The 72,089-nt window shown below is 37.7% G+C and overlaps 1 protein-coding gene across 3 annotated transcripts; it reads left to right on the top strand.

Annotated features, from left to right (window-relative positions):
• The first annotated feature begins 15,938 nt into the window (after window positions 1-15,938).
• LOC145978968 (uncharacterized) lies at window positions 15,939-67,376 on the top strand. 3 transcript variants are annotated; one of them, XM_083112006.1, is made up of 6 exons: window positions 15,939-16,050; window positions 22,460-22,888; window positions 25,406-25,849; window positions 40,750-41,091; window positions 60,240-61,048; window positions 66,543-66,715. In XM_083112006.1, exons 2-6 carry the CDS (start codon window positions 22,713-22,715, stop codon window positions 66,572-66,574), a joined length of 1,803 nt encoding a protein of 600 aa, XP_082968132.1. In that variant the 5' UTR covers window positions 15,939-16,050; window positions 22,460-22,712; the 3' UTR covers window positions 66,575-66,715. The 3 variants fall into 3 exon arrangements, with proteins under 3 accessions (XP_082968132.1, XP_082968133.1, XP_082968131.1); XM_083112007.1 differs by lacking the exon at window positions 60,240-61,048 and having other exon boundaries at window positions 66,543-67,376; XM_083112005.1 differs by lacking the exons at window positions 60,240-61,048; window positions 66,543-66,715 and adding an exon at window positions 49,564-52,629.
• The last annotated feature ends 4,713 nt before the right edge of the window (window positions 67,377-72,089 follow it).

Here is a 72,089-nt window from a genome sequence, read left to right as displayed (position 1 = left end):
ACGCTCGGCTACCGAGGCCGGCATAAAACTGTTATGTTGGCCTCTTAATGTAAATACATAGCCTACTTTTAAATAAAAATGTTAATTGTTATCTAAAAAACAAATGAGCAGACACACGTTTTTCATGTTACATTTCATTTGCATGAGGAATATGATAGCTGCTTAAATCTGCTATACGAAGACGTAATTTTTATTTTTAAAAAAGGGAGGGAGTGAGTCATTCATTCATTTATTTCAGTGATCAGAGCCACCCCAATAATTTTGACAAGTCGGCGCCCCTGGGCACGGTGTTATATGCACGGGAAAATTTACATTACCTTTACCTATGGAACTCACCAGAATACATGTTGCTAAATTCCACTGAGTCTATTTTTGCGTTCAAAAGTAAATTTTAAAAAATTGCAACGCATTAATCACTTCTAGGCTATTCAGAAAGCACTTCATTAACATTATTTACTGATGTAGATGTATATTCAGTACCACTTGAGAGTTCACAAGGGGATACGAAATCAATACCGGGAAGAACGTTCGCAATAACGACGACCCAATGCGACGAGGCAAGGAATTTTCACAATTCTGGCAAGAGTCACCGCGTGACTTTTTTTTGGGGGGGGGGGGAGCGGGAATGCAAAATTGAATTTTGCGGTGGCGGTAGCTTACATGGTTTAGACATATCGAAAGTTCTCAAACAACACTGTAAAGATTCGTTATTTCTATAGGGTTCCACGTGACCACATCACAGGAAGGCAAGTTCTTCGAGCCGATGTGACGATGACGTCACAGAATTTTCAGACCGCGAGGGTTGACAAAATCCCATTCATTCTCTTTTCAAAAGGGGATGAGGCCTTGCTCGAAAAAGGTTTTATATCCCTGCAAAAGGGGACCTTCAGGCAGTGGGCAGAGAACACAACGTAACTTGACTGCGGGACAGAAGGGATGCCTTCTTGCGAGGCATAGAGGACCAGTCGTCCTTGAGCGAGGGAAGGTTGGGGGAGAGACGAATCCATTGACCATAGTTTGATGTCGTGCGTCAATGATTTCTTTAAAAACAACCCGCAAACTCCGTGCTGTGACTTTCCTGCGTGATGTAGGCTTTGTCTTGGTTGGGTCCAGAGGCGCAAACACGAATTTTTGTCTGGGGGGGAGGCAAGTACCAGGATAATCGTACCAATAATAATAATAATAATGTTAATAAAATAATGTTAATAATAATGTTACTAATAATGTTATTGTAACATTATTATTATTATTGTTATTATTGATTTACTTCATTTTACTTCTCTTCTTGTGCCGATCACCACTACTAGTTAGCAGTCTTAAAGATATTCCCGAATCAAACGATAGTATTATATATATTGTAATATTGGGCAATGTTTGTTAGAAGTTTTAATTTAAATTTTAGATTAACTGAATACTTAAGAAGAAATGATGCCTCTCGCTCGAGCGCGTTCGTCTCCCGAGTTTTCCCCGTTTACTTCTGAAAGAAGTAATCAATTCCACTTCTCCGTAACTATTGGACTTACGACCTTCAAATTTTTATGGGACACTTTTCAAAGGTTTATTTCATAATCTATTCATTCAAATTTTCATTCTCACAAATGGTTTGATATTTGGTTTTATTTACATTAAATTTGGCAATGTTCATTCTAAATGCCATAAACAGGCGAAGTCAAAATCGACCCTTTACACGGAACGGGGTCTTTCCCGGCGGTTGGAGTTTTTCCCCCTCATTTCGGCAGGACCGCGAAGGAAGGGAGGGGTGCTGCTAATGGCCCGCCTGCTTTTGACCACGGAATGCTTGAACCTCCTTTCAGTGTGTTTTACGAAGCAACGGGAGTTTGTGTTATTTGTAACAAGTGCCAAACCTTCGTTGGAAGAGTAAACATTCAAGAAATGGAAGATCGAAGAGAGAAAAGGCGCAGAATACCATATTCAAAGGTTCCAAAGAAGAAATCTCGGCAGGATGCTCTTCTTCGGATTTAATGGAAAAACCACAATTCATCTCTTTTCATTTAGATCGTTCGGCGCCCAAGGCCGACTCTCGCCACCCCCAGCTACGGTTCGGAACTTGATAATACTAAGAAAATCAGGTACTGCTAGCGAAGCGAGGAAGAAAATTTTACGAAAAGTATTTTCATTTACATAAAATTTCACAATATTTTTTATTAGCTTTATTTTTACTTCAACTTTTGTTCACTTTTTGGCTAATTTGCGAAGACGGGGATGAGTGATTATATGATGAAATTGATGAATGGACACTCACAAACATCCATGCCCAGGCCGGGAACCCGAGACCCCTGGCGTTGGAGCGCAATGTGCTAACCACTCCGCCACGGGAGCCGGCTGAGTTCACAATGAAAATTGTTTGCATGTCCGGGTAAAAACAAATATTTAATTTCGATTTTGTGGTTTGATTGAATTGGTTTATTTTATTTGCTTTTCTGCCACTTTTAGCTAATCGTGAAGATGAGGATGGTTGATGTTCTGATGAACCGACACTCACAAACAACAACCATGCAAAGCCCTGGCTTCGAACCTTGCATCCCTAGCATTGTTGCGCACAGTGATAACCACAGCGTCATGTAGGTCAGCGATTTGGTGTATTAAAAATAAACAGAGAATCCTTGTGTATTAAATCATTCTTAAGCGAAATGATAGCAAGGGACACCAGATCACCAAAAATAAAAAAAAAATAAAGAATAAGGCTTCGGTAGTCTACTCGGCAGGGCGTCTGACTGCCACGTGGGAGACACAGTTTCGATTCTGGAGGTGGGCCTTGTCCCCTCATAAAGCGGCTCTGAGGCTCACCTAGCCTCTAATCAGTGTGTATCTTCGGGCAAACCTTGGGATAAAGGCGGCCGTATCGTGGTGCTGATCACATGACCGAGACCGAGAATGTGTGGGGCCCTACCTCAGATCCCCTAAATGTGTGTTATGGCACGGTGCTATATGCACGGGGAACTTTGCTTTACCTTACCTGTGAAAGTAATGACGTCCTATACAGAAATTTATCCACGCACCCCTAACGACTACAAAATTTCTCAACTCTCACCTAAAATTTTTCACTGAAGTCAAATTTATGATTATTTCGGTTCTAAATTTACCCTTACACTTCTGTAAAATTCTAGGTTGACCCCTGGTCATATAAAATCAGTATCGTTCGGCTTGCAATTGCAAAACAGTGATAGACTTTTTGCTAGCTTCCTAGTAATACAAACTTTCTAGTAGAACCATATCAAATTCTTACTTATTATACTTGGAAAATATTTCTACTTAGTAACAACTTTTCTCCCGAAAATTTTGGCCAGGGTATCAGTCGGTAACCCGGCTGACTACCATGCTAAAGGTCCCGGGTTCGATCCCCGGCCGGTTCAAATCCGGGAACTTTTCTAACGATGGAAGCGGCCCCGGCGCCCACCCAGCGTCGAATAACATGGGTACCTGGGGGAAACCCTGGGGGGTAAAGGCGGTCAGGGGCGTGATGCTGATCACATCACCCCAATCACGACCGGATCAAGAAAGTGTGGGGCGTTACCCCCACACCCCCTATACGCCTTCATGGCGTGGTGCTATGCACAGGGGAGCACTTTACCTTTCTTTTTTTATGAGGCCGGAGGCCACTCACCATCGTGAGCAAATTGGGGAGCTACGAACGATTAGCGTAATCAGGTCGTGGAAACCTATAACAACAACTGAGGGTTCGTCGTGCTAATCACACGTCATCCCGTAACTGGTAGCATGACAGAGGCGGAACCACGAATTTTTTAAATTTTTGTCTGGGGGGGGGCAAGTACCATAATAAACGTACCAATAATAATAATGTTATTATTATTGATTTTCTTTATTTTACTTTGCTTCTTGTGCCACTTTTGACTTATTTGCGAAGATGGGGATGAATGATATGATGAAATTGATGAATTGACACTCAAGCCGGGATTCGAACCCGGGACCAACATTATTATTATTATTGGTAGTAGTAGTAGTATCAAAGACGTTATTACCCTCGTAAATTATGCAAAAAGGGGTAGAAGTTGGTGCTAAAGTATTTGTTTTCGAACAAACGATCTAAATTATTTTTCAACACGTTCAATTTCACATTAATAATGGAAAACAAGTACTCAAACTATTTTTGAAAGATAGTAATGCTTGATAAATGCATTCCAAATATAATTCCCTTTTACATTAACATGCATAACTCATGCACGATATATGTTTCGCACATATGCAACATGGAGCGACGTGGACACTAAATTGCGTACGTATTCAAAGTTTCTTTAATGCATATTATATATAATGTAATATATTATTTAAATACATTACACAATAAATTCATCCATCTCACAATAAACCAACAGCAAAAATTACATAAATTGTGCACGCTCCTTTTCCTCAACAATTGCTCATACATTTAAAACAAAATCAATTAATAAAAATGTTACTCTCTCTCTGGTCATTTACAATGCATTACAGAAAACAACCTGCGAGTAAGAATATTTTTAGATCCATTTTTTTTTAATTCAATAGGGCGCAAATAATTTCACGGGACGCCAACGCATTCTCTCTTTTACAACTTTTTAGCCTCCCCGATGGCGTAGTGGTAACGTCGTCACCTTTTGATGGAGTCCCGGGCTCGATACCCGGCGGAGGCACATGACAGTGCTTCGGATCCCACTTTAAACTGTATGTCCAGTCCCTATTAGCCTTTCTGTGCATAAAGTGGACTTAAAACCACAATTCATCTCTTTTCATTTAGATCGTTCGGCGCCCAAGGCCGACTTTCGCCATCCCCAGCTATGTTTCGGGACTTGATAATACTAAGAAAAGCAGGTACTGCAAGCGAAGCGAGGAAGAAAATTTTACGAAAAGCATTTTTATTTACATAAAATTTGAAGTTGTGGGCGGTAATTGCCCCTTGCAGATGCACTTGGCCGTCAATGTTTCATCCCCCCCAGAACTCATTTCCGTCCAAGGTTGGGGTGGGGGGCAATGCCCCCCTGTAGTTGCGCCACTGTTGCATGATCTCCCTCTGCTGAGGCATGTGGGAGTGATGCCGGCAGTATCTTGACCTGCTTGGACCTTTGCGCCATGGGTTATAATTATAATTATTGTTTACACGGAGAGAGAAATTGTATTGTATAAGCTTCATCATCCTCATCGTCGCGATTAAACTAAGAGTTATAAAAGCAACGAAAATAATAAATACAGTCAGTTTATGTGAATTATAGGACTGTGTTTTCCACAAAGACCTCGTATGCTTTCTTTCAATTTACTTTATCTTGAAAGTTTTTCCCATCAAAGTTGATCTAACGGTGAGGTGAATATAAGTGTAATAAACTTAAATATATTGCTCTTTATATCATTAGATTAAGAAAGACGAGATGGAGGAATAAAAATATGAAACTGGGAGGAAGAGCCTCCATTATGGTACCATCTTTGAATTTATCCGGAGTGATTAAGTATAAACTGATACACGTACCTATATTTTCTACTTTTAATGGACAGCCTCAGTGGCCAAATGATTTGAGTTATCGACTCAAAATCTCACCGCCGAAGATTCCAGGTTCGAACTTCGCCCTGGGTAATGTACACGTTTTCTTGAAAATTCTATTAATGTTTGAATTAGTAAGATTTTCGGACAGATTTCATTAGTGTATATCCCACGACATATATTGATCGCTGATCATATAAATTAGAAACCATCTGTTGAAAATATAAATTACAAATTTGCGCTGTCTGGATGTCGTTCAATTTGTCTTTCAAACATGGATTCGTATAAATTGTACGCAATTGAGGCTTTCCAAATCTCATTTCACAGTGGATGTTTTTTTTTTTTATGTGGAAGCAATTCTGTGAAGACGGGACTAAATATAATCTAAAAACTAATTTCTGACATAAGCACAGAAATAAGCATAATATTTCTAATGACGCCTTCTTTGACGAGATCCCAAGATAAGAAATGGAGGACCTCTTCAACCTGGACATTAACGATAGGTTAATTATCCTCTCTTAAACATGTAATTCAATTTCTGTAACAGTGCATTAATTATTATATTAGGCCCGAACCCGAAGTGACATTGGAACATGCTCTTCACAGGAATATTAGAAAATGGAATCCAAGAAGTTAAATGAAGATAGAAGTGTTTTAGTGTTCGAAGGTAAAAATCTGCAATTTTGTGACTGTCTTCGTTTGGATATCACTTTAATTCATTCCTGAATTAACAAAATTACGGACAGAAAACGGCAGCAAAAGTTTCACTAGAATAACTTACAAGAAAAGAAGCTCAGTTGTAATAAAATAAGCCAACTATTTTTTTCAGCGAGTTTGCAGATTCAAAATAAAATACCAGGCTGTCCCAGAAGACCTGCACCATACTAGAACGAAAACGAAACACAGAATATCAGAAACAAAGACAGACTTTATTCAGCAAAATACAGGCCTCCATGTTCAATTACCTTCACCCACCTCCGCGACAACAGTTCAATCTGATGGCGATACCAGGTGGCAGGTTTAGAATTGAAAACCTCACGACAGGCAGAATTTACCTCATCATATGAACTGAAGTGCCGACCACACAGGAAATGAGAGAGAGCGAAACAAACCGTAATCCGATGGTGCAACTTCCAGACTATAGGCGGGATGAGGTAACAACTCAAATCCGTCAAGCTCAGCTAGTGTGTTGGTCACTCTTCGAGACCGGTGACTGGGAGCATTGTCATTTTGCAGCAGTAACCTCTTCCTCCTCGTTAATGCCGGGTATTTCCTGTCCAGAATGGCATACACTCGGCGTAATCGTTCAGAATACATTTCACCTGTTACAGCATGATCTTCTGGAACAAACTCATAATGGACAATCCCGTCAATATTCCACCACACACTCAGAATGAGCTTTTTTCCAAATCTGTCCTGTTTCACATGGGCGATGACCTCCTGTCTTCTTTTCACCCACTGTTTACGTGTATCGGGGTTTTCAGAAACACCCACTTCTCGTCTCCTGTCACAATTCTCCTCCAAAAACGAAGATCATGTGGGTTTTGTAGCAATGTGTGGCAAATTGCAACTCTGCGCTGGGCCTGTACCTCTGTCATCTCGTGTGGACTTTGTCGAGACTGTTTATTGGTGTAATCCATGTCATGCAAGCGAATTTTTACTGTCGATTTGGATGCCCCAACCATTCTGGCTAACACGTGTGCTGGATTGTGGTGTAGCATGCACAGCATCCTGCAGAGACTCGTTAATGTCCATCGGAGGTCACCCCGTGCGGGCCTTGTCCGCGAGGCGTAGATCACCCGAAGCGAATTTTTTAAACCAACGGGAAGCTGTCCATCGATTCACCACTTCTTCGTTCTCCACACGACAAATTTCCTCCGCTGCCGCTTTTGCTGTTAGACATTTTTTCCATAAAAAAGCTAGCACTGCACGAAGTGCAATTTGGTCCTCACTCATCGTGCCCACTTTAATTTCAAAGGAACACTCGCTACACATGCTGCGCGTGCCTTCACTTTATCCCACGAACCTGTCCTCTATGCCTGCCAACAGCCTTTCACCGGTGGCGCCACCTACCCTCGCAAACTTCATCTCTTGGGGCTCAGTGTGCTGATGGTGCAGGACTTCTGGGACAGCCTGGTATTAGTGTTGAACTAGTGTTTATTGACTAAATTATATATTTTACGCATGTACATATTTGTTGTGTGTATATTATAGGACAGGGTTTCGCCGATAAGCTGTCATTCTTCTGCTGGCTTCCTGCTTAATTGACTTCTATAGTGAGTACAGTTTTAATTAAAATTATTGATTTGATTTGCTTTCTTTTACTTCGCTTTTTGTGCCATTTTTGTCTAATTTGCGAAGATGGTGATGAGGAATGATATGATGAAATTGATAAATGGACACTCACAAACATCCAGGCCGGAATTCGAGCCCAGGACCCCTGTCGTCGTACCGCGATGTGCTAAGCATTCCGCCACGGGGGCCGGCAGTATTAATTACACAATTAAAATCAATCAATTTAATAATACAATAATCAATTTTATACGGAATAATATTATATATTTTTTATCAGAAAGGGGTTTGTCAATAATAATGAACAGAAATTAATTTAATGATGATGGCTTGAGGAACTTATATGCTATAATATTGCATTGGTCCAGTGATTGGTAACTCATTTAAATTTATATTTGTCAGTCTTTATGATTATACCACACATTCCAATTGTTATTATAAACTATAAAAAAAAATGAAAAGTATTTACGAATAAATTTGTTGGGATTGGTCATCGTCCTATAAAATAAAAAAAATACTAGGCCGAGGTCTCGAAAAGGTTGAGAACCACTGGGATAGAGTAACCAACCTACCATCTGCTCTGTGTTCCTATGGACACAAGCAAGTGGAGAATAGAAGCTGCTGCGAATTTTGTCACGCTGCCCCTGCCCATGGCTATAAAAGGCTGAGGCTATTTATTCTGGATGAGGCAGTTCACTCCTCCCCTCCCCTCTCTCTCAATCCCTCCCATCGGGCGAAACACTAGAAACCTGCCCGCTCGATCCCGTCGATTCTCGAAACCTGTTTTATTTACCCTCGCTGAAAATGAGGAAGAAAACGGAATCTGAAAGTGAGAAGCCGACCATTTAGTGAGGCAATTGTATGCTGTTACCAAACTTAATAAAATTATAATCAAGTATGAAATCATTATTGCTACAGAGAATTTGAGTGAATAGATTATGAAATAAACCTTTAAAAAGTGTCCCATAAAAATATGAAGGTCGTAAGTCCAATAGTTACGGAGGAGTGGAATTGATTACTTCTTTTACAAATAAACGGGGAAAACTCGTCTTTCTAGGAAAGGGAGGGGGAGACGGTCGCGCTCGGACGAGGGGCATGATTTCCTCTTAAAATACTATTTTTACATCTATAAAGTTACTGGACAAATGACAGTTATACAAAATTTTATTGCTTGAGACCTCAATTCGAGATGTTGGAATGAGCTCTAATTTATATGACTGAAAATGTAAGAACATAACCATCAACAAAATTTTCAATATGCAGTTATTCTCACAAAATACTTTAAAAATGAGTATTTCACAAAATAATCGTTTATTTTTAAAAAAATAGATTTATTGATTTAGTGTGAAAGTTTATACTATTTGGAGCACTTCTGAGGAAACCAGACATTCATAGGCGTCACCGTTCCCGAGAAATATCAAACCAAAATAAATCTAATACGGTGGACTATTTTGAACATGGGAGGCATCGGCACGCACATAGCGATTGGCTCCTCGACTGAAAATTCCTTAAATGGCATAACAATTAAACTACCAAGGCTCTTGCTTTTATCAAAAAGTGTAACAATTCGTCAATCATTAGGGACTTAGCCGCTGGACAGTGATCAAGATGGTGGGTACGAGTCCTCTATTTGGAGACACATCTTATGGCGATTCTTTGATTAAATACATTAAAACTTATATCAGTTTAACGCTTATAAATTAGGCTATAATTTTTATTGCAAATAATTTTCTGTCGCATAATTTATTTGATAGTTACAATCGAGAAAATTCTAAAAGTACAGGAAGACTTGTCTCTATTTTACAGGGGAAGACAAGACTTGTCTTTATTTTAAAAGATGATTTCTTACATAACGTGAAAACCACTTACATTCGTATCATTGCCTATCCTTCCAATTTTCATTTATTTCGAATTGAAATAAATGAATATCCCGCATCTATCACCACGTGGGATCGTACTACGGGTAATGTAGCTCATTCATCATTCATCACCCCAACTATTGGCATACTCGCTGTTCATGGCAAACCTGATGGTAAGGTGCAAGTGGTACTGACTAAACACATACGTGTGGCTAGGGTTAGCAAATCGCTGTAAGGGAAATGTAGGACATGCTGTCCCAAAATGTAGGTAGGACACAAAACATTCTCAATAAATAATAGATATTTCTATAGAACACTTTAGAAAGTAGTTGAAAAGTGACACTTTTCAGTTTTTTAAATGCAAAATTTCAAAACTTGCAACCATACTAATCAATGCACCTCTCACTACATGATTTAAGCGGTACTTCTCAGAGGAGACAATCTTTATCAAAATTTCAGGTTTAGCCAAACTATATTTATGTTAGAGTGGACAGTCAAACTCTTTGAAATTATAGGGACCAGTACCAAACAAACATTTTACAGACTTCATGAAAAAATAATTTTCTCGTGAGTCTGTTGTGCTGATGGTAATGAAAGTGCTCTCTCAACATTTGAATTATGACCTGTAATGGCAAACAAATATTCAGCAGTTACCGTAATTGAAAATGGTTCGAGAAGTTTCATCTTGAGTAGTGTCCAGGGTGTCTACCAAAATAACACATCCAGAATTCTTGACTTTTTCTGGACTTTTCTATACCTTTTTTCCGTTTTTCTTAATGTCTATTTATTCGACCCCTACTTAGGCAAAGTTGAAAATTAGTAATTAAGAAAATAAATATTTATTTAATGAAAAACCCTACTAAAGAGCCTGAACTGTGTTTGGCAGATAAACGAGGCTTTGGCGTCTACTCACAGCCAGTATAAACTCATGTGGGGCTTGTGTCGGTTGTCCCTATATGTTTGTGACTGTTCCTTCATCCATCTTATCTTACCACCATTCATCCTCATCTTCGCGATTAGCCAAAGGGACAGAAAAAAGTGAAGTAAAATAAACTAAATCAACCAATCAGTCATTATGATAGCAAAAATTCTTGACCACAAGAATAATTTATTGCCTTTTTATTGACTGCTTGACCTACTTGTTAATATATTTACTTTTTCTTGACTACCATGACTTTCTTGACTGGCAGACACCATAAATAATTTTGTTATCTATACCCCTGCTTTACAATCAAATTGTATTGAATATTGAATCAGAATGGGCAAGACCTTGTTCCATCAGTATAAACCCTAAGGCAAGAAATTCTGCTCAGGTATTGAACAGTGACGTTATCAGAAAGTGGTCCCAAAACTTTGTTCATTAAGTGCTTCCGTTTTCCTGTTTGTTTAATAGCAGGACAAACTTTTTTTTTGGGGGGGGGGCAATGACTCATGGCCGCATTCACCAACGCCGATTATTTCGAAGTTCAGATGAACGAGATCAATTTTAATCCACAATAAATGAACTTGGTTTAAGGATTTGCATTGCACTGAACCTCGCCCGCAATAAAGATATATTATTATTATTATTTCTATTATTACTGTACTGTGGTAACTATTTGAATTTTTCATTTCTTAATTCATATATATTTATATTGTCGTGTCGTGTAAATAGCCAGTAACATGTATTTTCGTAAATTTATACAATCATATCTCCAACGCCATGTAGCAATGTCGTAAACATTGCTGTGTTCTAATTTATCTTGCACGTATTATATGACATTTATATATGTTTTGTGTTCTGGGATAGAAAGTACAGTATTTATAAACATTACAACTTTGCACCACGGAGCCACAAATTATTATTATTATTTTGGCAGTTTTTAGTTTACATAGTTCTCGAATTATCAGCATTGTACATCCAACATCTCTAGCGTTTGCACGTCCTCGATATCACTTTCCGCTCTTTTTATATTAAAAAACAACTGCCTGCAGTCGAAGCGTCAGTATCGTGAACCAGGATCACACACCAAAACGGTCGCGAATGGCCGATCAGAAGATAAAAAGTGTTGAACCGTCTTCGTGCAATGGAATTTTCCAGTGATCCTTTCCCGATCCGAGTTTAAAATTTGATCTTCGTTCGTGCACACGGACATCAATGCCTGAAGCAAAATAAATTTCACTATTGAGTTTGGAAGCGTAGTCCATAGACTTGTAACTTGCATGATTTCTTTCTGTTACCTATTTTCCTAATTAATATTTTGTGACGCTCAAAATGTAGGACTTTTATGATATTTTTCAAATTCCTCCCGGACGCCGGACATAAGGCTAAAATGTAGGACATGACCGGGAAAAACCGGACGTCTGGTAACCCTACGTGTGGCAAGACACACCACTTGAGTTTTAAACCCCCAAAGACTGGATGAACATAGCTTATTGGAAAGGGTATACTTGTCTCTGCACTACAGCTGAAGATATGCGATGAGAGGTTACGCTCGAGACTATACAAAGAGTCTGACTTGCGATTCGTCTCGACACGGTCTCACCAAGTCGTCCTCTTATCTCTCTTCGTAATCCTCGTACTCGCTCCTCGATTGACTGACTTAGAACTGACCACTGACCTCTCTCCTTCCAGACATTTATTCCAATCGAATTTACTCAGTAATGCCGACTCAGTTATCTGTAGACTCTTCCTTGATTGCGATCGTTTACACCTGTTTGCAACGATCAAGGAAGCTCGGCAATGTCTGACAAGACATTCATTCCTTAGATGGTTCTAGCAATTTCCTGATTGGAAATCTCATCTCATAATACGCAACCGTTTTTGCCCTTTACAACGAGCTCAAGAACGCTTCTGTATCTTCGTTCGTTCCCGAGATATACTTAATTGAAAAGAGCATGTTGCTCAAAAATGACATTTTGAACAACCCTCATATAATTCGTAATAATCATATTTCAGCAAAATCCTTTCACAGGTTTTGGAGCAAAGCAAAGCTGTGTCCGAAATATCATCAACATCGTGACTATGAGGGTCAACTCCTGCCTGATTTGACATGAAATGAATGACCCGACCCATATATATATATATATATATATATATATATATATATATATATATATATATATATATATAATGTCATTAAATGTCTCAAATTATTTTATAAAATATACAATATATTATATCGACTGTCTTTCATTCAAAATGTATAATTGCAAATAGATGAACAATGATGTGCATAAGGGAGGAGGGATAAAAAATAAGATATATTAAGATGACAATAGTTTCATGTATAAAATTCACATATAAATGCCATTACGTGTTTTATTAAGATATCTATGTACTTCGTGGTTGCTAACGAAAGATGATGAGAAATGGAGAAGAAGTAACAAGTCGGTCTAATTTCTGTGTTCTGGGGATTGCTGGGTTTAGTGTCCTTAGAGGTGAGGCTCTTTGTTGTCCGTTCTTTTTGTATGTTCTCGATATTTTTCCAGTCATGTATATTCGAATCTCAAATTAATTGTTTATATTTGTTGTTAAAACAAAAACTCTTTCCCCCTTGGAAGAATTTTGTGGAGGGAGGGGGGGGGGGATTTCAAGACAAGATCGTTGGTGGGAGGAATTCCCCCCGTCCCCCCGGGATTCCGCACCCTAGTTTGGAACATTTATGTTACATATTATGCTGTTCATTAAATCACATTTTTGTAATCTGTAATTTTAAGGCAGTATATTGTTTGAAATAAAATATTCCAAACCATTTCAAAGGTAGAATTACAAGTATTGTCAACTAACCCCGAACATATCGTCAACTCACTCCACATACAGGTTGAATTGACAATTGTCAAAAATAAAATAAAATAAAAAAAAATAACAAAATAAAAAAGCAATAATTTTACAAGTTTTTTGGAGCATGGTGAATTAAAAATTTGTAGTGGTTGAGGAAAATACAAATATTGCTCGTAGGATTTCATCAATAGTATATCTTATTTAAACATAAAAACATGGTCAAGTACGATTTGATGTTGCTCTTACAGTAGGGTGACCATAATATTTTGACCCAAAGGTCACTTTACTCCCTCCTGAAAAATTGGTTAGGACTAATTAGCTATAAAATTATTGTCATTAACGTATTATTATTATTATTTATAGTAACCGCTGTAGCTCAGTCGGTGGTCGGCCTCCGTGGAGGAGTGGTTAGCATAGTGGTCCCGGGTTCGAATCCCGGCTAGGACTTGGATGTTTGTGTTGTCCGTAAATTTAGAAAACCGAGAATATAGAGAAAAACTGATATGTACGAATGTTGAGAAAAACTGATATGTACGAATGTTGAGAAAATGTGTGTGAATGACGGGGGATACCACCGAATAGGGGTATTTCTTTATTTTATATATAAAAAAGTCGGTATGGCGTCTGACTACCATGCGAGGGGCCCGGGTTCGATCCCCGGCTGAGAGAACCGGGACTTTTTCCACCTGTTTATGCGGCTCCGGCGCTCGCCCAGTGTTGTATAAAGTGGATACCTGGAGGAAACTCTGGGAGGTAAATGCGGCCAGGGGCGTGGTGCTGATCACATCACTCCAAGCTTCGGCCGAGATACGCCTTCATGGCGTGGTGCAAAGCACAGGGGAGCACTTTACCTTTTTTATTATTTATTATAGTATGGATCACATAAATGATACATCATGAACAATGTCTATGTAAAATATGATCTCTCGTTGTCAAGAGCTATTAATTTTTATAATCTCGGTATGACTACTATGCCAGAAGTATTTTGCAGAAGGACCAATCTTCTTGAGAACAACTTTATTCTTTACTAACCGTTAATAAAGCTCCCCGAAAAAGTTGCATCACATATTAATATCTAACACAAAACGCGGGATTTGACATTTGAATTTCCGCCAAGACACAGAAAGTCATTCTTTTTAAGAATCTCTCAAATTTAGACTTGGTTTTCAAGCTAATTCCTAGACTTTTAAAAAACGGGACAAATAGTGTTTCTTGTATAATATCGACGGGACAACTGGGACACGCCTATGAAACGGGACTCTCCCGGTCAAAACGAGACGAATGGTCACCCTATCTTAAAGAAACGATTTTATTTCGAGCAAAGTGAAACAAAAATTATTTGAATTTCACGTTATTCAGTTCATTTTCATTTCTTGTGCGGCGAGGTCGAGTAAAGATTGTTGCAGTCAAGAAATGATTGTTGCGCCGGTGCATGGAATTCGCCGCCCCCAGTTTGTACTTCAGTTATGAGTTATTATTTTTTTCTTTTTGCTCAGGCCAATCGGGACTAGACCTACAGTTTAAAGTGGGATCCGAACCACTTGTAGCTCCACCGGGTATCGAACCCGGAACCCCTTGATTACAAGGCGACGACGCTACCACTGCGCCATTTTTTTTATTTTTAAAGGAAATACCCCCTACACGGAGGTATCCCCCACCATTCACTCTTTTTCTCACTTTTACACTTTTCAATTCTTACATTTTCTTTGTTTCTTATCAACTGGACGAACACAAATACCCATGCCTTATCCGGGACTAGAACCCAGAACCCCTGGCGTTGTAGCGCGCTCTGCTAACCACTTCGCCACGGAGGTCGACACGCCATCGGGGAGGCCCACACACTGTACTCGTTATTTCAAAAGTGGTAATGGAAATTGCCACAAGCGAAGTTGAAATATTTTTTAAAAAAAGTTTTTTTGAGAACTGAATTTGAAAATTCAGGCGCGAGTTGAAAATGCCTACATTTTACATTCCCAATTTCGCCTTCAAATAAACACTCAAAGAACCTGTTAATTGCATAGGAAAGGCAACCTTACTTTCGAGTAAAAGATTCCGAAGAACTTTGCGGTGGCGTAAACGCATCACCCATCCCATCTCTTCACCCCACCCCTAACAGCGGTGCTTGGAAGGGAACCAGCGAAAAAGAAAGCCCTTGCCATTGGTAACAGCCTTGCTGGGATACAAGAGATCTGACCAATAAGGACGTTTGAAAACCACGTGACTGTCACCGAAAGAGCTCTCCCCCCAATTTGTGCTGGAAACAGCAAAAGAAGACGGCCGCGCCATCTACTGGCCACCGATGGAAATGCAATTTCAAAGCGCAGCGAGGTTTAAATGTAGCTTCCACTTCTATTACCTAACTATTCTATGCTACTACGCAAGCTGACATAGCGGATACATCGATAACTACGAAAGAAGTAATACACCTTGCTGATCAAGAACGTATTAAATCGATATTGAACAAACCAACTAGCGAGCGACAACTATGTTGTTGATCTGAGGTAGCAGTGACTATCGCCCAACATCCGCTAGTTAGCTTTGCTCAAACGTTGAGTGCTGATGGAAGCACCTGCAAAAAAAAGAAAAAGAAAAAAAAGTGTCTCACAAGAAACAAGATCAAGAAGGAAGTTAGGGGCTGGAGATTCTAGGTACAAATTTCATGCTCATGAACATCAGCGAATTTGTGACCTTGAAAATTTATTGTCTTTTGAATTTTTCCCTTTTTGGTACTACTATACTATACCAGAGACACCTATCAATGATTTATTTCGCAATTTTTTACATCGCTAACGTACTTTTCTGCATTGCGGAACATTTCTTTAGGTGAAATAATGAATTTCTAACGAAAATAGTGTCTATTTCTCACATTAATGAGTATTTACTATTGTTCCTTATTTCCCACAAACCATCCACGAGTAGCCCCAAAAACCATTGACGTTAGCCCAAAAATTCACGATAGCCCCACGAACCATCACGGGGGACGAGGTATGCCTACTAGGTTAGGTTAGGCCTGTTAGGTTTGGTTCCATTAGCACTCCTTTCGTTCAATTTAGCATATACGGACAATACGAGAGCGTATTGTGCTCTCTGTACTAATTTACTATCCTTGGGACACATTTATTTATTTTTACAGAAGAAACTACTTACCGTAATAAGTTCCTGTAGCATTGTCGAACATCGGGAAAGTGTTTTGTGTGATGTGGGAATGTTTCATAGCTGAAATTCATGTTGTTAGTTAAAAATTAATTCTCCGATGGAGAATAGCTAGCCCCACGAACCATTGGCACGTGGATAGGTTAGTTCTGTTAGGTTAGGAAACATAGTTAAAATTTGGTGTCGTGTTAGTATCAGGATCTAGAAATTGGAAATAATTGCGAACCATTGGCGCTAGCCCCACGAACCATTGGTGCGTGATTAGGTTAGTTCTGTTAGGTTAGGAAACATAGTTCAAATTTCATCAAAACAACGTTGATACACCTTCAGGAATGTTCCGCGAAGTAGATACGTAAGTATGAATGTCAAAAATTGATAAAACGAAAAAATTGGAGGTGTCCGAAGGATAGTAAATTTTTACCGCGTCAATGGTTTGTGGGGCTACGTAGGTATTTTTTGGTGGAGTGGGGTGGAAACACTGCATGCCAACAATGTAGTGAAACTGTGACCGTCATTTTGCATGTTACTGAAGGGAAAAAGAAACAAACAAACTTACTTCATACGTCGAAAATCTAGATTATTTCCATGAAAAAAAAACGAAATGGCACCTTCAAGAATACTTATGAATGCAGAATACGTAAGTACCAATGTGAAAAAGAAGAAAAAAAAGGAATTTCAGGCGTTTCGGGGATACTTAACATTTAATAAATTCTGATCTCCGGGAAACGTCTCAAATTTGTTTATTTTGTTATTTTTCACGTTCGTACTTACCTATTCTACATTACTAAGGATTCTTTAAGGTGGGATTTCAGCTTTCTCACGAAAATAGTTTCAATTTTCCACATATCGAGTAATTATTGTTCGTTCCTTTTTCGCTTGCGTTACACACAATATGGCGGGCAAATCTTGACTAGTGTTGTCTATGATCAGTGGGTATGCAGTGTTTCTAACCTTCTTCACCGAAAAATACCTACTTTCGTGATACCGATTTTGTATTTTTTCTGGGTTTGAAAACCCTACGAACCATGCACGGATAGCCCCACACCCCACAAACCATTCATAAATAACCCCACGAACCATGCACGACAAAGTTATTTTAGGTAAGGCAAACATAGTTAAGATTGTCATCATCTTGCAAAACAACGGCGTGGTTGGAAACACTGACCGGGGATTACGTCATGAAATGCACGGAACATCTGGTTCATGTAGTCGAAGGTAATGGAGGCAAGAGCTTTTGTGCATCGGAGAGACATTAATGTACCTAGTCTTATCATAAATACTGTCACAAAGTTTTAAGTAAATTGACACAAAATGCTGAGATATATTTTAATATCCTAATAACATTACTGAAATGGATGCATGACAAATCAAAATCACAAATCAATATTCATAGTGGCCACCCTTAGCACGCACACATTCCGTAAGTCTTTGTGGCCACACATCAATTGAATTACGCAACAGATCGACTGGAAAATGAGAACTGCCTTCAGAAGAGACCACTTTAAAGTTTCAATATTGGGATGTCTCTTCTTACAAGCCATCTCCTGCAGCTTGGACCACAATTTGTAGTCCAAAGGGTATAGGTCCGGACTTGCAGAAAGCCAATCTGAAGTGGAAATGAAGTCTGGAACATTTGCTATGAGGGCACGCTTCATTTCTGTGAAAAAGGGGTAAAAACATCAGCCAGAGTGTACCATCAGACAGTGCTTGAGAGACTAGTCAAGAATCTCAACAACACTCTTCCATGGTCAGAACTGGAGCTTCTAGCAGGATTCAGCCCCAGCATATGAGGCCCGAACAACACAGCAGTGGCTGGAGGCAAATGTACCAGACTTAATTTCCACTTCGGATTGGCTTTCTGCAAGTCCGGACCTATACCCTTTGGCCTACAAATTGTGGTCCAAGCTTCAGAAGATGGCTTGCAAGAAGAGACATCCCAATATTGAAAGTTTAAAGCGGTCTCTTCTGAAGGCAGTTGCTCATTTTCCAGTTGATGTGTTGCATAATTCAATTGATGCGTGGCCACAAAGACTTACGGAATGTGTGTGTGCTAAGCGTGGCCATTTTGAATAATGATTTGTGATTTTGATTTGCCATGCATCCATTTCAGTAATGTTATTAGGATATTACAATATCTCTCAGCATTTTGTGTCAATTTACTTAAAACATTGTGACAGTATTTATGGTAAGACTAGGTAGAAAAATACATGATTTACCGGCCTAATAAATTGAACGAAGGGAGAAAACCCTTCCATGACCTTTCAAAAGTCTACAGAAACTCATTTCAGTAAGTACTTTATCCTGTAAAATTAAAGAAATAAGTTTCCCGGAGATCAGAATTTTACCAAAGTCCTTAAACGGATTCTACATTAATTCCCACTAGTCTACGATACTTACAGTCGCTTGTCAATGGAAAATACATTGGTAACACTGTTAAGCCTTGTTCCCATGTTAATAAAGCATTAAAATGCTGACTAAGGCAAACTTTTATAGTATAAAAACTATAAATCAGAACGTATGGTAACGTTTCCGCCCTTTAATAAGGTCTTCTTCAGACGAGTATTCACAATAAATGTCAATAAATATAAATTTTTTTGAAAAAAATATTGTGCATATTTGTCCGAAGAAGACCCTGTTAGAAGGTCGAAACGTTATGTTTTTATATATATTTTTTATTCTATGAAAGTTTACCTTGGTCAGCATTTTAATGTTTTAGAAAAATACATTGTCCATGGAAAGCGTGCATGTAAGGTAATTTTTAAGTTGTTTTTTTTTTAAAAAAATAAATAACACTTTCCGAAATCCGAACAGTGCTCATTATGTTCAGGAAGGTTCAAATTTCGTGTGACAATGATTGCCAGAGTTCTATGATAATTAGTCTTCCTTGCTAGGAGAATTTGAAAAAAATCATAAAACAATGGGAACCGTTACTATTAAATTATATAAATATGCATTTAAACTGCATTTGTGAGTGCAGAATAAGATTTATAAAACCCACAATTTGAGTATTTAACACAAATTGATACAGAACTTAGAAAATTCAACTTGTGCAAACCAAATAACATGCTACAGTCGTGCATCCGATTCAATTATTGTTTCACGAGACATTGCAGGAATGGGGGGGGGGGTTACAGGGGTACATTGTATGTATGTACACGCACGCACGCACGCACGCACGCACGTTCAGCCTGCCTCGAACCTCCATTCTTACGATACAGTTTCAACAACCCCTCTTCTCCCTCCCTCACCTCCCACTTGCGCCCACATAGAAAACATTCCTTTTGACCTGGGGCACCGATAAACAAACTTCCTTCGAATACATTTTCCAGGGGTGAGGGAAACGCATTGCTTTAGAACAACAAAGCCTGCCTTCCTTCGCCGGCAAACTTTTTCCCTTGAGAAAAGATGCAAAAAAGAAGCTGCCTTTTTCCTGCCATTTTCATGAAAAAAAACATGCAACAATCATTTCTGTTAAATACATAGGTGAACAACAATATGATAAAAGAAAATCGAAATTATAGCCAAAAATAGCGAAGTTATAATGTAAAAACTATGACCTTGACAAAGCGTCTCGATCGATACGATTGGGCACCTAAGGGTTACCTAAGAGCATCTCGATCGAGACGATCGTGCACCAAAAGGTTAATACATATTACCCGTTACAATTACAGTAGAGCGTCGATTATCCGAAGTAATTGGGGGACATGGGTGTTCGGAAAACTGGGTTGTTCGGATAATCGAACTGTACATGTTTGCACCGTGAGAAGCTCTTCTTGGGGGCGCGCAATCCTTCAAACTGCACGGAGCGGCACGCCTCAACTCTAAGCTGGCGCAGCTGTTGCTGTGAACAGCTTTGATACTGCCGCTACTTCTACAGCCAGTGCCAAACCGACAGAAGTGTGCTGATTGTTGAAACACAGCGACTGGCGGCTTGGCCGGTCAGCAGCACCTTATGAAGGCCCCATTAGAAGCAATGTTCCGCCAGCGGTGGCTCAGTGCGGCGACTACTGTGGGAAACTTGGTTTGGGAGTGAGGGGGATGATGGACGGTAGGGTGAGAGAGTAACAGGTGCGAGCGAGTACACAGTTCGGTTAAGCGGTCGTTCGGTTGACCGACGTTCGGATAATCGACGCTCTACTGTACCTTGGAAGTCTTCAAGTTGTGTCCAATGCTATATTGTTCACATCAAATTTCCATTATAAAAATCCCACCCACCCAAAGTTGGGTGCATACAAGGTGCATCCACAAACCCTCCTGTGAGCACCCCTGCCCCAAGATACTTCCTGTTCTTCATCTAATGTAGTAAATATGGTGCATTTAAAGTATTTTTTTTACATATACTTTAAAATAATATGTAGATGTTGAATTTTTTATTATTTGAAGGGATAAAATTCCTCTCCAAAATCTGAATGGCGCAGTCTGCACCATAATCCCCCCCCCCCCTTTTGAGCACCGCTGTTCCTTGAAATAAAAGAACCCGAGTAATTGTAAAAATCACAGAAATTTATATGTTTACTTGTGAATGTCGCGATTAACCAACATTGGAAGAAAATCGGTGATAAGAAACAAAAGAATAAATACATCGGACTATTAAGGCTTTCCAGAAATCCAACTGGGAACCTTTGGTGGAGAGAGCTTGATGATCTGTCCGCTTAACGTGGTTGGTCCCTTGTCGAATAACTTTGTTTCTCTCTCTCTCTCTCTCTCATGTATGTGTTTGCTTCCCCCCCCCCCCCCAGATGTTTCAAGTGAGTTATAAGCTTCATATGGAGAAGGAAGAGTAGAGATGTTGAATGTTTTGATGACATTTTGCTATTATACATTTTACTAAACTGAAGTGGATCATGTTTTTGCAGTAATGTACACCTGTGTTCACATAAATGTGTGAATCAGTTGATCTGAAAATTTTTTCTGTCTATAATTTTTCACCTTTTGTACTGCCAGGACAAAATTTGGATTTTAAAGTGTATTATATTTGAAATTGGATATTTTAAAATTTTATTATTTTTATTACTTTATTATTGCTAATGTTAACTTTTATAAGAATGAATGCCATTGTTTTGGACTTATTTAATAACATGCTGAAAATCTTTCGGTAACACTTTACTATACCTGAGACGGATTCCTTCAAATTTACAGGAGAAAGTACTTACGGAATTCATTTTCTGGAGTGTTGTTGATGTTCCGGAATGTAGTTTTGGTCCATTTTAATGCGAATCCATGTGGTTTTATACAAAAATCTCTCTCCAACGTGCTATTTCTGCTCCCGCCATTTGCAAGGAGTGCTAATGGAACCTAACCTAACAGGCCTAACCTAACCTAGTAGGCATACCTCGTCCCCGTAAGTAAGTAAAAAAGTCAATTTAAAATTCCTAAAGTGTTTTTAATGTTTAAAAAATTATTTCCGACGCGCTATTGCTGCTGCCGCAAGCTATCGCCATGTTGTGTGTGGAATAAACAAGAACAGTAAGTACTCGTAAATGTAAGAAATATACATTATTTTCGTTACAAATTCCATTATTTCACCTAAATAAGTGTTCCGGAATGCAGAATAGTACGTTAGCAATGTAAAAAAGTGCGAAAGAAATCATTCCCAGGTGTCTCAGGTATAGTAAAGTAGTACCAATCTTTCAACTTATGTCCTCTTCTGGAATAGAACTTTACATTGTATTCTACCGTTTTATTTTTATTATTACCTGTTTTTTGTGCCAAAAGAAATATAAATTTTGGATTTTAGCCTGTTTTTTAATGGTTCATACATATTTTTCAATCTACATTTAACCAAGATAAATGCCTGAATGTTCAGGCTCAACTAGTAAGTAACAAAGTTATTGGAAAATTTATTTGAAACATTAAGAATTTAAATTGCATAAAAAAACCACTACATTTTTTCTGTATTTTCAGTATGAGAACACCCTTTTGCATCCAAACTGTAGAAACTCATTTCAGAAGACCAACATTGAGGAAGGTATTTGCACAATGACAGTAGCTTGCAGTAGGTGCGATCTCCATACAAAGTACTGCTCTAACGCCAAGAAAAATATTACATTGTGATTGCAGATAGGAAACTGTGGTTCATGTTCCTGCAGATAAGGTACTAAGAACTCGATCGATGAGGACTTAACAGGAAAAGAAATAGCCACACCACACAACAGAGATGGAGGATGACACGGTAACTGAGTTTATGAGGGAAGTTGAGACTGAGGAGGTTTTCATTAGTGAATGTGACACATATAATGGCAAAGTTGAAGTAGAGCATATTGACATCAAAGAAGAACATTCAGCAGATATCAATGAGAACAGAACAGATGATGAAGTTGTTCCAAATATCAGGTTGGTAGTGTTTTTTTAAAATTGTTAAGTGAAACATCCTTTTCCAATGTGGCTAAAAATGAATGATAAACTTTCAGTTGATCCCTAGAAAGTGAAATTGCATATTGTATCAACTGTTTGGGATGTTACTATGAGTCACTAATGAGTCAAATTAGTACAAGGTATATTTGAAGATGTCTCTAGTAGCAGCATAGTGAAATCAAAATAGAGGAAAAGCAGTTAATATTCATGGTAGAAGGTGTTTTTGCATTTGTGAGTGATCAAAGTTCAGAATTTTTCCGGCCTTCTCCCAGCATAAAGCAGCATTGGGGCTCACCAAGTCCCAAATCAATGGGTTCATGGAGGTAAAGACAGCTGGAGCATGGTGCTGATGACATCACCTCCAAAATGACCAAAATCTAGAATGTGTGGGGCTCTACCTCCACATCCCCTAAAATGTGCCTTAGTGGTACTATACAGGGTCTTCAAAAAAGGTGTCCGTGATTTCAAAATGACATAACTAAGCTTATAGCAAACTTAAATTATAAAATGACATAGCTAAGCTTATAGCAAACGTAATATACCAACAGATGCAGAAAACATTTAAGATTTTTACATTACCTAGAAAGTTTAATTCGATGTGAGCTCCCCCAATTGTTCAGCAAACATTTAGGCGATAGTCAATCTCCGACCATCTACGCTGAATCATGTGAAGAGTCACAGTTGTTATCGCGACGTTGATTCTTTCCCTTAATTTCATGTCTTAGCTGGATTTTATAAGCATGAAGTCTCAGAAGTTTATGAAGCACATCACGAATAGTTGTTTTAGGGATTACAAGTTCTAAACTTCCTCGAGTGATGGACTTTTTAGGGCTGCGCAAACATGACTGTCTCAAATGCTCCACTTTCTCTTCCGATGTCGGCGGTCGGGCTTGAGATTTCTTAATGTTCACGCTTCCAGTTTCCTTAAACTGATTATACCAATGAACAATGGTGTTGTCTGTCGGTGGATCTGTGTGGTAAGTACACCGAAACTGACGCTGCACTGTAACAATCTATTTGAATTCAGCATACCACAACACACACTGCACTTTCTGCTGTACATTCGCCATTATTGCAGTGAGATGACTGACTAGTGAAACAGGCGGGGTGCGGCGCGATAGCATCTGAGCCTTCTCCTAATAACTTCAAGGTCAACACAATGATAAATAACAAAACTCGAACACTTGTTGTACAATTGCTTCTTGATTTTAAAGAGATCGCTTGCTTTTTGCTCATACAATTTACAATTGAAATCACGGATACCTTTTTCGATGACCCTGTATATAGACTGGGAACTTTACCTTACTCATGTTACTTAGCATAACTTTTCTGCCTCTCTTTGCTAATCCCAAAGATAAGAATGAGCGATGATTAGATGAAATTGATGCATTACATATACCCCAACCCCCCAAGAAAGGTTTAAAAAGAACAGGCTGCTGAGTCAAACTATATACACAGTTTTGTATACCATTGTGTTAAAAGAATTTAGGTCTGGCAGAGAACCCATGTTACAAAATTAATTACATTAAGATTTGGTACACACGGGAGATGTACAATGTAGAGATTTCAGCGAAAAATGGAGGCTCAACCAGGACTTGAACCTGGGTACATCTTATGTGTGTATGCAAAATCTTAATGTAATTTACATCTATACACCGTGAGGAACCAGGCAACGTCAACAGTGCTTCAAAGGCAAGATATCCCTTTGTAGCACTGACAGAGACAATTGCATGCAGGTAAAACAGCGAGAGTCTAAAATCAGGTCCAAGGGTCCCGGGTTCAAATCCTGCTCGGGCTTGGTTGTTTCATCACTCAACCCCATCTTCGCAAATTAGCCCAGAGGCACAAAACACGAAGTAAAATAAACTAAATCAATCAATCCATGAAATCTAAAATCAGGTGAAGCCAGGGTTGGCTCAGTTGGTAGAGCAATGGCACGGTATGCCAGAGACCTGGGTTCGAGTCCTGGTCGAGCCTGCATTTCTTGCTGAAATTTCTACATACAAAATTAATGTTAAGCAATGTTGCTAATTGTTAAGCATTTAATGTTACGCATGCTCTTACCTTTTGGTATAAAAAAGAAACAGCACAAAATAACACACAACGTCCGACATTTTAATTTGTTTTTCAACCGTTCTTTTAAAGTTTTAACTGAGACTGTGTGTGAGAGATTCTTTTAGCTTATTAGCTTATTCTTGCACTTCGACATTCATTTCTTCCTTGACACAAAACGTCAGACTTTTGTTGTTATATTGTTCTGTTTTTTTGTTTTTTTTTGGACATCTACAGGTAAATATAAACTTCCTTGTAAATTGTAATTTTGTCTAAGTAAGCAAGAAGGAAACATCCCAACTTTTTTATGGATGCACATTGTAACTAAAGTTAGTTTATAATTGAGTAAAACCAAAATGATATTTTGAAAGTACCTGAAAGTAGTTTTTCTTTTAATTTGATTTTTTTAAAAATACTTAGCATTATCATCCGTTATATTTGCAGTCTGAATCCAACCTGTATAAATTCAAGTACACAACCTAATCATCTGGCATTGTTCAAGTGTGGACGCACCTTGCAAGGTAGCACAGTCATTGAAGTGAGTGGAACCTCTACACCAGAACACTGCTCCAATAGCAAAGAGACCAACCCCGATGCATTTGCCAAGAGGCAATCGGTCACCATCCCTGGATCAAGTGAAGAAACTGAGAACTTGAAAGATCCAATTGGTGTAGATTTTGACAGTGACAGAATATTGAAAAGAGTGAAAGTGGAATGCAACAGCTGTGAGATGCCAGTTGCATTTGAGGAAGAAGTTTTTCCTGAGACTACACATGGGTGTGATATATTTAGTGATCGTGTTAAAGAAGAGATCATTGACATCAAGGAAGAATGTTCAGCAGACATCAACAGTGACAATCCAGAAAAAGAAATAATTTTACGAAACAGGTTAGTATTATTTTTATATATACATAAAGAATTATTATTATTACTTTTTATTTTACCTTTTAAGATACATGAAGTTCCAGTCTGCTCCTGGTCGGACCAGGAGAATCTAAAATCAGAATTCACTCACCTCAGAACCAGTCTACAGCAGAAAGGATACCACATCAGAGATATCAACAAGGTGATCAACAATGCAGTTTCATCTCAGCAGAGACCAAGCACGGACAACAGTGTGACCCTTAGAATGGCTTATTCTCCACAACCCAGAAAAGCTGAATTGAGGACAAGGCCCTTACAAGGACCGATTCTGCACCGCACAGCCTCTCTACCAGTAGCAACACAGGACAGGAATGCCCCACTGTAACAGTTTTAACATTCGTCGAACACACCTCCGGGATGTTGAGCAGAATTCTAGCCAGGCACAGGGTGAAGACCATTCACAGGCCCCCACTGAAAACCAAGGGCCTTCTCCGTTCAGTCAAAGATGACCTGGAACTCTGCTTCCCAGGAGTATACCGTATACTCTGTGAGTGTGGGACACCATATATAGTCCAAATGGGATGCACCATTGAGCATCGATGGAATGAACATCAGGCCAATATCCGATTATTCCAACCTGAAAAGTCAGGACTTGCGGAACACAGCATCACTGAGGGACACAGGATTTTCTTTGCTGACACCAAATTAATAGCCAAATGTGCCGGTTACTGGGATCGACGGGTAAAGGAAGCCATAGTCATTCCATGGGAAAGCACCAATCTCAACAGGGACGTGGGACTCCAGCTCAGTAACGGCTGGAACCCGCTCCTAAAACAAGATGCCAGAAGATGAGAGCAATGTATGCACTCAAAACGTTGGAAGCTAACTCCAATTTAACCTGGCTGGTAACCCAAGAATACCTGTTCATATATAAGGTGATTTTTGAGCAGTGACATTCCAAAATGTAATCTGCACATGGATTACAATGACTTATAATTTTTAATGTAGTAAATCGTTCTGTTAAATTTCTGCCAGTTGGAGATAGTCAGTCGCCAGTCTTAACCAGCACTGGGTTCTCCATGTGAAAGTAGGCAACAGTTAACTAATCCGAACTTTGTATTTCAGAATAGTGAGTTGGCAGTGCAGAAGCATGGGAATAGGAAATCTATATGTGTACCACAGTGCCTGCGGAATGGGAAGGGGGTGAACCGTGTGACCTCCCAGAGTGGCAAATTTGAAGAGGAAAGAAATAAGCCTATTGAAAACTTGAAGGTTATAATATTCTATTATATTATATAACTTGGAAGTTAATATTTCCAAACCCACAGTTTTGAAGAAACATATCAGTAGTCATTTTAAAATCACTGAGTGTCACAAAGTGGGAGGTCTATGATGTGCTCCTTCAAATAATTGGCTACAATAAAACTGTCCAAATGGTCACACATGAGGCTCAGTGTATTGCAAACCAGTTGTGTGGCTTTACATTCCTTTGCTCACTAGTTATATAGTTTGACTTCTTATTCCACATAATGTAATGAGCAAATGCCTTCTAAACATTAATCTACGATGTTTTAGAGGCTGTTAAATGATTTCTTGCAAACATATCGGCGTTTTGAAAAAGCACGAGTGATTAAAATTTCAAAGTTTCTTAGATGCCACTTGGCAGCCTGGAAGGGGCTCCCTCCCTTCACCCGTGGAGGCGTCGGGAGGCCGTGACCTGTGAATCCCGGTTGATGAGATAGAATTGGCATCGAATTTAGATATAGATGATCCAAAGATAGACAACACTGTAAAGGGCTGAAATTGAATGAAGAAGCAGTTTCAGCATGATGAAACTGTTGAAGATACACAAAAACGGTACAAAGTTGATTTTTATTAGCAGATCCTAGACGATTATTTTAGCTCTTAAACATCATAGTGAATTTTTCAATTTATTTTATGATATTATTAAGCATAAAGACATGCCATCTGATCTTTTTTATGAAAAGTGTAGGAAACTTGCTGGATTGTTAACACAAGAAGGCTAGTGAATTTAAATAATAAAAAATTTGTGTCACCCCAATCGAATCTGGTTGTGATTCCTTTTGTAAAGTCACACCACAGCATCTCCGCATACAATCATAACCATTACCAAAACAATATAAATGAAATTGGAAGTACAAAAATTTGTCGTAACTCAAAAACTAATTGTCCTAACGAGATGAAATTGGTTTTGTTTTCTTTCTTATAGAAATGTCTTTTAGCAGAGGTAAAATGTATATTCTGTCAAAAAAGTACTGAGAATTGTTAAATAAAAAACACAATTTTAATTTATTCATCAATATTAATTTTGTCGCCTTCAAAGTAGGCCCCATTTGATGCAACACACACATGCCAGCTTTTTTTCCAGTCTTGGAAACACTTTTTATAGGCGCTTTCCGGTATGCTCTTCAGCTCCTTCCGCAAATTTTGCTGTATGGCTTCAATCAAGTCAAAACGGGTACCCCAGAGCGGCAATTTTAGTTTTGGGATCATAAAAAGTCACACAGAGCCAGATCTGGTGAATATGGTAGTTGATCGATGGTATTTATTGTGCTTTTGGCCTTAAATTCGGTCACAACTGTCGCCCTATGCGATGGCGCATTATCGTCGTGTAAAATCCACGAATTGTTCTTCCACAAATCTGGCTGTTTCTGACGGATTTTCTCATGCAAATGCTTCAATATTGCCAAATAGTATTCCTTATTGAACGCCCGTCCCTCTGGAACGAATTCATGATGCACCAAACCACGAATATCAAAGAAAACAATGAGCATCACCTTGACTTTTGAGCGACTTTGACGTGGTTTTTTTCTGTTTCGGCTCGTCTTTTGTCCTCTGTTCTGATGACTGTTGACTTGTTTGCATGTGAAACTCGTAGACCCATGTCTCGTCACCAGTTATGATGCGTTCCATGAATGCGGGATCAGAATTGGCGTGATCCAGCATGTCTAAAGAGACCTGCTGACGGTACTGTTTTTCAAGAAAATTCAGCTCTTTAGGAACAAGCCGTGTGGCGACGCTTCTCATGCCCAAAATATCCACCAAAATCAAACTAATAAACTTGTGAGAGATGTTAAGGTCTGTAGCTATATCTCTTAAGCTGGAATGGCGATTATCGAGCACAATTTCCTTTACTTTTTCGATGTTTTCATCGGTTGAAGAGGTCGAAGGTCGTCCAGAACAAGACATGTCTTCGACGATCTCTCGGCCCTCCTTGAACGCTTTGTACCACTCCTAAGGCCATGTTTTTGATAAAACTGATTCATCATAAGTCCTTTCTAACATTTTTAGCGAGTCAGCACACAAAATTCCGTTTGCAACACAAAATTTAAGGCAAAATCTTTGTTGAATAATTTTGTTCATTGTAAAAATCGTGATACACTACTGAAGTGGACTGATTCAACCAGCTGGTGTAAACAAACTGGTTGACAGATCACGCTCATGCTTGGCATAGTAATTGAGTACAATGCTACCAACTTACGGAAAAAAAGATTTTTAAAAAATCATTAGCGCGGGCCTTTTAAATTACAAATTCCCGGTGCTTTTTTGACAGAAGGTATACATTGTGACTCCCAATTATTAGTGATAAAGGAAGAAGTAGTAGTCTGTCGATTTTTTTTAAAAAAAATGATATCCCTGTGCCCTCCATCAATAGACCAAAGTGTATGTAGTATGTAGTGGTGGTCTATTCCTACAAATGGGCAAACTTTTGTTGAAATCGAACTGGTACTTCTTGAGTAAAATATAACAACACAATATAAAGTGGCAGCTTCGGGACAATGTCTAAAATTTTGCTTCTAGCATTGGCCCTATTGATGCTAGATGGACCAAATTTGGAGGGAAACTTGAGAAAAGGCCACTCTATGAGGATATGTAATGCACGTGCTGCAAACTTTGAAAAAATGAAACTAAAGTTAAGAGTTTCGGAAATTTCGCGTAATTACGGAAAATTTCAAACTTTGGACCTTTGCCACTGCTTCTCATCTGGACCCTTAATTGTCGGATGTTACTTAAAATGCTGCTTTTTACTCATTCTTACATTTAGAATTTAAATTGTTGAAACAGATGTAGTGGTTGAGAAGTTACAGCCTTTTATCTTCAATTTATCTGGTAATAACAAAAGAGAAACAGAGGCATTTTTCAAGCGGGCTTGTTAATAATAGTTACAGTGGATGTATTGTTTTGTAATCCGAGCATGCAATATCTTTAGACGTAAACTAGTGAACATAAAAGACAACTGAAATATAGTAATTACAGAAAATTTTAAACTTTGAACCTTTGCCCCTGCTTCCCCTGCACCCTTAATTGTCAGATGTTACTTAAAATGCTGCTCTTTACTCATTCTTACATTTAGAATTTAAATTGTTCAAAAAGATGCAGTGGTTGAGAAGTTAGAGCCTTTTGTCTTCAATTTATCCCATACTAACCAAAGGGAAACAAAGGTCATTTTCAAAGGGGTTTGAGGGCCTTCCCGATGATGCAGTGGTTGCGTTCTAGCCTTGTAATCAAGGGGTCCCAGGTTCGATACCCGCTGGAAGCACATAGTGGTTCGAATCCCACTTTAAACTGTAGGTCCAGTCCTGATTAGCCTTACTGTGCACAAAGTGGACTTAAAACACCAACTCAATCCAAAAAATCAAATGGTGTTTGTTTATAATAGTAACAATAGATGTATTGTTTTGTATATGAGGGTTGTAAATAAAGTAGTGCCAACACTGTCAGGAAAAGGTGATAACACCATGCATGTGCTATCAGGCAGGTATTGTTGCTACAGGCTTTGTGCAAGTCTTGATCACATTCTCATGTATTTTTCCCATAGACAAACCTAGATTTTGATCCACAATCACTGCTCAATCTTCGTAAACATATCTTGGGGCGGCGAACAAAATGTTGTTCATTTCAACCTCGTACGTACACAACAGAACTTGCTGCACCAACCACTTTTGGCATTCCACGCATCGGCATGGGTCCAAACTGACAATGCTCGCTGCCTGATAGAACATGCACGGTGTTATCACCTTTTTCTGACAATGTTGCCACTACTTTATTTACAACCAATGTATAATACCTTTAGACATAAACTAATGAAGAAAAAGACAGAACTGAAATATAGTGTATAGTTTTCAAGAAAAGGCATGTTGATTGCTGGTGTGTTCTGCTGGCTGCTTTATCGACCATCTGTCCTCAATGGGTATAGCTGGGGGGTTTGAAATTTTGACCATCTGGATGCTAAAGATTAATAGACTGAATCTCACCATTCACGAAGTGTTGCTATCAAATGAAACTTTTGTATTCTGACATTCACATCTACATATAGCTGAAGTCTTGAACGTAGTAGCAGTTCGGCATATTTGACACAACCCCAGAGGAAGCTGACCAGAACCGTATCGTTTCGAACCACCACCTGTTTTTCTGTAAAGCTATGTTGTCACTTGTGCCTGCAGAGTTTAGACATCCATTCATTCACTGCCAGGTTAAACTCCCAAGGTCTTTATATTGTATAAAAAAGTAGCACAATACCATAACACAACCTAGCAAAGATAACGCAACCGCAACTTCACGCAAAAATCTCTAAGGAAACTGAATTAGCAACATCTCATTTAGTCCACGTGGACTTGACGAGAGCTGTCATTTCTTGGATGAACGGTATTGGTTGGAAAGGTTTCAAGGGACGATTTATTGGACTCCACGTGGACCTGACATGTGGTTGTTACGGGGGAAAATGATCTTTCGGAACTTTCTTTGATGTAAAGTGAGGTTGAAATCATGACGAGGAGTATATGAGGTTAGTAGGTAGCATCATCTTCTGTGCAAAAGAGATTATTGTTGTGTTCACATCTGTTAAGATTTCTACATTTGCATTGCATTATAGAAAAGCCAATAAAGTATCAATATTTAGAACTGAAAACCAAAATATTCATTTTTTTTTTTTTTTTGATATAATGATATCATTTCGGCAGTAGTTTATGCTTTTCTTTTCTCCTTCACAGATCTTCCGATAGAATGGACACAGATCCTTGTGGTCTGGAAAAATCAACCAATGAAACTTTACCATCGGAAGTAACGTACAAGGGAGTTAATTTATTTCCGTGTAATTTTTGTGGAAAGTTCTTTGCTTACAAACATGAAGCCGAAAGTCATATTAGAATGCATGAAGGGGTTCGCCCATTTTCATGTAAATTTTTTGCAAAAACTTTTTCTCGTAAATATAATCTTTTGTATCATGAAAATACACATACAGGTGTCCACAGTTACAGTTGTAGTGTTTGTGAAAAATCGTTTTCTAACAAAGATAGTCTTAGGAAACATGCAGCAAGATTGCATGTTCCAAAATTTTTTTGTAAACTTTGTGGTAAATCATTTGCTAATAAAAAGAATCACTTAGCTCATGAACAAAAACATTCAGGAGTGATGCCATTTTGTTGCAGCACTTGCGGAATGTCATTTTGCCGTAAATGTGAACTTTCAAGTCACAACAAAAGTGCTCACAAAGGAATTGCATCATATTCGTGTGAAATTTGCGCTAAATCTATTCCTCAAAGGAATTCTCTCTTGTACCACATGAATAAACACACACAACTTTCGCGGTTTGATTGTAATACTTGCGGAAAATCACTTTTTCAAAAAAAGGATTTAACAATGCATGAAATAGTACACACAGATAACAGTCCATTTTGTTGTAAGTTTTGCAATAAATCTTTCATTTATAAAAGTTCTCTTGTACTTCATGAAATGACACATTCTGGAGTTCGGCCATTTATTTGCAATACTTGTGGGAAGTCTTATTTCCGTAAATGTGACCTTATGAGTCATGAGAGAGCTCATGCAGGAATTGAGCGATTTTCTTGTGATATTTGCGGCAACTCTTTTGGTCAGAAAAAATACCTCTCGTACCACGTAAACAAACATTTCGGAGTTACCTATTTTAATTGTAATGTTTGTGGAAAATCTTTTTTTTTTTAGAAAATTTGAGCTTTTAAGACATGAAAGAATGCACACAGACGCTCGTCCATTTCATTGTAAGCTTTGCAAAAAGTCTTTTGTTTATAAAAGTTCTCTTGTAATCCATGAAAGAACACATTCTGCAATTCAGCCATTTATTTGCAGTACTTGTGGAAAGTCATTTCCCTGTAAAACTTATGTCACAAGACATGAAAAGACACATACAGTAATTCAATAATTTACATGTGATACCTGAGGAAAATGTTTATCTGCTTGGTGTTATCCTTTGGACACACAAAAGTGCAGCTGTGAATTATCCATTTTATGTGTAAAGATCTCTGAAAGTTATGCCATTAGAAACAACATGTCTCCTAAATAGTGCAGTGGGTAGTGAAGAGAAATATTGAAGTAGGGTTTTACATGTTCCTGATCTCATCCAAAGTAGAAATGTAGTCAGTACCATGTCCTGGCCTTGTAGGAATATATGTTGCAACTTTTTAGTGCATAGAATGCACTGTAAAACCATTTACAACAATTTAACAAGTGCTCTGTCTATGTGGTGTAGACAATTGACATCACAAATATTGAAGTTAATACTACTTTAACTTAAAATACCTAGAGTATGATGTATGTCTGTTTGAGTCTGGTTGTAAGTCCACTTTATGCACAGAGAGACTAATTGGTTTGGTTTGATTTGGTGTTTTAAGTCCACTTTATGCACAGTAAGGCTAATCGGGACTGGACCTTCAGTTTAAAGTGGAATCCGAACCACTATGTGCCTCCACCGGGTATCGAACCCGGGACTCCTTGATTACAAGGCGACAACGCTACCACTGCGCCATCGGGGAGGCAGAGACTAATTGGAACTGGACCTACAGTTTAAAGTGGGATCTGGACCACTATGTGCCTCCACTCAGAATCAAACTTGGGACGCCTTGATTAGACATAACCTCTATGCCACTGGGGAGGCCTGGAATATTTCAAAACATAGCAAGTGAATTTTGATCTACCTTGTGCAGTGTCTGAAAAAACACTATAATTGTTTTCCATCTTCAAAAATAATAATTGTGTTATAGATCTTCATTTTTTTTTTAACTCTTAAATGGAGTTACGACAATTAGTTGCAACAGTTGCAGAAAATCATTTCATAGTACAATGGTTCCCACAGGTCGTGATATAGCATATAGTACTTAAGCTCTTGTTTGAGGTGTACGTTTAAAATATTTGCTAATAGGTTTCATCTTTGTACAACATGAAATTGCATCTGACGTTTTGTAGTTCTGTTTCATTGTTAATGTAAAATTCCTTTTGTAGAAAAGTTCGTTCTTCAAAGTACAAATGTATTCATACAAATGGGCAATTATTTTCTTAAAATGTTTACTGAATGTCTTGTAACAGGAATTCAAGTGGTATTGAACATTGTGAAGTAGGGGAGACCGGGGTAATTAGAACAGGAAACAGCCTGTAGAAGTTCCACTGCAAATTACTCAGAAAGTTACTGATGGAATTTTTTAAAATTTCTACCATTTCAAAGGACATCTTTTGTATATTTTTGAAAAAAATAATGACCATACCTGCATTGCAAATACTCGTCCAAAAAAAAAAATTGTCATGACACCATAAAATTGTTCCAATTACCCCATTTGGGGTTAATGGAACATAAGTTAGAAATTTCAACTGAATAGCTTTAGATTGCTGTTGGGGTAATACAAACATCATATATAAATGTCCCATTTACCCTGCAAATTTGAACACAATAGCTCTACTTCTTCTGGAGTTATCAATGCTTGTTTAAATAAAATCCCAAGTTAACGTCTTTTTTCATAAAGTTCAATTTCCCAGCTGTGAAGCAAACATGTGTGAATGAAAATCAGTGTTCTATGATTTATTTGAAAGGTTACAGGCCATTCTACAATGTAGTAAAGAAAAAACTTCTAATAGTTACATGTACAATCTAGTATATCAATTAGAAAAAGTACAAAAAAGCATCTTTTTTGGAGGAAAACTTACTCCAAGTTGTAACAAGTAGTGCTAATACTTCTAAAAACACTTAAGATAACTTACACTAACAGGTTTAACTGTCGTGAAAAACTAATATATACAGAAATTAAGCTTATCAGTCTCAAAAAACAATTATATATGAAATTATAAAATATAGGCTACATGACAAAAGCTACACCAAAGAACACTTGACCCATATTAACATTTGTCAGTTTGGCACCAGTAGATCTACTGATTTGAATGTTTGATTTCTTTTTTGAAAGCTTCATACTTGCTCTTAATGATGTCATACAATGGAAGGGTAAATGGACCGATTCCATTTAACTCCCAAGGTCCGTAAAATATAAACTTCCTATCAATTTCCTCAACATCGGGTCTTCGTGGCCAATCGAACTTGCCAGTTTCTTTTACCTCCAGAAACTTGATTCTTGTTTTAGACTGGCCATTAGAGATTTTAATAATTCCACCAACATACCACTTTCGCTCGTAATATACAGCGTAGTACTTTTCCAGTTTGAATAGGCCTACATCGTCATCCTCTGATTCTTCATCGGCCTCATTAGGCCTACCACTTTCCTCATTGTTTTCCTGTGTTGTGTTCCGTTTTGGAACAGTTGGTATACCAGAACAACCTGGCTGATTTTCAGCTGCTGGGCCTGGTTCACTTTCAGCCTGTGGCTCCACGTCATCTTCAATGTCGGTGCTGTTTTCATCATTGAGAGATAGGTCTATTTCACTTTCTGAAGAAGTAGAGCTGGATTGAAGGGACATTCTTTTCTTGTGTTTTTTGGTCTGTCCTGTGGGTATTTTTTTCTGAGTAGGGCGATTTCTTTTTTTGGCACTGGTAGGCCTAGTAGACATTTCTTTCAGTCGCTGCATAGCATCTTCAGTTGTTAGAATTTCGCCATACTGATCAGAAAGGCGTACTCTTGATAGATTACCACTAGACATTGTTCTTGGATTTTGTCCGCTTTGTCTGTGTTGATTACTAAGAGATTCTCTGATGAATTGTTCAAAAGACAGATACTGGGATGGTGGTGTAGTACTTCTATTCAGAACATTTTCAACATCTGAAGGCGTTGGCATTGCTGTTGAAGTAATGGAAGAGGAAGGAGTGGTTGGTTGGCTGGCAGTGTGAATGTTTACTGGATCTTGAACTGCTCCTGGTGGGATGTCAGTGGAGGCAGTTGTATTTCGTGAATTCTGAGTCATCTGAACATCAGCAACAACTGTTGATCCAGGTTGTATGTCTTCTTGACTTTGATTACGAAATTGTGCTAGGGCAAGGGGGTCAAATTCTTCACATGGAAACATGGATTTATCCAGTGGAAACAGACCAGTAGTTTTAAATCCCGACACTAGGTATGATTTCTTGAAACTCCTAGACCACACTCTCCCTATGTACTGAGCAAAGACAGACTTCGGCAAACGAGCACCAGGATTGGTTCTGTTCCAGTCTAAAAGCAGGTTGTTCCAAAAGTAGTTACGTTTTATGATATTTCAAGATGATGTTCTTATTACCCCATGACTGTTCTAATTACCCCAAGCAAAATCGAGCAAATTACGCAATGTTCTAATAACCCCTTTGCAGAAATTTTTGGGGTAATAAGAACTTTGCTTATAAAAACCAGGCAAATTGCCCATAGACAACCAAACTCACATGAAAAGATGCGTGCCCTTATGTTTTATTATAGGGGTGAAAAAATTTTGCAAGGGTTCTTTCATTCACATCCAGTATATGCAGAAGCAGAGAAACACCAAACATGTGTCACATCATTTTTTGCAGGTGTATAATAAAAGTCAAATAAAACTTACTTTTGTGTAGTTATTCCAATAACAAATTTTCTGCATGTAGGTTTAGTGTAGGTACATAGGTATGAAATGTTATTACACCAGTCTTTTCGTTTTAAATTATTCTACATTAACATGTTCCAATAACCCCATGTTCTAATTACCCCGGTCTCCCTATTGTATAATACGTGATAGTTGCATTATGATATTAAATATTCCATGTATGTTCATGAAAAATAAAATATAATTTTATATCGTGTGAAAATAATATTTTGCAAAATTATTATCTATATGTTAAGAAAGTTGGAAAATAAGAATATTCTGGATTATAAAAAATCCACCTTGAGACCCCAGCTTTGAGTTATTATACCTGTGCATGTATAAAGATATTTCTTCTGCAATAAATGCAACAGCATCAGTTAATTATGTAAACAATGGAGGTATAAGGGATTACCTTTTTGGCAGGCACTCGTGCACGTAGTACAGTGTGGTAAATGTATTCCTGCAGGCTAATGTGTAGAACTAAGAAATTTATTAAAAAAAAATCTTTTTTTCTGGACCTTGAAGGCAATACGGAACCTGATAGCAGTACTTTTCTCTTTATTTACAATCAGGAAACATTGTTTCTATTTTGCATTTTTTCCCCCATTTTCCAGCTGTTTTTTTTTTATTTTATGTAATTTTGCAGTATTTTTTGCCATTTTTATTGCATTTTTATCATTTTCTCATTGCTTTTAAATACATTTGCTACCACAACTTACGTATTTCACTTTCTTTTTTTAGCAAGTATGCCATTAATTGAAAATATGGTCACTGTAAAAGCATAATATTATTTTAATTGAAATCTGTCTGTGGATAAAATATTAATTGTGGTAAATTATTTTTTCTCTAGCAAACTTCAAGTGAAGTCTAATTTGAGGTTCCCTTGTTGAGAACTATTATCTCTTCAATCTGTGATTTTAAAGTAAACAGAGGCACATCTTGGGGGGGGGGGGGGGCAAGTACCACGATAAACGTATCAATAATAATAATAATAATTATGTTATTATAACATTAGTATTGTTGGTTTGCTTTATTTTACTTCGCTGTTTGTGTTACTTTTGGCTAATTTGAGAAGTTGGGGATGAGTGATGATATGATGAAATTGATGAATGGACACTCACAAACATCCATGCCCCAGGGACCAATATCAGTATTATTATTATTAGTAGTAGTAGTAGTAGTATCAAAGACGTTATCCTCGTAAATTATGCAAAAGGGGGGTAGAAGTTGGTGCGAAAGCATTTGTGTTTGAACAAACAATTTGAATTATTTTTTCAAAACTTACAATTTCACATTAGGAATGGGAAAACAAGCACACAAACTACTTTTGAAAGACAGGAAATGTTTGGTAAATGCATTCCGAATGTAATTCTCTTTTGACATTAACATGTATAACTTTCATGCACAATATGTGTTTCACATATATTTAACATGGAGCGATGTGTGTATGTATTCAAAGTTTCTTTAATACATATTATATACAACATATATTAATTAAATACATTACACAACCAATTCATCCATCTCACAAACCAACAGCAAAATTTTTGGATCCAATTTTTTTGCAGGCTGAAATCAATTTTGATTTAATATGGTGCAAATAATTTTACGGGACACCAATGGATTCTCTCTTTTACAACTTTTTTGCCTCCCCGATGGTGTAGTGGTAGCATCATCGCCTTGTGGTCAAGGGGTCCCAGGTTCGATACCCGATGGAGGCACATGGCACAGGTTCAGATCCCACTTTAAACTGTAGGTCCACTCCCGATTAGCCTTTATGTGCATGAAGTGGACTTAAAACCACAAATCAATCAATCAATTTCACAACTTTTTTTCATTTAGATCGTTCGGCGCCCAGGGCTGATTCCAGCCGCTCCCTAGCTATGGTTCTGAACTTGATATTACTAAAAAAAAGCACGTATTGCGAGCAAGAAAATTATACAAAAAGTACTTTTATTTGCATTAAATTAGAAAGTTGTGGATGGTAATTTCCCCCTGTAGTTACACTTGGCGTTCAATGTTTGCCCCCCCCCCCCCCAACCTAGAACTCATTTCCATCCAAAGTTGGGGTGGGCAATGCTGAAAGTATGGTTGGTCACAACTTAAAATACATAATCTAATGCACACAAACCACAACTGTATTGGGTAAAGCCCACTCTGAATGGAGGTGAATGAACTCACTGAAATGGTATTTCATTTTCATATTTTCTGGGTTGTTACATTTTATATTGATCTTGGAATATGTCACTGTCACTTGCCACAGACACAAGTGTCTCACTAGCAGGGCCTGGAAGTTTATGTCCTAAAAAATCTCAGAAATTTGTTCCGATTCATGTTCTCTTCTGTAGGCAATGGGATGGAATGTCACACCAATTTTGTTGCATTGAGGGTGAATAGACAGGATGCAGATATATACTGTCAACATCTTAAAAATACTTCTCCTTCACTTACATGCTAACTGTTTAGAAGGTGCTGCTGATTCAATGAAGCATGTGTCTGTATTCTGCTGCACCGTGCAGCAAATCCACTATCTTCAGTCTGATGTTTTTCAAAGAATGGCAATTAAATTTGTAGTGAACATGTAAAATGAAATATATCTATTGTTAGAAGATATGATATTCATAAAATATCTTCTGAGATTTTGTCACTATCACCGACTCTCTCCTAATGTGCATGCTCTCCAAAACTAGCCTTATGTTTCAGTTATAAGCTTTTCACCATATTTGACATAATTTTTGGGTCACCAGTCTGATGCACACTGATGAATTCTGGAATGTGCAGGTTTGAAACACGGCAAGTGTCTATTCTGAAATGAAATTCAGCCTACACTAGTGACGGGCATCTGAAGCTGCTAAATACTTAGGATCCAATATCTGAATGTTCACATATTTGATTTGCTCATGCCCATCTGCAGCTTGCACTTCTTCCAGCATTCTTTGATCCATCTGAGTGATACTCGTGGTAATGTATTGTTGCAGTTCATTTAATGAGGGTAAGGGTGGCACAAACACCTGATCCTTAGGGATTGTTCAATGATAGTAGACTCATTCCAAAATGCAGCAGTCTTTCTCTGTCCCTGACACTATACTGATGGACAGAAATATCCTCTACCAGCTGCAGATGCACCATTTCTTGGCACTTGCATGCAAGCAAAGCATTGAGACGTTCTCTTTCCATGAACTGTGTTACCCAATCTCTTCTGTCCCAGGTTTCAATACCCGGTGAGTCACATTACACATCACTTTAAACTGTATGTCCAGTCCCGATTAGCCTATCAGTGCATAAAGTGCACTTAAAACAAAACAACAATTCCCAGTGACCACAGTGAGTTCTACCATGTACTTATTTTTCTGATGAATATAGTGACGATTATGTATCCTTAGTTTAAAAAAATCTAAAAACGAATTATCTTTCTCTAGGGGAAACCCCATCACAATCTTCATTATATTAATTATGGAGGGGAGTGAATAATTCAAGTTCTTCATGAAACGTTGTGTATTGAATTGTTGTATATTTGTTTTGTATTAATATTAGTAAAAAATAATTTTAGCACATACATAATAATTACCGTGGTATGGATTACATGATTTCTATTTCTATGTTCAAGATAAAGGTTATGGCTGGTTCATGCCTTTTAATAACAAAATCACGAAGCCATTACTATGTCATAACTAAAAATGGAGTTGGTAACTGTAGAAAAGAGTATACAAAAACAATGAAGAAGTTTAGATAATTTTGGCATAAGCACAATATTTAAATTATTGAGGAAGGTGGACAGGGCATGCTGTATACATAAAGATCTTACACATACATAATACATTTTCCAAATTATTTGGGAAGATGCATCTCCTGCCCCCTGCTGACAATGCCCATGAATCTAAGTATTGTATGGTATAAAATATATTTGCATAAGAAATTCTTTGCGAAGTTCAGCCTGTGGCTAAGTAATTAGTATTTTTGTTCTAATCATGGAAAATAGCATGTAATCACAGTGTTATATAAATTTTGATTATAAATTATTAGATGATATATTAGGAAGATTTTTTAAAAATGGTGTCATCTTGTGTTGTATTTGCAACCTGCTTGTGCCTGTGACACATTCAATATTTCTCTCTCCTGCATTGTAGAAACACTTTTCATCGGAGCAATGATTGCAACACTTCATCAGTCTTTGAAGTAAGTGGAACTTCTGTACCAGAAATCTGCTCTAATGGTGGTGGCAAAGTTGCCGATCTGTTTGTCGAGAAGGAATTAGTCATTTTCCCTGCATCGTGTGGAGAAACAAACACATTGAGAGATATAGTTGAAGCCGTCAACACGGAAATCAACAGCTGTAACATTTCAATTGCAGATAACAGAGAAACTTTGCGTGCGTGTGATACACATAGTGATAGTGTGAAGGACGAGACCATTGACATCAAAGAAGAATGTTCAGCAGGCAATCCGGAGAATGAAATTCCAAATAGCAGGTTGGTAATATATTTTTACATAAAGTATGCATACTTTTTTTACATTAGTTTGTACTGCCATCGTAAAAACTTAACATTTTAATTCTCACTTGTTGCATGCCAATGTCTATTCATTTTGCAGAGTACTCCCCATCGCCCCCCTCCCCCCATATATTAATTTATAACAAAAGTAGAGTAGTTGATTTTGTTCCCTTGCTTTCAATTGTTGTAAGATCACGTTTCTGCCCCTTTTTGGCCAATCATGAAAGGATGAGTGATGATTAGATGAAAATTCCACCTATGGCCAGGCTGGAACTTAAACCTTGGAACTTCGGTGGCAAGATTGAAGGTCGACCACTTAATGAGCTCAGTCATTGACCTGGCTGTTACAATATCTGTTGAACGTAGAGATTTTGGTGCGTAGCACATTCTGCATGTTATTTCATCAACATTTATTCAATTTTCTTTCCATTATAGTTTTTTCATTGAGTTACTGAACAAACTTTAATTGCATTTTTTTCATTTTTTTTGCCACATGTTGACACACTACATTTCCCCTCCAAGGATTTATTTATTGGATAAATCATAGAGATAAACCTTTACCTTTAGTGCACAGGGCTCTTTTTACTCTGTAAAAACCTTCTCCCAAGTTTTTTTTATGTGTCCTTTTCTAATGTGCCATGATTTAGAAAAACATGTAGAAGAGAAACTACTTATCATAGTGTGTTGAGGTTTTTAATTTTTTTGGTCAAAAAGCAGCCTCAGGGTACCCACATGAACTCCCAAATGAGATTTCCCTGAGTTTTCCAGAATCCTCATTTTTTTCCAAAGTAAGCAATAAACATACCATTTTAACTTTATTATTATTATTATTAAAGATTGAAGAGATTTATTTTTATTGGTACTTTATCGGTATTGGCATATCATTCTATCAATAATATTATATTATATTACTCAAAACAGACCTGAGATGGAAAAACTGTTTCAAAAGTTTTCACTGATTGTTATATTTTTTGGGGTGCTGAATCCAAAAATGACATCCATTTTTTTCCCAACACATGAAGTTTTCCCACAAATAGCAAAACAAAATGACCGCCAAAAAGTTTCAAAATAAATTAATTTATTTTCACAATTTTATCTCATCGTCGCCTTGTAATCAAGGGGTCCCGGGTTCGATACCCGGTGAAGGCACATAATGGTTCGGATCCCACTTTAAACTGTAGGTCTAGTCCCGATTAGCCTTTCTGTGCATAAAGTGGACTTAAAAGACCAAATCAATCAATCACAATTTTATCTGCAATCTGAAATTTCTCACACCTTACATTGTTGATTTAAATTCGTACCCAGTTGAAGGTCATTTTCCAAAATTGCAGACTATTTCAAAATTCAAAGTAACAACCAAGTATATTCAACTTGGCCATTTGTTTTTATTCCCTGATGGTCCATGTTGTTTTCACATGGAGCATTTAAAACTTTCGAACAAAAGTGACTTTTTTATTTCATTTTCAACCAGTAGGAGTCATGAGAGAACAAATATAGTGTTCTAGAGAAAGGACCAAGAGCTAAAATACCATGTTTGTTCATGTTTCATGCAGTGGACCACCTCTCTCTTTGACTCCTTAAAAACGAAGCCTAAAGGCAGTGCTTCATCACAATGACAATAAGTTTGCCTCAATACCCATTGGCCATTCAGTACACTTGAAACAGCGGTACAAGAATTTGAGCTTGAGTCTGTCAGTTGCAATACAAGGACCATGAGTGGACTCTATGCAGGGATATAAAAATCCTATCTATGCTTTTGGGACAACAAGGAGGTACACAGTATCCCTGTTTTTTATGTGAGTGGGATAGTTGAGTCAGAAGCCAACACTGGGCAAAAAAGGATTGGCATTAGAAACTAGAAGTAGAAACATAGTAAGGAAACATTTCGTGGACAAGAAAGTACTTCTGCCTCCACTAGGCATCAAACTTTTGATTATAAAGATATTAGTGAAGGTCCTATCAAGAGATGGAGAGTGTTTCAAATACCTGAGAAACAAGTTCCCAGCATTTTCAGACACAAAGTTGAAAGGGGGAGTATTCATAGGTCATAGCATCTGCAAACTGATGAAAGATCCAGAGTTTGAGAAAAAAAATGGACGAGAAGGAAAAGGCTGCTTGGCTTTTGTTTAAGGAAGTAGTCACCAAATTTCCTGAACCATAACGACCCAAACTTTGAGGCCATCGTTGAAAATATGTTGACAAAATTAGCTACATTTCCTCCACTCCCATTTGGACTACTTCCTGGAGAACTTGGGTGCGTAGGGGGAAGAACAAGGTAAGAGGTTCCATCAAGATATAAGAAAAATGGAAAGGAGGTACCAGAGCCGGTGGAACCTTAGCTTGATTACTAACTACCACAGGGGGTTACGTCAAAAAACATAAAAGGAGAAGCCTCAAGAGAAGTTTTGAAGGAAATTGAAAACAACATTGAGTGAATGTATAGAAACCCATTTTTGTTACTGTTTTATTCAATTTATTTATTTTTACTGCTTCTACTTGGATGTTTGTCTTAATTAATTTATAACAGAGCATCAGAGCATGTTCATAAAATTTTTAAATGGAATAAATCATTTGAATAAAGACTGAATAAATTCTTACTGATGATCAGAACATTTTTCTATACTTTTCTTTGCGTTTTGTGGGAAAACCTTACATGATGGGAAAAAATGGTAGTTATTTTCGAATTCAGTGCCCAAAGAAACAAGTATTGAAGACAATTTTCAAGTCATTGAATTTTACAGGTCTGTGTAATTTTGCAAATCTATGAGGGGCAGTCAAATGAAAACCGAACACCCACTACAAAGTGACAATGGAGTTTGTTTTATTCCAAAGTAATTGCCACAAGTGTTAAGACATTTATCCCACTGGGAGACGAGATGATCAATTCCAGTCTTGTAGAAAGAGGTAGGTCGCTGACGGATCCACAACCTCACAGACTGTTGCACTTCCTCGTCCGAATGAAACCGACGTCCACGAATGTCTTTCTTCAGGTCACCAAAAATGTGGAAGTCACAAGGGGAAATATCGGGGCTGTACAGAGGATATTCAAGTGTTTCCTAGCCAAATGTCTGAAGCTTATCCCTCACCAGATTGGCAGTATGGGGATGGGCGTTATCATGCAAAAGGATGATTCCGTCCAACAGCATCCCAGGGTGTTTTGACTTTATGTTTTGACCTCTGTGATTGGTCAGTCTTCTTGGATCAGACCATCGATCCTTGCAATCACATCAGGCGTAATGGCTTGATGGGCCTGTCCCGGGCGCGGATCGTCTTGCAGTGATGTGCGTCCTTCGCGGAATCTCTTCTGCCACTCGTGCACACTTGTCAGGGACATGCAGTGTTCGCCATACACTGCAGACATTCGACGATGAATTTCACATGTTCCAGCACCCTCAGCCACCAAGAAACGAACCACACCTCTCTGCTCTTCTTTGCTTGCCTCCATTTCCAATGCTGGACGAACATTCTTTTCACTACGCTCACCTCCTGAGCAATGACGAAGTAACTGTGTGGATCTGTGCATTTTCACTATGCATTTCTCCTACCCTGCAGATCGTATCGATACGTAACAACAGTGTTGCCAACTTTTGCGAGGAATGTGTTTGATGGTGGGTGTTCGGTTTTCATTTGACTGCCCCTCATATTTATAAATAGCTTGCAATCAAGTGCAATATTTTTCCATTCTGTTAATTTTTAAATAGAAACATACAAATCACATGTCATAGTTTTGCAAAATAAACGTAGTAATTAATCTATAATGCAAAATAAACTTGTACCTAAATCCTATATCTTCAAAGGAGCTTCTGTAAAGGAAGTTATGAAGTTGTAATTATTGTTGTCTATTACTTGTAATTGATATTATGAACAGACAGGAGCATATTCTAGTCCTTCAGATATACTTCATTAGGACTCATGGACCAATTAGATGATTTTCCCTGAGTATTTATATTTTTGAAATTCCCTGAGATTTACAGGTTTTCCAGGTGTGTGGAAACCCTGAACCTCTTGTGGGAAGGGAAAGATTTGCATCCTCTCTCCTAACCGGGATAGTTAGAAGAAGAAGAATTTAAACTTTACCTGAATCTTTTCATTTAGCAAGTCAGTATGGACTAACTAATGAAAGAAAGTGAACAAGATATTTGTAGCACTTTTTAATTTCATACTAATGTGCAATCTCGTGTTGACTGTTATAAGACAGTTTGCCTAAAAAGAAAGAAATAAATAAAAATGTGTTGTGCAATAACAAAAAAATATGAATCTTGCATGAGAAGAAATGGCAATCTGAGTAGCATGCACATGCACACACACACACACACACACAAAGGAAGCACTCAGTTTTGCCCAGGACACTGCAGATTGGACATAATTACCCAGCGAATTGCATGAACCATGATTGATCATGCTTATGATTTTGAAAGAACATGTTTCATATTATATTACAAATCTTTATTACATATTCCACCGTGACATGTCCTATTCTACTGATGTTCCTCTTTGTACAAAACATGTAGTCCTTGAATGCAGGTAAATCAAATCAAAATCATATTGCATTAGGAACTCATTGCATCTTTCACTAACAGGAAATATATATGAAAAGTGCATTGAAGAGTTAATTCTTTTTCCACATTTGAATTTATAACTTTCATCAGTAAATCTTCACACATAAAATGTCTCATTTTCACTTAACCCATATAATTGTTAGTTCCAAGCTTTCTTATATATATTTTCACCAAAAGTAGTATTTTGGAAAAAATAACACTGACTTCTGCCATAGAATACTTTATAGGATTTTCTGTATGGAGTTAACTGATAATGTTAACCCATTGAGAAATACGGGGGTGAATCAAATATGAACGAGCCTTGTGCGGAAAAAATAAAATTTATTGAAGGAAACAGAGACATTGCCACATCCTATTTTTCTACATAGTCTCCGCCCTTAGTGATACATTTTTCCCAACGTTGTGGTAGGTTCTTGATGCTGTTCTCGTAGAATGAAGCTGGGTGGGTAGCCAACCAGTTGCGCACAAAGGTTTCCACCCGCTTGCTCCCAAGTGCTTCTTTGAGGGGTCCGAACAGGTGAAAATTACATGGTGAAAGGTCTGGGCTGTACGGTGGATGCGGAAGCAGATCCCAGTGCATTTCCAGCAGTTTCTGCCACGTAACACCTGCTGTATGGGGTCTGGCATTGTCGTGGAGGAACAAGACCTGGCGGATGGAACAGCCTCGTCATTTGCATTGATACTGCACCTTAACTTGATCCAGGAGGCCGCAGTAGTAGGGTGCGTTGATGGTCCGACGTTCGTGTAAGAAATCCACCAGTAGGATCCACCTCCAGTCCCAAAACACCGTGGTCAACACCTTCCCCGCAGACAACCGAACTTTGGCCTTCACGGGGGTTCCTTCGCCTTTCCTCCTCCACTCCATGCTGGCAAGCTTGGATTCTGGGGTGTAATGATGCACTCACGTCTTGTCACAGGTAACGATGCGATGCAAAAACGCTTCCCCTTCCACGTCAAAATGAGTGTGAAGCTGGCGAGCAATGCGACTCTGTTATCTTTTTGAGCAACATTCAGCAGCTTGGGAACCCACCGAGCTGTGATTTTGCGGAAGCCCAAGTGCTTTGTGATGATTGATTGGACACTTCCATATCTCACACCAAGTTCTGCTGCAATTTGCTTCACAGTGACTAGGCCAGGGTGCGAAATTTCCGGTCGCCAGGTCGCCACTGGCGACCAAAAGTTTGGGGCTGGCGACTAAAATTTCGTTGTTTCAAATATGTGTCAAGCACGCCCGAACATCTCAATCCAACGTTCGTACGTGGTTTTGGAAAGCGAGCCGATTGAAAACCCCACGTCCACTCAATGCCGACACCATCTAATCGGCACAACAGTTCTGCAACTGTTGGGATGCTACCACTTTGGATGCACATGCAACCAAACCCAACCCATTTTCCCTGCTTTGCTTTTCCTCCACTCGGACTTGAGGTGGGGAGGGGAGGGATAGAGTGGAGCAGACCGTGGCCCAACCGAGACTCCTTGCTTGTGCACGGAAAAACCCTGTTTTCACAGTTGTGAACTGCTCTCGCGCGTGCCAGTGTCCAGTCTTTGTTGACAAAAGAATGCGATAAATGCACTGGTGAAGGTTGGTTGACGTGGTAGTAAATTCGTTCTGTTTACCTAAATTTTTTTTTGGTTCGGTGGTAGTTGCCTGTGAGTGAAGTGGTTCCAGAGAAATACAGACATCAGCCTTCTGATTGATGGATGTGTATGTTCGATACGTGGATGCAAATGATTGGTCACATCAAGGAGGACATTTTAGGAGTAATAGAGCTTCCAAACTCTAATCTACTTCTGCTGGCTACTTCACAGCCATAACTGATTATTTAGATAAGGCAATAGGTTCAAAGAAATACAGAAACAAGTGTTACATTGTAGGCTTGGGTACTGCAGCAAATATGGTCGGGCACAAATCAGGATAGGCTGTGCTAATTAAAGCTATTTGTAATAAAATGATAAATATTCACTTCCTTGCACACCGTTTGCAGTTAGCTGTGCTGGATGCGTGTGGTAAAGTTGAATATCTTAGAGCATTTTATTCCGTGATAGGAATATTTCTCAGTGTTATCATGGCTCTTCTAAAAGACTTCACCTCTTGACAGAAACGGCAGAAGTTATAGAAGAAATTCTAAAACTGAGTGATATCCACTCTATTAGGTGGCTAGCCAGCAAGAAGTGCTGTAAGAGCTCTCTTGCAATCATGAAAGCTTGAATAGGTGGCCCATGGAAAAGACAATGATGGCGCTAAAGCTAAGGGTTTACTGAAAAGTTTGAAGCAATTTAAATTTGTTAAGCTTCTGTACTTCCTTTTGGATTTCTACAGGAAATTGAACCCTTTAAGCGTGGCACTATAAAATAAGAATCTTTTGATTGCATCTCTGAAAATAAGAATTGAACACTGGATGACCTACAATCTAATGTTGGACCAAGCAAACAAGATTTCTTGGACCATGTATCCATTTCAGGGAAGATCAGGGATGTGCAGCTCACAAACATTCAAAATGGAGAGCAAGAGTTTCAGACTGTTAGAGGAAACTTAATTAACAATGCGAAGGTGTACATCACAGAAAGATTGCAATCTATATCAACAGATGTGATTGCATCTCTGCATGTTTTCGACACTTTGGGTCCGCCTCCCAAAGAAAATATTCTTCAGTTTGGGATAGAAGAATTAAAGAAGCTCTACATGTACTTGAACCCGAGCCTTCATAATGAGAAAATGGATGTTCTGTTAGCAGAGTGGACAGAATACAAACTTTTGTTTCCTTCTCTGACTTTGAATCAGAATCAGGTGCTGGAGAAAATTCACAGTGAGGAGTGTTCAACAAGATTCCCCAATTTGCTCTAGATTTTGACATTTTGTGCTGTTCTACCAGTGAGCACAGTTTCATGTGAGAGAGGTTTCAGCTGTCACAACAGACTAAAGACTACTTAATTACAGGAACTCTCTGAAGATTGAGACACTGGATGATTTGCTCCAAGTTTCTGTAAATGGACCCCCCCCTGTCAGAGTTTGACCCAGCAGCTGCGACAGCGCTACACAAACATTAATTATTTTTAATACTTTCTCATATTTTTATTACTTATGAATATAAAATAGTGGCGACCAAAGATTTTAGTCTGGCGACTGACTTCAAACTTGAAATTTCATGCCCTGGACTAGGCGATCCTGTTCGACAAGCTCACGAACACGAGCCATGTTGTCATTTGTCACACTGGTGCGAGGACGATGGGGGTGCACTTCATTTGCAATACGTTCACGGCCTTGCTGGAATTCCTTACACCACACCTTCACTCTTGCCCACGAGAGGGTACCATTCCCAAACTGGGCCTGCAGTCTCCGGTAAATTTCAGCTGGTTTGACGTTTTCCTGGGTGAGGAACTTGATGATTATGCGTTGCGCAACAGACACTGGCACACACTGCTCACTCATCGTGAGAGCTACTAAACGAAGCATGCGACACGCCGGCTGTTCTGGTTCCTGACTCACTACAGCCCCACCTACCGGCCACACATGCTCAATCACAGCCTGCTACCCATTCCGACGCTTAGCCAATCAAGGCTCGTTCATATTTGTTTCACCCTCTTATCAATGGATGAGGTTTTTTAACGCAGAAAATGCAGTGTTAAATATCCCTTACTGTTTTCATGTTATAAGGGATCAAAGTTTGGGCTGCGTGACTTATGTAATACACTGTACTTGCTCCGTCCAAATCTGTGAAGCTGGCACAACTAACATTTCTCCATTCTGTGACAAGTTACATCTTGTATTATACTGTTGGTGGAAAGAAAATCTAATCAAATTTTAAAATTCAAGTTTTTATATTTCTGATAAATTTTATATCCCAATACCATTTTGGACATTAGTTCACACTTTTTCTTTTCTCCTTCACAGATCTTCCAACAGAATGGACAGAAGTCCTTTTTATCTGAGAAGATCAACAAATGAAACTATTCCAGCCACTAACTCCCCTACAACTTTGCTATCTAAAGTAACATGCACAAGAATTCGACTATTTCAATGTAATTTTTGTGGGAAATTATTTTCATCTGTGTATTTACTTAAAAGACACACAAGGGTGCACAAAACTGTCAGCTTATTTTCACATAAATTTTGTGGAAAAACTTATTCTCAGAAACATAGTCTTTTAAATCATGGGAGTATACACACAAGTGTTCCCAGTTACAGTTGCGACATTTGCAAAAAAAAGTTTTTTTGGAAAGGTAAGCTTACCAGAGGGAAACATCATTGTGCTAGTAGACAAAAGCCAGATGAACTAAAGGATACTGAATTTTCTTGTGACTTTTGTGGTAAATCCTTCTCTTATAAATGTAATCTTTCAAGGCACATAAATATGCATTTGAGGCCTGCCCAGCAGTTTCGTTGCAGTGTTTGTGGAAAACATTTTTCCAGAATAAAAGCTTTTTTAAGACATGAAATAATACATAAAACTGTTGACTCATTTTCATGTAAATTTTGCAAGAAGCGTTTTGTTTATAAACATTCTCTTGAAAGGCATGAAAACTCTCATTCTGCAGATCAGCTATTTAATTGCAACATTTGTGGAAAGTCAATTCCCGGTAAAAATCGGTTTTCAAGGCATGTAAAAATGCACACAGGCATTCGTTCATTTTTTTGTAAAGTTTGTAAAAAATGTTTCTCTGATAGAAGTTCCCTTGTGGGTCATGAAAAATTACATTCTATAGTTCCACCATTTAGTTGCAGCACTTGTGGAAAGCCATCTTTCAAGAAAAGTGAATTTTTAAGGCACGAAAGAACCCACACAGGTGTTCGCCCATTTTGTTGTAAAGTTTGCAAAAAACATTTCACTGATAAAAGTTACCTTACGTTCCATGAAAGAATGCATTCTGGTGTTCGAACATTCATTTGCAGCACTTGTGGAAAATTATTTTACCGTAAAAGTGAACTTACAAGACATGAAAGCATTCATGCAGAAAGTAAATTATTCTCATGTGATACTTGCGGAAAATGTTTTATTACAAAGCGTTACCTTGTGACCCATGTAAAAATACATCAATAAAATCTTCAAATTCAGAGTTAAAACTTGCTGAAAGTCCTTCCATGAGAAACACAATTGCCAAAAGTATGTACATGTATACACCCCACTCACACACATGCAAACACTCATTCACTCACACTCTCTCTTCCCCCTCTCTCACTTGCGGTTTCTTCCTAATGCGTAGAGTTTCACTGGTGAATGAATTAAGAAAGACTCTAATGCGAAAGTTGATCTAAGGAAACTGTACGAAATATACAGTTAGAAATGTGCTGAAGAGAGTAAAGTAAGAAGTTGCCTCATGGACAGTGTACTGCATGATGAAGATGTGGGAAATATGAAGGTATGACTTCCTTTTTTTTATTTACTTAATCCTTTTAGTTCCTGCTGGAACATAGGGCATCCATGAAGCATCTTCACTTCTCTCCAACGTTCTCCCTGTTGTCTTTTTTCCCCTTTAACATTGCACCTCCATTAGTTTTAGGGCCAACTCCTTTTCATAGTGTGGGCCTCCCCGATTGCGCAGTGATAGCGTCGTTGCCTTGTAATCAAGGGGTCCCGGGTTTGATACCCGGTGGAGGCACATAGTGGTTCGGATTCCACTTTAAACTGTCCCGATTAGCCTTACTGTGCATAAAGTGGACTTAAAACACCAAGTCAAACCAAACCTTTTCATAGTGCCCTGAGGAGTTCAATCAAGTGCTTGTTTCTCGATTGCATTACCTGTTTTCCTCAGTGTGTGTCCTATCCAATTCCACTTTCTTCTTTTTTATCTGCTTCTGATGCTCCTGTCATGGTTCTTCATTTGTGATTCCTTCTGGCTAATGTACATTTAATACTCTCCTAAGACATCTATTAGTGAAAACTTGTAATCTATTTGTAATTTGGTTTGTGACTTTCCAGAATTCTACTCCATGCATTAATACCATACTTCTAAAAAAATCCTCAACTTTGTTTCTGTAGTTGTAATCTTACTTTTCTGTATTGAATCAAGTTGTACAGAGGCCTTTTTTTCCCCACTATTTGTTGCTACCATGCTTCCTAAATTGGTAAAATTTTCTACATTTTCCAAGGTTTGTTTCATTTTCTAGTTCAGTATGATGTTGGATCCTCAAATCTAATCTCATTGTTGCAGACTTGGAAATAATTAACATTAGCTAGATTTTTGTAGGGGAAGAGGTCCTTTTGTAGGTGAGTCGGTCTTTCAAATTATACATTTGTTCACATAGTTGGGTATTGATTTTCTTGATATGTTTAATTGAAAGTCTTACAACAGATAAATTCAACTCATTGTGAATATGTTCTGTATTTGTATATTTTTGAAAAATAAAAAATCAATTTATATATTCTGATATGTAATTATAATATTTGAGTTTGTGATTAAATGAGATGCATTCAAGCAGCCCGAATTCTTCCAAAGAGAATGTTTGGATAACATACATTTATGAGCATAATTGACATTTTATTACAAGATGCATCAGTACATATACAAATTTTAGATAATACACATTATAACAATTATTCTGTTGCAAATATAGAAGAGTTTGACTTTCAAACATTCAAATTTGGAGATTAGATATATTTAGAATACAAAATTAAGGATCATCTATCTGGGCCTAGGAGAGCTAGATGTTCCTAGCAAGATCTAGGAACGATTTCAATACTCTGCCTACTTAGTGCGCAGTGAGGAATCATGATGGCCGGAAGACTTGTCTATCGAGCAGCGTGTAAAATGTGTGCGCCTGTTCTCAGTTACTAACAATGTATCAGAAGTCCAGTGCACAGACTTTATCCTTTGGGGTCACCTCAAACACAAGGTGTACGCTAATCCCATTGAGGTGATTGTTCAGGAGTTCAAGAATGTTGCGGTAAACATGAGTAGGAAGGCATGTGAAAATGTTGCTTTATGTCTACAAGCCTGTGTTGAATTAGATGGTGCCCAGGTCGACCACTATCTTGAAAATCAATGAATTATGTGTGATTCTATTTTTGTAACCATTTTGTAACATTTGTCACAATAAAAATAAAAATAAAATAAAAATAACATCTAATCAAAAACTGCCTAATTGCATCTGGTCCACCCTGTATTATAATTAAACATGTGCTAATGTAAAATATTATTAAAATAACAACTTTGCAATAATAATAGACCATATAGAGCCGAGAAAAGATAGTACATAAGCTTGGAATAATTAAACATGTATTTAGACAATAGTACAGTAAACAATGAAATATTTGTATTCTTGCATCAACTTTTTAAGCAGGTTAGAATGTAATTGCACATTGTCTGGGTGAGTCATAACGTCGTAGCATTTGCAGATGTCTTTCCACTATTTGTGGACACGAGTGGGCTCTTCTGCAAAGTGCAGTCTTCTTCCAATAGTCAGCCAATGATATAGTTCTTGCCAATGGTAAGTGGCTGTCTTCCATCAAGAAAACCCAGTGAAGCAATTCATCACATCCACTAAAGAAGTGAACTGTCTGCTCCACAAGAAATGTGTAGTGGAACACAACAAGTGGAAATGAAGTGTAGCAAGGTCTGATCTATAGGCTGGGTGTGGTAGGATTTTTACGCCATCCAAATTCTGAATTTTCTGGCAGTCAACTTGTGATGTGAGGTCCTCATAAAATAATTAGAACCAATGGTGGTTTGAGATGAAAGGACCTCCTTTGCTAATCATCAGGTGCTTTTCGACAGCCTGGAGTCATTCACATCTCGGCTTGTCAATAAAACTAGTTCTCCGGATCAGAAGCATTGGAATCATTTTCTTCTTGTTGCAGGGTGTGTTGCCCCTTTACCTTCTATGCTACAGATTTCCTTCAATGCAGCTGTAAAATTCAACCGCTTTTTCTCACTAGTGAAGCAGGAGCATATGTACAAGAAGTTCCTCGTCGGGTATTCTCATCTTGATTGATAAGCATAGGGGTGTTGGCTTGGGCAATTGGTTACCTGTCTGATAAAATGGATATGTGACCAGATGATGGCCAGTACTTCACGCTCCACTCCACTGTAAATTTACCACCTGTCTGGAGGAGGCCTATCAACTTTTGTCCCAAAAAAGACTACAGATTTATGACACCTTGGTGTAGAGTACATCTAACCATGTGCATAGTGATTCTTGCTCATGGTAGAGTCAGGTTTTTGTATTCCTACCATTCACAGCTGGGTGTGTAAGCCAACTGGCATCAAGTTCTGTGCAAGAGTGTACTTGGTTTAAATTATTGGGATGTTGGGAAGCAATCCTCCATCCACCATTAGCCTCTCTCACATTGCTCATCCTCTCACTCAGCTATATTTCAATTTATCGTAGATGCTCTTGCTATCTTTTATTTCATACTGTTTGCTGGGTGTGGTTTGTCCCAATACCTTTAAATTCAGTCCTCCAAATCCAGATGTACTTGAGGTTCCCTTTCGCCAGACCCTTTTCTCGAAGACCTTGGCTTTTGTTCTATATGCCAAGGAGTAATTCCTAATGAAGGTAGTCCTACGTCCTGATTCCATTTGATATATGAATAAATATAGATAAGATATAAGGATACGTATAAGATAAAAATATTGGATATAATTATAAGAATTAGGTAGAAAAATAGATTGAGTAATAATTAAGATGAAAAGTTATAAAATATTGGTTGGATAAAATAATATAGGTAAATGTAAGATGATACCATAATTAATGATATATTAGAATGTAATAATGAATTAGAGTAGACCTGAATGGATATTAGGAGATTACAGAAGATACAAATGTACATGTTGTTGTCTCGCATAGGGTTTGTGTTTGTAGTACATAATTATTGGGCTAAGTATTCCTAGACTTTTCTGTTGGGCCTCTCATCCTCCCTCAGGTAACTGGTCCTTCTTTTTGAGTCTGGGTTTCCATGAGTTCCTTAGGTCCATTTCACAGAATGCACTATCCACTGTTTCATCTATTAACTTCACACTTCCATACGTAGTATGCTTGTATTTCCTATTTACATCACTTCCTGAGTTTGCAAATTCTATCATTGTTCATATTAATCCTTGCTGGTCCTTAACTGACTGCTTGGTTGTGGGATTTTTCCTTGTGACTCTAATTCCTTACTAGGAACTAACACCTACTTACTCCTACTGTCCAGCTCCAGCATAACATCTCACTTTCCTGAGATTCACTAAGTTTAAGTTGGTTTATGACTTAACCTTGTGATTCTCTAGGTTATTCCAGTCAACTTGTAATGATTACATTCAAAATGGACTACCTTCGGCTGTACATGTGAAGGTTTCAGTTGTATTCTCTTCTCAGAAGAGGTTACTGGTATGTTCACTCAAATTTTAGTTTGTACGAGTAACCTTATGATTCTTTAAGTACTGTTACTGTCTGACTTCACATGACTGCATCCAAAATGGACTGACCTTGATCGATGTTGGAATTTCTTGACGTGCATTTTTATGGACGAGAGCCCTCATCCTTTTCTATTGCTGGTATGGTTCCTATAAGAATCCCTATCATTCACTCAGTTGTAGTCCTTCCGAGTAACTTAACCTTGATTCTCTAGGTTTAATTGCTGTCTGACTTCACATAGCAGCATCCGAAATGGACTGACCTTCATTCCATGTATGAATTTCTGGCCAAGCTTTCTTGTGAACGATAGTCCTCTGCAGAGCCGTAGTTGAGGGGGTGGGGGGGGGGGTGGGGGCAGTCGCCCTGGGTACTGATGGAAGGGGCACCGAATGGCAAGAAGAAAAACATTGAGAATTACTTGTAATAAAGGATGCATGCGATCCCCTCGAAAGTATTGGTGCCGTATTAGAATAATATCATTGCCAGTTTGCAAAGATATTGATTTATTTGCTCGCTTCGCTTGCATTACAAGCTTTTCTTTTAAACAAATAAAAGAAAATAAATAAATATCTGATTTACTTCTTAGTGAAGAGCTCCAATAGTATATGCAGCTGTAAAAATACTATTGGTGTAAACTGCAGTCTGTATGTCGTAACAACTGTACTAAATTTTCCTTTAAAACAAAATAATTTTGGCGAAATTTGACGTGAGGCAATAATTGAGGACATTAAAAGGGCAAAATATTTTGCCATTTTGTATCTCGACTCCTGATGCCAGTCATAAAGAGCAAATGTCGCAAATTTATTGTTACGTTACAGTGTCTTAAGATGGAGAGCGCAAAATCGAAGAAAGTTTCATTGGCTTCATTAACACTGCCAACAAAACTGGTGCTACCTTAACTGAAGACATTTTACATGCTGTTCAGAATGATGGCCTTTTCATGTCAAACTGCCGTGCTCGGTGCTTTGACAATGCCAGTAATATGTCGGGGAAATACTCCGGTGTTCAAGCTTGCATTTCTCATCAGTTTCCTACAGTTCACTATGTTCCTTGTGCATCGCACTCGTTAAATTTAGTTGGTGTTCATGCTGTGTCAGCAGACACAGAAACAGTCAATGGATTTGGAGCAATTCAAAATGTTTACAGTTTTTTCAGTAAAATCAACTCATTGTTGGGGTGTTTTAAAAAATCATGTTCATATTACTGTGAAGAGTCAATCAGCAACTAGGTGGTCTTCAAAAGCAAATGCAGTACAATCTCTTAAGTACCCAATTTCCAGATGTCTTTGCAGCTTTGGAAAATTATGTGACCTCTTAAAAGAGTCACCCGAAACAATTACACGGTGCCAAATGCCTGCTACGCAGCCTTAAGAAGTTTAACTTTGTCGTGTTCTTATTCTGCCAGGCTGATATCCTTCAAGCTATTAACGACGTTAACCTATGGCTACAAGAAATGTCTGTTACAATAGATATAGGTGTTAGTCACTTACAGGGACTGCCAATCGGGAAACAATTGTGACTAACGCTATTGAGAAAAGCAAACAGATCTGCGATGATATGAACATTGCAAGTAAAGAACAGCGTCCCAAAAAGAAAGCCAAGTTTTCCGATGAAGTTACAGAAGATGAAAGTGTAGCCATAAATGAAGAACAAAAAAAATTAGGAGGAGCTTGTTTTGTACATTGGATTCAATTTTGTCACAAATAGGTGATCGAGTCAAGCTAATGAAAGGAGTTTCGGAGGATTTTTCCGTAATTATTCCAAACAATATGGAAGTTATGTCAGAAGAAACGTTGAGAAAGGGAGTCTTTGATCTGGCTTTATTATACCCTGAGGATATACTTCATGAACTGTTTTTCTTTAAACATCATGCGCAAGCATTTTTAAGACTTTCACTTGGAATGCTTGTCAGAATTGTCACAACTTCTGCTCTCTCATTTATTCATAAAACATCATGATTTACGTTGTACCCAAATTTTATCACTGCATTGAAACTATTTTTAACTCTACCTTCGTCTGTTGCATTTTGTGAAATGAGTTTTAGTAAGCTAAAGCTTATAAAGAATTACGTGCGTTCTTCCTTGAGTCAAGAAAAGCGGACTAACCTGGCTCTTTTGTCTGTTGAGAAGTACAGAGTTCAATCACTTGTGTTCGATGATGTTATTAATGACTTTGCTGCTCGAAAGGAGAGAAGAGTGAAACTGTAGCTAGTATGTTCGCACAGGAGAATTGTCAAATAGTGATGTTCTTAATTATTATTATTATTATTGTGAGCCGGCCTGCATGGCATAGTGGTTAGCACATCACGCTACGATGCCAGGGGTTCTGGGTTTGAATCTCGGCCTGGGCATGGATGTTTGCGAGTGTCCATTCATCAATTTCATATCACTCATCCCCATCTTCGCAAATTAGCCAAAAGTGGCACAAAAAGCGAAGTAAAATAAAGCAAATCAATCTATCATCAATATTTTTTTTATTTTTTTTAGTAGGGCTGAGCCAATGCCAATGTGATGTATTGGTTGGAATTTATTAACTGATACTCTTCTGGGATTTAGTTTTTCACGCGCTCCACAAAATTGTTGGGAGACACTTTCGCGGACTAAATATCCTGTAAATTATGCAAAATTCGAATTTTCCTTCTATTTTGAGTTTTCTATGAAAAAAACCTGAATTTTGTGATAATGTTACGTGTAATTTAATAGTGTCGTGGTAACGTAGTCACCTTGTAATCAAGAAGTCCCTGGTTGGATATCCGTGCAGGCACATTTCACAGTGGTTCGGATCCCACTTTAAACTGTAGGTCCAGACCCGATTAGCAAAACAACAATTTACTTCAAAAAAAAAATATTCTCACGTAATTCTTGAATATTTTAAAGCAAAAATCTTGGTAAATTAATGCATATAATGTAAGTGAAATACTTATGCATTAATATTATTCAATATTTTGAACAACTTTAATTACAGTACACTCGCGATTATCTGAGCTAATTGGGACAGAGAATACCTCAGATACGGAAAAACACTGATAATACGGTGATAATGTGCTAATAGGTCGTAAATGATGAAACACTTAAAACTGTATAGTAATTATTTATTACTAGTACAACATAAATGAGGAGATTACTTTTTTCAAAAAGTCTTTCATAGACTTTCAAAGCCTCGGATGTCTGCTCATATTCACCTTTCTTCATCGTTTTCCATGCTAAACCACTGCCTCCCCTCACACTTTGACTCACCCACTTTTCAATGTCCTTCTGCTTACGTCTCCAATCTCCAACAGTCACTTCCCCGATTCCATAATCAGCAGCAACCTTTTTAATAGACTCACCTTTATCCAACCTTTTTATTGTGTTGAATTTTGTTTCCAGAGAAACCACACACCTTTTCCGTTTGCCACTCGTACTACATTACTCGCTTAGAATAGGCCTACACAGATTTAAACACCACCGCAACAATCGGATACACCGACAATGTAACGAACACGTGAATCGCGGACAGTGACTTGACTCCAACAAACAGGGGGTGCGTTATGAAGCGCCATGTCTTCCAACCACTCCCTCGGTTAACCCGGAGCCTCGGTTAATCGGGACTTGGTTAATCGCCTGTCTACTGTATTAAAATTTTCGGGGATCTGTATCGGTGGTATCAGCTCAGATCTAGTTTTTATTGTTGATTTCAGCTGATCAGTATAACATTTTGCAGTGTAAATAGGTTTTACTCTATAAACATTACATTAATACTGAATGATTTTAGCTAGTTTGTACAATGACTTTTCAGGGTATTTGTAAGGGTAATAAAAAAAGCATGACATTAATGATCTTTCTTTGAGATTTTTCTGCTGCCTAAGAAATATATATGCTATACATACGGTAAGGTGTTGTTTTTTTTTTGCTTGGATTAGTTTCATTTCTAGAATTTTTTATCATTGCACATCAGAGGTCAATAATGATCCTTAATTCAGAAGAATATGCGTATATGTACAAACAACTCGATAGTTGTCATTGCTACAATTATTAGCATAAATGAAACGTCAATTTGAATGAACGACATTATTTAAGCAAGGCACAACAACAATTGCTTCTACCCATCCCTTAAATAAACAATGGTAGAAGCTCGACAAGGCGAGTGTAGGCGGTGCCGAAATTTATTCTCGGCCCGGGCGCAGAAATCTCTAGCTACGGCTCTGGTCCGACCTCTTTCTACCATTAATTGTAGGTCCTTTATTGTAGATTATTACATCCAATTCTCTTAATTCTAATTCTACAAGTTCACAGTCTCTTGCTATATGATAACTTAAGATTACATTAGTTAGTTCTTCACTTCTGATCTTGGAGTAGGAGTTATCCGTAACAAGATTTAGATCTGTCAGAGACGATGTAGTATCTCCTTCTGTTTATGGCTGTTGGTCCTTTCTTATAATATCTTACTTCCTCTTCTTTAGGGGAGACCTTTTTGTTCCTCGGAATTCTTTTTGGTCTTGTATTTCTTTTAACTATCTTCCTTACTCCTCCTATTTCTCCTCTTGAAGCACCCTCACCTGCAAGAATTGGATTTCTTCTTATGTTAATTTGATATTCCTGTTCCTCTGCTTGAGATATTATTTCTGCTAATTTATTAAGAACTTCATATCTCTTCTTGTTCCTGAGTATCCTTTCAGGATTAGACTGATCATTGTTCTTCCTTAAGTTTTTAACTGTTACAGAGTTATCCATTCAGCATTCTGCAGCTAAACACTTTATGTTTGCCAATTTGAATCGGTGAAGATAACTGTTACAAGGGCCATGGCCCATAATGAAATGTACTAGTCCTTTCGATGGGTTTAAGTGGGTCCACTTTACTCTTTCATTGACATCCGGAATATAGTTCCTAGCTTGAAATTGACCCATCCTTTTCCCATTCTTCTTGCCACTTTTGATTGAAGTATCTATTAATTTCATTTATATTACTAATTTTATATTCTTGCTCGTGGTAGAGTCAGAGGTTTTGTGTTCCTACCATTCACAGCTGGATGTGTAAGCCAAGTAGCATCAAGCAAAAGTGTACTTGGTTGGTCCACATCTGTGAAGCTTTCCACTCTAAAATTTCTCCATTTTGTGTCGACTTACTTGTATTGTATTGTTTGTGAAAAGAAGCCAATGAAGTAAGAAAAATATATATCGGAGTTCATTCTGATAATTTTTAACAAGCTGATATATTTTCAACACTAGTTCACAATTTTTCTTTTCTCCTTCACAGATCTTCTGACAGCACACACAGAGGTCCTTTTGGTCTGGGAAGATCAACAAATGAAACTTTTCCTCCCACAAACTTCTCAACAGATTCAATATTGGAAGAAATCCTCATCGGGCCCCCGATAGTTTCATGTAATATTTGCGAAAAAATACATGAAGGCCCATTCTCATGTAAATTTTGTGGAAAAACTTATTCTCATAAACAGTGTCTTTTAAATCATGAAAATACACATGCAGGTGATTCCATTTACAATTGCAGCTTCTGTGAAAAATCATTTTCTACAGAATATATACTTACAAGGCATGCAAGATTGCACACAGTTGTTCGTCCTTTTTCTTGTAATCTTTGTGGAAAATCTTTTTCTTGTAAAAATTATCTATTGATTCATGAAGGTCTGCATACAGATCCTCACAGGTTCACGTGTAGCATTTGTGAGAAAACCTTTTGTACAAAATTTGTACTTGTGAGACATGCAAGAATGCACACAGATAACCATTCTGGAAAATATATTTCTCGCAAAAATTGTCTTTTAAATCATGAAAGTACAAACACTGGTCTTGGCAATTTCTGTTGCAGTATTTGCAGGAAGTCGTTTTCTACAAAATACAAGCTTAAACTCCATGCAAGAATGCACAAATGTGTTTGCCCATTTCCTTGTAATCATTGTGGAAAATCTTCTGCTGTCAAAGATCTATTTCCTGAAGAAAAACATTCAGTAACATTTAGTTGTCGCACTTGTGGAAAGTCATTTTCACGTAAAAGTTGGTTGTTGAGGCATGAAAGAACCCATACAGGAATTCGTCCATTTGGCTGTAAGTTTTGCAAAAAATCTTTTGTTGATAAAAGTTATCTTGTAATCCATGAACGAACACATACTGGCGTTCAGCCATTTAGTTGCAGCACTTGTGGAAAGTCATTTTACTCTAAATATGGATTAACAAATCATGAAAGAACACATACAGATATTAAGCCATTTTCTTGCAATATTTGTGGAAAATCTTTTTCTCAAAAATATAATCTCTCGTACCACGTAAAAACACATCAAGAAATTGGCCAGTTTATGTGTGATGTATGCGGAAAAACTTTCTTACAAAAAAGTGGATTTTTAAGACATGAAAGAATCCACGCAGGCATTCAACCATTTTGTTGCCAGTTTTGCAAAAGGTTTTTTACTTCTAAAAGTTCTCTTGCAAGTCATGAAAAATCACATTCTGAAGTTCTGCCATTTAGTTGCAGCACTTGTGGAAAGTCATTTTTACGTAAATGTCGGCTTTCAAGGCATGAACGAACACACACAGGCATTCGTCCATTTTGCTGTAAGTTTTGCAAAAAAACTTTTGCTGATAAAGGTTATCTTGTAATCCATGAACGAATACATTCTGGTGATCGGCCATTTAGTTGCAGCACTTGTGGAAAAGCATTTTACCGTAAATATGAATTTACAAATCATGAAAGAACACATACAGAAATTGAGTCATTTTCTTGTGCTATTTGTGGAAAATCATTTCCTCAAAAATATCTTCTATCATTCCACATAAAAACACATGTAGAAGTTGGCCAGTTTATTTGTGATGTTTGTGGAAAAACTTTCTTCAGAAAAAGTGAGTTTTCAAGACATGAAAGAAGTCACACAGACATTACCCCATTTTATTGTAAGTTTTGCAAAAAATCTTTCACTTCTAAAAGTTATCTTGCGAGTCACGAAAAATCACATGCTCAAGTGTTACCATTTAGTTGCAGCACTTGTGGAAAGTCATTCTCTCGCAAAAGTGTGTTTACAAGGCATGAAAGAACGCACACAGGTGTTCGTCCATTTTGTTGTGAGCTTTGCAAAAGAACTTTCGCTGATAAAAGTTATCTTGTAATTCATGAACGCATGCATTCTGGTATTCGGCCATTTAATTGCAGCACTTGCGAAAAGTCATTTTACCGCAGAAGTGAGCTTAAAAGACATGAAAATACACACAGAAGATTTCAAGAATTTTCTTGTGATGCTTGTGGAAAATCTTTTGCACGAAAGCATCATCTTGTATTACATATAAAAAGTATCCATAAATTATCTACTTCACTTGTAATACCTGCTGAATATTCTTCCTGAGAGACAATTGTTAAAAGCATGTATTCATTTTTTTTTTCCAAGGTTACGAAAGGAGGATTGTTTTCCTTGTGATAACAAAATGGCGATAAGAGGTGAATTTATCCATGAAATGAATGCCAAATGCTAGTGTTGCAATATGCAGATAGGAAAAATGTCAGAAACTGAACACATGAAATTGAGTACTACACAAAATGAGCATTTCCTGACATAAGATGCTTTCTCCTTTATAAGCAATTTTTACATTTCCTGGCTTCAGATAAATTGAATATCCTAACTGGTAGTTATGTAATTATTAAAAATAACCTGAAATGAAAATTATTGATATTGCCTGATATTTAAAACTATCAATATTTTTTTTTGTTTCAAAATGTAATACAAATTAGACATTCTACAATGTAATTTCATGAAGTTTAGTAAATCACTTGATGAATTTTGTCGGCTGTGTGGTCCATGACTTTGTAATAAGCAGCTGTAGCAACTTGGAAGATCTATTCTAACACAGGGTGGCCACGCTATGGCAATGATAAAATTCAAGTATAATTCCCATTTTTCAAGGCAAGCTTTCCAAAGATTCAAGGGGTCAAGCAGATAGTTTTTTTTTTTTTATTTCAAATATATTAACAATATAGGTTGAAAGACAAAGAGACAGTTGACATCACATCGGGAGTTCATCCTGTGGAAACTTAAATATAAACATGAAAATTATGTGCCCCCCCCCCCCCAAATAGTAACATTTTAATTTTAACTACCTTTTGAAATTTATATTATTTTTTCCATAGATTTTGCGTTGGTGTATTCTAAATATTAATGATTGAGAATTAAAACTTCTATCAAATATTGTACAAACATCAAAACATTGGATAGTATTATTGGGTTTTCGTACAGATGCTAGTGTTATATTTAATCTTACACTTTTATTCGCAAAATTATTCCTCTTACAAGAAAAAGCTAGGATAATAGCAGATCCGAATAATAATAATAGCTTTGTAGAAAAGTATTTAGAGATTTGGACATCATGCCCAAATGCATGTCGTGCATGTACACAATTCATCTGTTTATGAATGCGAAAACTGACTCAAACAATTCTTTCAGGTATAACATTCATTCTCATAAGTACCACACAAGGAACATCAGCAATCTTACAATACCATCACACAACACTACACTATTTGAGACAGGACCAAAATACACAGATATTAACCTTTTCAACAACATTCCAAGTGATGTAAAAGCAATTCAGTCATTCCTCATCTACAAAGTTAGTAAAAAAAATATTTACAAGACCATTGTTTCTACTCAATAAAGGAATACTGGACAATAAATTGTAAGTAGCCTCATACTTAAGAATTTTCTGGGTACTTAGTGAGGTACTAACTCTTCGAACAGCCATGATGAAGGCTAGTTCTTGTAAACATGGAATTAAGCAGATAGGCAGGAGATACTAGCACAGACATTCGTGATTTAAAATGAATGTGCAATTAGTGCAGATGTAATGAATGCTACATGGTGGATATTTCCTTGCACACGACAAATAAAATTGATTGCAAACATGACGGCTGTGTGAATCCTAACATCACATGAAACTCACCTATGGGTGTAAATGTAGTTGTAACTAATATTAGCAAAACTCTAGAAAGTATGTAGAATCTCCCATTAGTCAATCAATTGTAAAATTTGTACATTTTAATATCATATGTGGTTTACATACAGCGTACCCTTGAAGGATAGTTGGAAATAAATAATAATTGTAATATACATTGTACTAACATGTTTCATACCATATATGAAATATCAACCAGTGTATAGTGGTCAGTGGAATAAAATAAATTATGTATGTATGAGACCTGGATGTGTATGTTGTTTTTGTTCTAATGAGGGCTTTGTACGTATTAGTTTTGAATGCATGAATGAAATTTAATGTTGTTGTTATTATGATTATTATTATTGCATGGTTCTTGCCATTTTAGTACATGCCCATACTTTTAAAAATAACCAGTTGTTGATGTATTTTGAATTGATATAATGAATTATGCAACCAAGATAAAAGGTAATTGTTTAGTCACATGTTTGTAATACCATAGCTATAGAACTTTGTAGAATGAGTATGAATCTTCTTTTAATATGAACTGATTAGGAATATCATGTTAAAAACTATGATTACGGATGAGTACAACTAATCATTCCTCTTTCTTTGGCAACCGAACAGCAAATTTTATAATCTTAAGGCACAAATGTAACAAACCACAGAGAAAGAAAATTAAAAACCAGAAGGGGCTATAGTAGGGCCATGTTCAGGAAAAAAAATCAGGAAGGGTTTTAACAGAGTCGTAGAGATAGTGTGCATGTGTTGTTAGTGGGAAGGGGGGGGCATGAATCAAGAGAAAGCATGTCTTAATTCCTGACCTGATCCATGATGTTGTTTTGAACCAGTTTTGTACAAGGGGAGATGCTAAAGAAATATCTAACATGTGTATTGAAAATGTCCAGTTTCCATGCATTGCTTTTTGGAAAAGGTTTTTTTTTCTTCTTCAATTTTTCAGGTTCTTTGTGAAGCTCAGTGTCTATATAGATCTCAACAAAAATAATGTTTCTATTACTTTTTGTGTGTCTACAACTGCTTAATGATTGTCCAGCTGTAAACAAATTGTGTGTATCATTGGGTAAAATATTGATATGTTGAACCAGCTCTCTCGGTTGGCAAGCCTTTGGACAGGGTTCGTCAAAGTGCTTCTTTATCTTTTTTGATTCTTTTGTCAGAGAATTCGCTTGAAATCCTCCTACTTGGCACATATTTTCATCATTCCAACAAGTGATTGAAGTGATCCACAAACTCGGCCATTTCTAAGAAAGTGTTTCGTAAGAGATCATATGCAACCATATCAAAAGAATCTGCTTGTAATGCCTCAGAAGTGAGATTCATCTGCTCCAAGACTTTACATCGAACAGTCAGTAATAAAATGAAACTTCCTCCTTAAGGCCAATGGGCTCACTTCTTTCATTTGGCTTCCTGCTTATTAACATTATATAAGAAAAAATTTCAAAATGTCAAAAAGCCTCTCTTTAGAGCATACATAATTTCTTATCTTCTTGCCCATTGAGTTGGATTCAGTGTTTTCAAGTTGGGTTCAGCATATTTATTTTTCAAGATTAAAAAAAAAAATACATTCTGAATTGTTACAAACAAAGGGGCTCTTTCCTGTTTACCTTCTAAAGCAATAAGAACCAAAATGAAATTATGACTACTGCAATTTTGAGGTGCAAGTTGTTTGGTTCTTTTTTGTACATACCCCGATTTGCTTGCTTAGCATAGTGAGAAATTGTGTCATAATGTCTGTAGATGTGCAACTTCACGAAACAACAAGGTTTGGGTCTCATACGTCACTAGAATCTGCCTGCAGCGGGCCAGTCTAACAAAAACATAAGTCAGGAAAATCCATTACAGTCTTCCGGCCATTTGGAGTACCTTTGTCTTTTTTACCTTGCCCTCACCAAATCCCCTCCCCCACCTATGTCCCTGTTCTGCAAGTGTAGGAGAGTAAAGGATAGGAAGTCTGGTAAGAACATAAAAGTGTATAATATTTGGAATTGTCTTTTTTAACAAGGATTTTTGAAAAGTGTTTCTGTTGCAAAATCCTGAACATGCTGTTAATTTGCAGCAACAGTGGTAAGATTGAGAACCTGATGGTCATTGTATCTGCCTATGCTTGCATGATGCATTAACACATTGTAATTGGTTACAAACACTAAGAGTCCTAACCTAAACTTATAGAGAGATAATTAGAAGTAGGCATTGTACCTCTCTACCCCCTTTGCTGCTGTATTGCTGGTGCAATATACATACTCAAAAGTATCATCCACCAGACCTGAAAGTTCATGGAGTAAACTTTTCATCTCTTGTTGCATTTACCCTGTTGACCTATACAGCTAACAGGTGTTGTTTAAAGTATTAAGTATTTACTTGGATAAGACTTAATACATCTATTAACAACTGACGTGTATGGTGAAATTTATATGTCATGTAAATCCAAGAGTCTCTTCTTACAAACATATCTGGCAATTTCTAGGACCCACACAACCCAGTATTCAAATTCCTCCTCCTAGGATACTCTAGCTATCTGATGTGCTCTGTGGTCTGACAATTCTGATATCTTTTTGAATATTGATATAATTTCAGCGCTAGTGTACTCTTTTTCTTTTCTTCTCCACAGATCTTCTGACAGAATGGATGGAAATGCTATAAGTGTGGGAAGATCAACAAATGAAACCTTACCTACCCCAAACTCCCCAACAGATTCACCATCTGAAGAAATATTCATGGGAATTCGAATATTTCCATGTAATATTTGTGGAAAACTATTTGCATTCAAACATCAGATTATAAAGCACCGCAAATTGCATGAAGGTGTATTTTCTTGTGATCTTTGTGGAAAATCTTTTGTTAATAAAAATTGGCTCTTTGTTCATGCACAAAACGTTCATGCACAAGACCATTCAGGAGTGCAGCCATTTTGTTGCAGCATGTGTGGAAAGTTATTCTATAAGAAAGATAATCTCATTAATCACGAAAAAACACATACAGTGATTGAATTGTTTGCTTGTGATATTTGCGGTAAATCCTTTCGTGTTAAGTCTAATCTTTCAGATCACATAAAAATACATCTAGGAGATTACCAATTTTCTTGTAATATTTGTGGAAAAGCCTTCTTTAGAAAATGGGAGCTTTCAAGACATAAAATAACACACACACAGAAACCATTTTCTTGCAAGCTTTGCAAAAAATCTTTCAGATATAAAAATTCTCTTGTAATCCATGAAAGAACACATTCTAGAATAAAGCCATTTAGTTGCAGCACCTGTGGAAAATCATATTATCATAGATATCATCTCACAAGACATGAAGTGACACATAGGCAGTTTACATGTGACATCTGTGGAAAATGTTTTTCTGTAAAAGATTGCCTTTTGGACCATTTAAAAATGCATCTGTAAATTAAGTAATTTATATGTAATATATGTATTTTTTGTTTTAAGAAACATTAATGTTAAAATCACAAGTGTTTATTGTGTTGTTATTTTTCGAAACTGAGTTTCAACAAATTAACGAATTAGAGTCTAAAGTTAATCCTTAAATGCAAAGCTGATACAAAAATCTACCACCAGGTATTTTCGCCAATGCCAGGGCTGGTACATTTGTGTATGAATTGCTTAGAGTGTGATATTTTGGATACACAGAGATGTATCATTTTTGGAATACATGAGCTTTGAAGCATGTCATTAGTAATTAGCAGTAGCGCAGGAATGGGGGGTACAGGGTACATTGTACCCCCCTAAATTCGTAGATCAAGTTGTACCCCCTAAAATAATTTTACGCGCAAGCTGCTGCTGTCAAAATAATCTACGTTCTAATAGCTCAACACCAAAATATTATATTGTTTACAATCATTATCTTCCTTTGCAATAAAATTCAAACCACTTTAAACTTATTCTACTACATTGTGGTACTAGTTAGCTTCATTTGTGCTCTTGGAAACCTTTTTAAAGGGATGGAAATTGTTTTAAAGGAGTGTGAAACGATTGAGTAAGATAAAGTTTAGTTTCAGGAAATCGTGCTACAGGCTAACTTCTCGCTTGTGTAGGGCAGGGGGGTACAGTTTTCTAAGGAGGTAGTCAATTGATTAATAAGATATAAACCTATTTCAGAATAATATAGGATGACCTTCTTTCCTTTCGATTTTTCAAATAGGATTTTCTTAAAGTAAATATTTTCACAATTGTCAGAAACGAAATTGTGGGAATTTTTACAACCTATGAAATTACATAAATTTTTCATATTCCATCACTATAAACAGAATTTATGATTTTCCCGTTTTATGCATACATAAATGTGTTGAAAATTCCACATAATTTTATCAATTCAATTATTTGTAAGATACTCGTATTTCTATTTGAACTGTAGATCCAGTCCCGATTACCCTATCTGAGCATAAAGTGAATGTAAAACAAGTTTTGACAAACTTCTGAATTAATACCAAAACGAGAACAAGCCCAAACAAGAACGAGAAGGACCTCTTCATACAGGAGACAGGCGGAGAATATGGAACCTGCGTTTCTAGTGAACTTTTGTGAAACATCTATAATCTTATTGAGATAGGAAACGCACCAAGTCTATCCCTCCCTCTGATAAAATCACAAGTCGCGCCCTGTTTTAATACCTAGGAAATATCATTGTTTCATTTCAACTAAGAACGATATCGAGATAAATAAAGTTAATTAATAAAGTCAAACTATAAGAAAATTATATAAATCAGGTGAATACACAAGATGTTCCTGTAGATTCGATGCTTTGCCAGTAGCTTTGTCAAGGTCACTATTTATATTTTGAGCCTAACAATGAAAAAACAGGAATTTGGCATTCAAAACTGCTTTATTGTTTTTCGAAGTATTCTCCTTTATGGTCAATACACTTTTGCATTTGTTCGAACCATTTGTCAAAGCAGTTTTTCCAATCTTCTTGAGACACCTCCATAATATGGTTTTTGAACGCATCAACGGCATCTTCCGCCGACGAAAATCGTTGTCCACGCAATTTATTCTTGACATTCGGGAACAAGAAGAAGTCATTGGGTGCCAAATCAGGACTGTACGGCGGATGACCCATCAATTCGATTTTTTGACTGTTCATAAAGTCGGTTGTTAGACGAGATGTGTGACAGCTGGCATTGTCTTGATGAAGAATGATCCGACGGCGTTTGTTTGTTTTCCGTATTTGACCGAAGACCTCTGGCAAACAAATTGTTGTGTACCATTCAGAGTTGACCGTTCTACGTTCCTCTAAAGGCACAGTTGCCACATGACCAGTTTTCCCGAAAAAACAGGCGACCATTTGTTTCGATGTGCTTCGAGCGCGAACAACTTTTGTTGGATTGGGTTCATCTTGAAACACCCATACAGTCGATTGCTGTTTACGTTCCAGCTCATGCATATATCCATGATTCGTCACCTGTTACAATCTTATATACGTCTTTTGAAGCACCAGGATTGTATTTATTGAGCATTTGTTTGCACCAATTGACGCGAGCGTCTTTTTGAGTTTTTGTCAAATTGTGTGGGATCCAACGAGAACATACCTTTCTCACAGCTAAATGATCATGTAATATTTTATATATGGTGGTGGAACTAATGCCTATGGTTGCCTCATTCTCACAGTATGTCACATGATGATCTTGCAGTATTAGGTTTTGCACAGCATCAATGTTTTCTTGAACAACAACTGATTTTGGACGACCTTCGCTAATCTAGTCAGTGAGCGAATGGCGGCCACGATTAAATTCGTTATACCAGCGTTTCACAGTGGCAAAGGATGGGGCTTCATCGCCAAATGTGGAAGTAAGTTGATGGATGCACTCTTGTCTTGATAATCCACGTCGAAAATCGTAAAAAATCATCGCACGAAAATGTTCACGAGTTAATTCCATTTTATTGTTGTCGCGCAATCTCCAAGGCAACATAAACAACACAAATGAAGCTATTGACAAAACATTTGAAGTACGTTATGGTCAATAATGCCAGACGATTCCGTGCAAACGTCAAATCGCACCTAACTTCAATCAGTGTTGCCAAGGCTCAAAATATAAATAGTGGCCCTCGTACTATTTGTACTAAATAACTGAAGTCCAGTTTTGGCATATACTTACTGTTCCACTCTAACTTTCGTCACCTTGTATGGCTTTATCAGGAAATAAGACAAGAATCGTCAAAGTTTAATACATGGGAAGGTGAGTTGGGTTAAAACGGTTAAAACTTAAGGTAAAAGACAATAGAGTGCCCTGTCACTCCGTACTCCATCTCTGGCTAGGTTAACATATAACCTCAGTCTGGAAACTTTATTGTCACACTTAAGTTATTAATTAAGTTGATTGATTAATTTGTTTATTTTTCTTTGCTTCTCTTCCACTTTTGGCTAATTGCGAAGGTGAGGATAACTGATGATATGATAAAACTGATGAACCTGGGACCTATGGTGTCCTAGCACACTATGCTAACCACTCCCAAGGTCGCCATTTTTAATTAATTTTGGAATGTAAATTTTACAGCAACATTGCATGATCATGAAGGAAACAGTGAATAGTGTTAATGGATTTTTATACACAAAGATAATAAATGCCATGTTTCCCCCCAAAACTTTTGTTGGAATTTTTCTTGATAAAAATAATGTTTTAGTTCATGAATGGAGTTCAGCCATTTTGTATTAGCACTCAGAGAGGACAATTTATTGCAAGATTTATATTTATAGCTCATCCCTTATCAGCAGCTACCATCTAAAGGTGAAGTTGGGGGTAGACGCCTTGAAGATGAATTTCTCAGTATATTACAACTTATTGTATATGATGTTTAATCCTGCGAAGGAAGTAAAATTAATTACCACTATACACGATTTAAATTAGATATTTGTAAGATTTCTATGTGGTTGAGTATGGAGTACAACATCTGATAAAAATTATACAAAAGCACTTTTGAAATGCAGTACAGTCGATGATATATTTTTGGCAGGAAAAAGAAATTGCAATAGTAAGTGGATATTTGTGGTTTGTAGTTTTCTTAAATTCCAATCAGAAAAGGAAAAATTTTGTAGAAAGTTCATCCTCACCTTATGACAAGTAAATTAATATACTCTATGTGATCAGAAGTATCCGGACACCCACCTGAAAATAAAGTACAAGTTTGGACAACCCTTTATCGGGAACACTGGTAGTCAATACGGTGTTGGCCCACCCTTAGCCTTGATGACAGCGTTCACTCTCACAGGCGTACTTTCAATCAGGTGCCGGAAGGTTTCCTGAGGAATGGCAGCCCATTCATCGCAGAGTGCCTAAATGAGAAGAGGTATTGATGTGGATCGGTGTGTTCTAGAACGAAGTCGGCATTCCAAAACATCCCAGAGATGTTCTATGGGATTCAAATCAGGACTCTGTGCAAGACAGTTTATTAGTGGAACATTGTTGTCGTCAAACCACTCCCCCACAAGCCCTGCAGTATGGACGGGTGCTTGGTCATGTTGAAAGACACAATGGTCATCCCCGAACTGGTCTTCAACGGTAGGCAGCATGAAAACTGTTAAAATGTCAACGTAAGCTTGTGCCCTGACATTGCCATGTAAAGCAACAAGGGGGCCAAGCCCCCTCCAGGAGAAACATGACCACACTGTAACCCCGCCACCTCCGAATTTCACTGTCTGCACTGTACAGGATGGTAGATGTCGTTCACCAGGCATTTGCCACACCCACACCTTACCATCGGATCGCCACATTGTGTACTGTGATTCATCACTCCACACAACAGTTTTCCACTGTTCTATGGTCAAGTTTCGACGCTTCTTGCACCACACCAGGCAGCTTTTGGCATTTGTCTGTGTGATGTTTGACTTATGGGCAGCTGCTTGGCCATGGAAACCAAGTTGCCGCACCTTACACTAGACAGTCATGGTGCTTGGAGTAGATCATGATGCAGTTCGGAATTCCTGTGTGATGGTGGCGATGGATGATTGACGATAATGCTGTACAACCGTCTTCAACACTAGATGGTCTCTGGAGGTCAACATGGCAGGTTGGCCTGCAAGCTTTTGGGTTGTACACATACCTTCACTATAAAATCGGAAACAGTGGACAGAGGGATGTTTAGGAGGGTGGAAATCTCACACACAGACTTCCTACACAAGTGGCACCCAACCAACTGATCACGTTGAAAGTCTGTGAGTT

This window comes from Lepisma saccharinum, chromosome 25, assembly GCF_977018435.1.
Source record: "Lepisma saccharinum chromosome 25, izLepSacc3.1, whole genome shotgun sequence".
Lineage (NCBI taxonomy): Eukaryota > Metazoa > Arthropoda > Insecta > Zygentoma > Lepismatidae > Lepisma > Lepisma saccharinum.
This window is presented reverse-complemented; position numbering and strand designations above follow the sequence as displayed.

Bases quoted from the DNA above. Each gene is read 5' to 3' on its own strand.
- LOC145978968 (XM_083112005.1), top strand. From the start codon at position 22,713: ATGGAGGATGACACGGTAACTGAGTTTATGAGGGAAGTTGAGACTGAG. The intron at 25,850-40,749 runs GTTAGTATTATT...CCTGCATTGTAG, and splicing joins GAAATAATTTTACGAAACAG to AAACACTTTTCATCGGAGCA. The intron at 41,092-49,563 runs GTTGGTAATATA...TCTCCTTCACAG, and splicing joins AATGAAATTCCAAATAGCAG to ATCTTCCAACAGAATGGACA.